We start from the raw sequence: 72,089 nt of genomic DNA, 5'->3' as shown, positions 1-72,089 counted from the left end.
GTAAAAAATGGTATGTAAAAATGTGTAAATTTTCGTGTTTCCACACCCCCAATCTTAATTCATTGCTCGTCCCGAGTAATGCACAAATTAAAAAGAATTACTCAAAAAACACCTTTGAAAAATTCCTTCAGAATAACATTCTTCCTAGAATTATGATTTTAATATGCTTATGCTCAAAAACAAGAAATTTTATAGTTATGCTACTTAAGTATACATATCGTTCAAATTAATCTCAACAACTATTATGATAGCACAATTAGACTAAATGCTTCCTTAACAAGACATGTTAACCCTTACCAATTTGATTTTATTTCCTTATTCAAGATTAAGTTGCAATCATTAAGTTTAACTTATGCTTTCTTATATTGAACGTAGCAATTTCTCTCCACTAATGTAGGTAGCATAGAAAACTTGAATCAATAGGTCTTTAGAAAGGTTGTAACGTAGCTAGGCTAGAGGTAGGTAAAAGATATATAAATTTAGGATTTTAAACCCTAGACTAAGCTTGAATCGAACCTTTGGAATAATTTCCTTCAATACACCAACTTACTTTGCTTTCACATGCTCCTTTGTACATCTATTTTCTTTCAAGTACATGTGCTCTTTTTTTTAGCATTTTACTGTATATAATACAATTTTTAGAGCATTTGATACTTCTTTCAACTCCCCCAAACTTATTTTCAGAGAATATTCTAAATAGTACTGAGTCTATTGTTTGGGACAATTTAAAGATAATTAAGAGAGAAGTGATGGCTAAATATTGCAAGGGTTCAAATAAAATTAAGCCATACAGTCTCAAAGTTGGGTTTCAAAGGATAAAATTTCATCAAGGTTAGCTTGAAAGGCTCAAACAATCCAAACAAGAGTTGCCTAAATCATTTTCAACATTCCATGCTTCCTAGGATTTTGCCTCAAGAAACTACTAAGTCAATTCTAGAGACTTAAACTTTCATGCATGCCTACCTTTCTTAAGGAACTAAAAATTTTATGGTACGATTTGCATGCTTTATTAAAAAAACATTTATATCATTATTTAGCTAACATAAAAATTTATTGAAATAATAGAACTTTATTTATACTGAAGTTTAGCATACTTAACAAAATTTCAAATTATTGAACAAAATATATCCTAATCATAATTAAAAGAACTATTTATTCTGAGTGGAAATAATTTCAATTTTTCGGTCCCCCTACTTAAAATGAACAATTTTCTCATTATTTAAAGTGAATAGATACTATACGCCAGGTAGGATTCTAGAAAAGAGGAGGTGAGTCAATTTGATTGCTTAAGTACCAAGGTCTTTCTAAATCCAATCTTAGTCATGTACATATCTATTGCCACACTTTATACTTTGCGACTTGTTCAATTTTATTAATGATTTCCATCTTTTGTTTTATTATGCAAAAATTAATAATTAACTTTATCCTAAAATACCTAAGAACATAAATAAAATAAAGTCGAGATCCCCCCTTTATTATTTACAGATTTATCCAAATTCAACTCATCTTTTGCTCCATCATTATTGTCTTTGCATGAATCGCTTCGCTTCTTTTTTGATAATGGGCTCCATGGTTCAAATATGTAGTCTAGAAACTCAGGCACAAAAATAAATGGGTCATTGTAAATTTTCGTAAGACTACTTCTCATCGAGTCATCCCTTATTTTTGAGTAATTCCAGTAAGTTTGTTGCTGCCACTGCATATGTTGCATCATGTCCATCAACTTTGACAGCTCATCTCGAAGATCTGGGTGAGGCGGTTGAGCTCTGAGCATTAAAGTCTCGATATCAGGTTCAGCTTCTGGTTCCATCTTATCAGGGATTTCAGCTGATTGCACTGGCTCGATCTCTATGGGATTTTCTTCTTCTTTTTCGGGATCCTCACTTTCTTCAACTTGTTGTTTTAGAACAAAATCTCCAGCTATTCGATAGAGGACCCAATCTGTGATTGTGCCTTGACATAGCCTGTCTTCTTTACGTTTGCAAGAATTTTAGCTTTCAAGCACAGAATTGTTATCGTAAAGGGAAAGTAAGCTGGGCTAGAACGTGAACGTCTAACGGCACAATTCCACATTTCCCTCGAGATTATTTTTCCCACATCAATGGCCTTTCCAATTAAAATCGAGTATAATAAGACCATTCGCTCTAATGAGATTGTAGTCCCATGTGAGCTAGGCATAACGCTGAATCGAATGAAGTAGAACCATACCTTTGTGAGTGATGTCAAATGTTCTCTTCAACAAGTGTGGATTCCTTGCTTTGACACAGTCCACTTAGAACTTGGAACTGTAAGTTCCTCGAGAATTTCTTGCAAAGTGAATAGAGTAGGAGCTAGAGTAGAATTCTTAAAAATTCTAAGTTCTAATTCTACTCAAAGTAAATAACAATTAATAATTAATATAATGCAGATTAAATTATTATTTGCTATTAATTTATTAAGAGAAAAACTTATCGAATAAAATATGATTAAATTAAAATTAATCCTAACTCTAAATAAAGTTGATAATAATTAATATATTATAATGGATATAATTATATATTAATAATTATCTTCTTCTTTTTATTGAACTAAAAACATTTATTCTAGATGTTTTTTAAAAAATTCACAAAAAGAGGCATCTAATTTTTAATATTTACAAAAAGAGCAACCAAATTTTTAAAAATAATTCAATTAAGTTCCTAGACTTAATGAAAATTCAAAATTGAGTTGTAACATAAAACTTGGATCAAAATTGACCCTTTTATTTGAAAAGCTAAAAATTTATTTTGTCATTTAGGGAATAATTTCTTGGGAAATTATGTTAAAATAACTTCCCAGGAAAGATTAGAGAGGTCACAAGCAGTCTAACTTAAGTTCCAATCTCCTAGATAGAATTTATTTAAACATACTAATCCCGAAAATATACCCTAAATCATTTATTCAAACAGAAGAGCAAGAAAAATTAAATATCTGATAAAATGAACGAGATTTGATTCTATTCAATTTGATTTCCCTAGTAATGTTTCAAGCGTTGAGCATTAACTCGGAAATTACCTCCCTTACCTTGAAGTTCAACAACTCCGTATGGATAGACTCGATGAATCATAAATGGACCGGACCAACGTGATCTTAACTTTACTAGAAAGAACCTTAATCTGGAATTAAATAACAAAACTTGCTGACCTGCTTCAAAATCTCAAACTCGAATGTGCTTGTCATGGCATTTCTTGAGTCTCTCCTTAAGTAATTTGGCATTCTTGTATGAAGACATTAGAAATTCTTCTAACTCGTTAAGTTGAAGCATCCATTTCTCTTTGGCACTTTTAAGATCCAAGTTGAGTCGTTGGAGAGCCCAGTAAGCTTTGTGTTCTAACTCCAAGGGTAGATGGTAGGCTTTCTCAAAGCCTAACCTATAGGGTGACATCCTTAAAGGTGCCTTGTATGCTGTCCTGTAAGCCCATAAAGCATCATCAAGTCTTTTGGACCAATCTCGTTAGTTTGGGCAAACTACCTTCTCAAGTATGCCTTTGATCTCCTTGTTTGCCAGTTCAGCTTGCCCATTCGTCTGCGGATGGTAAGCTATAGCAACCTTGTGTTTCACTCCATGTTTATCTAATAACCATTTCAACCACTTGTTCACAAAATGGGACCCTTCACCACTGATGATGGCTCTTTGGGTTCCAAACCTTGTAAAAACATGTTTTTGCAAAAACTTCATTACAACCTTAGCATCATTTGTTAGATATGCCTCTGCCTCAACCTACTTAGATACATAGTCTACTGCTACTAATATGTACTTGTGACCAAAAGATGAAGGGAAAGGACCAAGAGAGTTAATACGCTAAACATCGAATAATTCTACCTCAATAATGTTTGTTCGAGGCATCTCATTTCTGTTGGTGACATTTCTGACCCATTGACATCGATCTCAACTCTTTACGTAAGCATATGCATCTTTGAATAGTGTTGGCCAAAAGAATCCAACTTGCAATACCTTGGTTGTAGTACATGTACCTCCAAAGTGTCCTCCACTCGGAGCTGAGTGACAATGGTATAAAATCTTATGTACTTCATCTTCGACCATGCATCTCCTGATCATTTGATCTGCATACTTTTTAAACAAATACGATTCTTCCCAAAAATAATACTTCACATCGTGAAGAAACTTTTTCTTTTGATGATACGTCTTATTAATCGGCATCAAACCACAAGCTAAAATGTTAGCAATATCAGCAAACCAAGGGGTATTATGGACATGATTTACCTTCAGTATGTGTTCATCTGGAAATGTCTCTTGAATTGGTATAAGAGGATCATTCCCTTCTTACAGCTCCAATCTGGACAAGTGGTCTGCTACTTAGTTTTCCACTCCCTTTCGTTCTTGAATTTCTAGATCGAACTCTTGAATTACAAGTACCCATCAGATCAGTCTCGGTTTGGTGTCTTTTTTGGCAAGTAAATACTTAGTTGCCAAGTGGTCTGTATAAACTGTCACTTTGGTACCTACAAGATAAGATCAAAACTTGTCAAAAGCAAAAACAATAGCAAGTAACTATTTTTCTGTTACTGTGTAATTCCATTGAGCTCCTGTCAGAGTCCGTCTCGCATAGTGGATGGGATGAAAAACTTTGTTCCTTCGTTGACCCATGATAGCTTCGATCGCGAAGTCACTTGCGTCACATATCAATTCAAATGGCAAGTCCCAGTCTGGTATGACTATTTTGGGTGCCGAGACTAACCGACTCTTCAAATCGTTGAAAGCTCTTAAGCACTCCTCATCAAATTTAAATGACGTGTCCTTCTCCAATAATTTGCATAAGGGTTTAGCAACTTTGAAGAAGTCCTTGATGAATCTTCAATAGAAACTGGTGTGGCCCAAAAAGCTCCTAACACCCTTTACAGATATTGGAGGTGAGAGTTTCTCAATAACATCTACCTTTGCTTTATCTACCTCGATTCCATGTCTTGTTATCTGATGCCCTAGAACAATACCTTCTCGTACCATGAAATGGCACTTTTCCTAATTAAGTACAAGGTTTGTTTCTTCGCATCGCCTTAGTACCTTGGCTAGATTGGCTAGGCAATCATCATATGTATCTCCGAATACTCAAAAATCAACCATAAAAACTTCCAAATATTCCTCAACCATATCAGTAAAAATAGACAGCATGCATCTTCAAAATGTAGCAGGTGCATTACATAAACCAAATGGCATGTGCCTAAATGCAAATGTACTGTATGGGCTGGTGAATGTTGTCTTGTGTTGATCTTTCGGTGCTACTGTAATCTGATTATACCCCGAGTATCCATCGAGAAAATTGTAATAGTCTCGCCCTACGAGTCTGTCCAGTATTTGGTCCAAAAACGGCAAAAGAAAGTGATCTTTCCTAGTTTCCTTGTTCAGCTTCCGGTAATCGATGCAAATTCTCCATCTTGTAACCATTCTAGTCAGTGTCAACTTGTTATTCTCATTTTCAATGACCGTGATACCTCCTTTCTTTGGCACGCACTGGACCGGACTTACCCATGAACTATCTAAGATGGGGTAAATTATACCCGTATCTAACCACTTGATGATTTCTTTCTTGACTACGTCCTTCTTGATGGGGTTCAATCTTCGTTGTCCTTCAATCGTTCCTTTTTCGCTATCTTCAAAGATAATCTTGAGCATGCATATAGATGGACTAATTCCGCGAATATCGGCTATGGTCCATCCGATAGCCTTCTTGAATTGTTTCAGCACCAGGATGAGTTTCTCTTCTTGCTCAGTAGTTAATTCTGCTGAAACAATCACAGAGTAGAAGAGTTACCTAAATAAACATATTTCAAATGTGAGGGAAGTACCTTCAGTTCTAATTTAGGAGGCTCCTCAATTGATGCTTTTGGTTGGGCATAATCCCTTTTCTCTAATTGCAAATATTCAAAGCAGGATTGCAGATTAAATCCCCTTTGATTAGCTTCTAACAAAGCTAAGTATTCATCCTCCTCTTCATCATTTGGAGGATCTAATGTCAAAATTTGTTCTAATGGGTCCTCAACATAATTGAGTTCCTTCTCCACGATTAAATCCTCTAAATCGAACACTGCAGAACAATAATCAATTGTTTCAGGAAATCACATGGACTTAAAAACGTTAAATGTTACCTGATCAATAAGGGTCCTTCCGATTGCTAAGAATGGTCTTCCTAGGATGATTGGCACCTCTTTGTTTGCTTCAAAGTCTTGAATCATAAAGTCAGCAGGAAAGATAAATTTGTCTACACGTACTAATACGTCCTCGATTTTTCCTTCTAGATGTGCTAAGGATCAATCTGCTAATTGAAGTGTAGCCATAGTAGGTCTAATTTCACCTATCCCCAACTTCCTAAATATTGACATGGGCATCAAGTTGATACTCGCACCCAAGTCACATAGTGCCTTACCACAATATGTTGCTCCAATATTGCAAGGTATGGTAAGACATCCAGGATCCTTCAATTTTGGGGGTAGTTTGTCTTGAAGTTATGCACTGCATTCCTTTGTTAGGGCTACAGTCTCAAATTCTCTAAGCCTTCATTTTTTAGACAGGATATCCTTCATGAATTTGATGTAGTTCGGCATTTGTTTAAGTGCTTCAACCAATGGGATGTTGATATAAAGTTGCTTGAGTACGTCTAGGAACTTCTTGAATTGAATTTCCTACTTCTGCTTCTAAAGTCTTTGAGAGTAGGGTTGTGGAGGTTTCTTTACTTGAATTGTTGATTCATTTTCTATGGCAATTCTGTATCTAACAGAGTTATTAGTTGATCAAAATTAGCTGATTCAGAAGTTATCTTGTCAGATTTTTCTTATTCAATTTCCGGTGAAACTGGAATTTCAACACTCGGTTGAACTTCCTCTGAGTCTTGAGCGTCAGCTGGCTCCTTCTCAACTTTGACGGAATTCGGCTCTAAAGTGTTTCTACTCCTCAATGTTAACGCTTTACAATGCTCATTCCCTGGATTCCTCGGATTCTCCGTATCACTAGGTAAAGCACCTTGTGGTTGGTTTCTGAGTTTAGTTGCAAGCTGGCCCACTTGATTCGCCAAATTCCTTAGAGAGGTATCATTTTTCGCCATGTATGCCTTCAATAGATTCTCTAGGCTATTGGATGGTTCAGCTTGGATTGGTTTCTGAGCTTGTTGGGAAAAAATAGGTGGCTGGGTCGATTTAGGTTGGACATAATTGTTACTGGTTCCTGCCCTTTGGTTACTCCAGAAAAAATTAAGGTGGTTTCACCATGATGGGTTATAGAAATTGGATTACAGCCCTTGCCTTCCTTGATTTTTGTTCTGGTTACCCATGTAATACACAGATTCTGGGTTCAATGGACATTCTTAAAACAAATGTCCTTCCCACAATAAACACAGGCTACATTTTCAAATTGATTCAGTGGCTGTGTTGCAAAACTATTACACCCATTAGTAGTAAGATTTTTGAACATTGAGGATATTGATGATACTTGGGATGCGAGTGAAGTAAGAGCGTCTACTTCATGTATTCCAGTGACTCGTCTTCCTGACACTACTCGATTGGTTGGCCGTTGATAATTATTACTGGAAATCCTATCAATGATTTCATAAGCCTCATTATAAGACTTAGAAAGAAGAGCACCATTAGCAGAAGCGTCCATACCGTCCTCATGTGTGCATTGAGATCATTATAAAATGTCACAAGTTGTATGCAATGTGGGATTCCATGATGAGGGCACTTCCATAATAATTCTTTGTACCTGTCCCATGCCTCAGACAATGACTCATCATCCATTTGTTGGAAAGCAGTGGTCTCGTTCCTCAACTTAGCATATTCTTGCTAGGCGAGAAATACTTCTTAAGGAATTTTTTTGCTAAATCTTGCCATGTTGAAATTGAGTTTGGTGGTAATGAGTTCAACCAAGCTCGAGCTCTGTCCCTTAGTGAATATGGTAACAGCTTCAATCGTAATGCATCTTCGGGTACTCCGACTAACTTGAAAGAATCACTCACCTCCATAAATAGTCTTAAGTGTAGGTGAGGATCTTCGGTAGACATTCCACTGAATTGGTCCACTGTCTGAAGCATCTGGAAGATGATTGGCTTCAACTTGAACTGTTGTGTCTCAATTTTTGGTCTCCTAATACCCGAATTAAGATCATGAAATATTGGCACAGCATACTGTCTTAAAGCTCTATCCCTATCATCAATAATAAGAATAGGATTTTGAGCAAGGTTTGCTCCATTTCCTTGATTTGGATTTTCAAAGTTCATCTTTTCAGTCCTTCTCTGACTTGCTTGTCTTCTTCACTGTCGAAAAGTTCGTTCAATCTCAGGGTCTACAGAGAGTAAATTGATGATTTGTTCAATACTCATAAACACTTGAAATAATCACAAGAAAAATTAACTAAGTTAAAATTTGAACAGAAAAATAAACCAAAATGCAAAACTAACAACTTCACAAATAATGACTTTTTTAAAACACAGTCCCCGGTAACGGCACCAAAAACTTGGAACGACGGAAATGTGCAGGTGTACACAATCGCAACAAGTAATAAAGTGACAATTAAATGTCAAGTTATCGTGCCTACAGGGACTGTTAAAAGAATTATTTATGAATGCTATTTAAAACAGTTTGCTGCAGAAAAATATTTTGTTGAAGAGGGTGATTAAAAATTAAGATTTTAAACTAGATAAATAAATCTCAAATGCACAATTTCAAAATACAATTTTAATCAAGATGACATAATTGTGTTAGATTAATTACATTTCTTAACTTAGAATTATTAAACTCATATTTATATTGTTACGAATAAGTCCACGACAACTCGGTAATTTGCTAACTTATGAACATACTCACCTACCAAAAGCCATTTATCTCTTGACTATATCCATATGTCAATTCAACCGATTAAACAAATCTTAATAGGCAAATATGTTATTGCACATACATACCTATTACTTATTAAATCAAAATAATCTCTTTTACATATCCCTAAGTCAATTCAAACAATTAACTCGATTTAATAAGAACATAAAAGGCTATGTGAGGTAACAAAGTATCCTTACCTTAAAATAGTTTAATCACAATTATCTTGCAAGTTATGCAAGGCAAATGTATCGTCAAATATCGTTGCTAATCTAACCTTCAGCTACCTTAGATGATTAAACATGCATTGATTAAGTACTGTATCCATTAATTACAATTTCAATCCGTTTAAATAATTAATTCGTTAGTTACATAACAATTGTAATGCAAGAATAACTTAGTCATGATTTTACTTAATCAAGCATCTTACCGAGGCCTATAACAACATAAACACAAATTTAATAATTTTAACAAACGAATTGCAATTAACCTAACACAAATTAAATCCAACCTAAATTGATTAAATTAACCATTCCAACAACATAAATATTCATACATATGTTCAGCATAACAACAACAAAAATTAAAGAGATAGGGAACAAGAATCAAACCTGGTGTTTTCCCGTGGCTTGACTAGTTGCTCCGTTCTTCCTTTTCCGTTGTCCTCTTCGACCAACGATGCTATGAACACTTAATTGCTACTCCAAATAGTTGATGAATGCCCCTTTCCCAAGAGGAGAAATCAGCAAAAGAGCAAGGGAATTTTGGAATGGAAAGAAGAGAGAAAGTGGAGAAAAGAGAGGAAAGATGTGAATGCTTGAGCTTTGTTTCTAAAATGACCAGCCTAAGGGGGTTTTTATAGCTGAGGAGGGCTGCTAAAAATAGGTAAAATTATCAGCCAAAGAGCCCTCCCTTGGCCGGCCACACATGTGGTAAGGTTGATAGTTTCAACTTTGCTAATTTAGGCTTGGGGAAAATCTATAAAGCCACCAATTGTGGGGGGGTTTGAATGCAACTTGAACAAGTCTTCAAGGGACTCTTTGCAAGCTTAAATAATCAGCTAATAAGCTGATTTGGGTAAGCTCTTGGGACGGTTTTTGGGCTGTCCATTTCTTGGTTGGTTCGGTTCATTCGGTTCAGTTCAACTGGAGCACTTTTTCATAATTAATTACTAATAATTTATTAACCCAAATTAAATTGGATATAAATTAAAATTAATTATGTTATGAATTAATACACATAATTTTGGACTGTCTTAGGTTGAAATTTAGTTCACCTCGATACTTCAAATTGTTTCTCGATTTTGTGCTTTTAGCAGTGTCTGCGGAGCCTTTTTTTCGCCCATTGTGCAAATCTGTCGAAAATAACCAAAATTCATCAAAATTAATTATAAAATTAACTAAAATTTCACATGCTCATATTTTAAGTGTACTTTAATTATTTTGTAAAAATTAATTATTTTTCGACAAGAAGTTTATCAAAACTATATGATTTTAAGTTAAAAATGGTATGTAAAAATGTGTAAATTTTTGTGTCTCTAGCAACCCACTAACGAAGTCCATAGAAACATAAATCCGCCACAACTTAGAATCATTAGGCATACAAACCCGTCCTCAGAAACATAAAACCCCATCACTGTTCATTCCAAAATCAAAATTACTACCTTCCTGAACTTGATGAAACCACAGAATTAGAGAACCATCCACTAACTGTTTAATCTGAAACTAATCAATCCAAGTAGGCTTAACTTGAAACTCGGCTAACAACCTAATGTTATAAAAAAGAATTAGGTGAGCAAACATCACTCTTAAATCAATCATCACTCTACGAATAAGAGCATCAACCACAACATTGTCATTACCAAGATGATACTCAATAGTGCAATCGTAGTCCTTAAGAAACTCAATCCATCTACATTTCCCAAGGTTCAACTCCTTCTGAGTAAGGAGATACTTAAGGCTCTTGTGACCGGTGTAAATGATACACCTCTCACCATACAGATAGTGCTTCCAGATTTTCAAAGCAAAGACAACTGCAGCCAACTCAAGATCATGTGTGGGATTATTACTTTCGTGTAACTTAAGCTATCGGGATGCATAAGCCACTACCATACCATCTTGCATCAGAACACAGCCCAATCCGGCGTGAGAAGCATCAATATAAACCATCAACTCTTTACCAAATTCAAGTTGTATTAGAACGAGTGCTTGAGTTAAGAAAAATATAAGCTTCTCAAAGCTCGTTTGCTACTCATCAGTCCACACAAACGTTGTGTTTTTATGCAACAACTGAGTTAGAGGAGCTATGATAAGTGAGAAACCCTCAACAAATATCTGATAATATCCCGCTAAATTTAGGAAGCTGCAGATCTCAGACACTTTCCTTGGTTGTTTCCACTCAAGCACAACCTTAATATTTTTAAGGTCGACTTGGATTCCCTTCACAGAAACCACATGTCTGAGAAAAGTGACCTCCCTTAACCAGAACTCACATTTTCTCAACTTAGTGTAGAGCGTTTTTCTCATGACGATGAAAACCACGGCAAACTGATCAAAATATGGTTAGAAAATCTGATTCATAAGATCCATGAATGCAGCCAGAGGATTCGTCAAATCGAAGGTCATGATTAGGAACTAGTAGTGCCCATAACAAGTCCTAAAGGAAGCCTTATGTACATATAGAGGCCCTACGAAACTGATCGAATAAGTCATCAATCCTTAAAAGTTGGTACTTATTCTTTACTGTCAATTTATTCAGCTGACGGTAGTCTACACACATCCTCATGGTACCATATTTCTTTTTCACAAATAGAACCGGTGCTCCCCACATAGACACACTAGCTTTGATGAACCCTCAATCGAGAAGTTCTTGAAGCTAAGCTTTCAATTCCATAAGCTCTTTTGGTGGCATGTGGTAGGGAGCAATAGACAATGGAGTTGTACTCGAAAAAATATCAATACCAAACTTAACCTCCTTATCTAAAGGCAACCCCTACAATTCCTCTAGAAAGACATCCAAAAATTCCTTAACTATCGAAATATCCCCAACAGACACAAAACACAAATCATGCACAAAGGCCAGAAATGCCTCACACGCTTTTTAAACTAGCTTTTGGCTACTAGACTGGAGATCACATTGGAAAGGTAATCCCGGTGCTCACCAATCATGATAATCTCAATATCATCCTCATATCTCAAAGTTATCCTCTTAGTAGCACAGTTTAAGCTGACTCGATGCTCTACAAGCCAATCCATTCCAAGTATCAGATCAAACTCTTCGAATAGTAATGCCATCAGAGTAGCCAAAAACACAACACCTTGTATCTCCAACGGACACCTCCTATAAATCTTCTTAACCCATACCGACTGACCCATTGAACTAATTACAAAAACCTCACCAGAAGTACTCTCAACAAGAATTCCCAGATTTGTAGAAACAATACTAACTATGTACGAATGAGTAAAGCCAATATCTATCAGTGCAAAATATGAAACATAATTAATAAATAACATACCGACTATAATGTCAACAACACCATTGTCTCCGTGACACTTTGCTGCATAAAACATTGTAAGCTATTTAGCCTCAGTTTGATTTGCACCTCTACCTACCCAAACCATTAGCACTTCTAGCCTGTCCATGGCCTTTAGGTGGCTATTGAACTGCCCTTTAAGCCTGAACTAGACACGGAGTTGGAGCTTGTACCTGATTAGAACGGAGCGGACAATCCCTAATGTAGTGCTCCAAAGACCCACATCGTAGACAAGCTCCCAACCTCCTCCAACACTTGTCTGGATGTCCCTTACCATAGTCCCCATATAATTAAATCTCAGTAGCTGCAACTAATGCCTCAACCCGTGGATGCCCACAAAATCAAGCCCATTTCTTAGGCCAATGAACAGAACTTAAAGAACCCAAATCCCTTTTATTCTTACTCTGGCCCCTCTCTTTCTCTCTCCTTTTGCATTCTGCGCACTTTATATTCTCAGTGATGTTAGCCTTCCCCACTAGATTTTTGAAGAATCATTTCCTCTGAGGAGCCACCAACACCTTAATGTCATAACGCAAGCACTCCTAAAATTGAATACTCTTATCGTAGTCAGTAACCACCAACCCACAAGCATATTTGCTCAACCTTTAAAAATTTGGCCTGATATTCGGCCATAGTCCTATCTTCCTAATTTACCCCCATAAACTATCACCTATAGGCCTCAATATAACTTCCCCCACGTACTTTTTCTAGAAGGTGTTCTAAAAATAATCTCAAGTAATCTACTCAGGCTGAGTACCCTCCTCGATGGTTAGCCACCACTGGTAAGCTTCATCGTGAAGCAAGCACAATACACCCTTTAATTTCTACTCAGAAGTGCAACCTATGTCATTCATAATCTTTTCTGTGGCCACCAACTAATACTCGGCCACAATTGGGGCGACCTTAGCGACGACCCTAAATACCTCTGCTCCATTAGATTAGAGTTGTTCAATTACCAACCCATGGCTCTCAAATCTAGAAAGGGTCTCAGCGACCCTCTCAAGAACTCTTAACATGGCTCGGGACATTGCATAATCTCCAGCCGTCTAAGTCTGAGACACTGTCTCAACAGTAGGCATACCTAAGTCTCACTTGTATCCAGATTAGGCAAACTGCCCATCGAGGATGGCTCAACTCAAGCCCCTCTTCGACATCTATCGCACCCATGGGTACTTCATTTATGAGTTCCACGCGTACTCATTGTATGTGATCTATCAAAATTTGCTATAGCACATTGAACTAGTTTGCACACTTAAGGAGCCTGAGTACAAGCATTTTCATTACATTTTCGTTAAGTTTCTTTAGTTTTACTTACATTCAACAAAATGTGAAAACTGGGTCTTTTATTGACCCTAAGGGATAAATGACACCTAAGGGAGAGCTAATGTACTTTATGAGTGTGCACGAGACCATCATAAGGCATTTTAGGACGATACTAGATGCTATGTCACAACATGGGACGACTGGTTTCGTAACATAGGGAACAAAATGAAGAAAACTCAAGTCTGCCTTTGATGTCGTGACACAGGCTAAGGATGTCGTGACATACCCCTGAAGATGCCTTTAGAGGATCATACTGGTTGCTATGTCGCAAAACAGGTCCTGGTGTGCCGCAACACCGACTCTGGGATGGAAAGTAGATACAAAGTAGGGGTATTTTGGTCCGAACAATCAAATTTAAAGCTCGAAAATGTCAGCAAACCTAGGGTTAAAGATGAGGACCACTTGAAGGCTATAAATAGGCTCATTTGGCACATGTTAAATACACCTTTGAATTCACCAAGTTTTTTCCTTTATATTAGTTTTGTTTTCTTTATAATATTTTGATAGTTTTAGTTCATTTGTTCGTTGTTTTGTTTCAACAGATCTGAATTGTGGAATCATTCAACTCTATGGATTAACGCTTAATATCAATACAATTAGGCTCTTTCATTTACTTTACCTTCTCGATTTAATTAGCATGCTTTCTTTTTACATCGATTATATATTGTTTATGAATGTCGTAAGGAACTAATCCTTCTATGGGGGATTAGCGAGTGGAGGTATGATCTGTTAACTATTTTGTAGGGTTACTCAATGTATCAGTTGTTTTGGAAAGGGAAAACATGAAGCAAACCCTAGGCTTAACACCCCAGGAATTCATCAATGTGGGAATTAACCCAAAATTGGTATTGGCCATCCGTGAACACCTTAACCCCAAACCAGTCTAAACTGTGAGATCAGAAGATAAGTAGTTCTTACTGACTCATTATGTTAGGGCGAGATTGGAATATCTTGCTAGGGTAACGACTAGTTGATTGATAGGAACCCGAAGTGATAGATGATGGAGATTACCGAAGTGAGCTAATCACCCATAATCATATTTTATTTATTCTTCCTTTTTAATCTCTTGAATTTGATCTTTTTAATGTTGTTTTATTTTTATCATTATTAAAACCCCAAAAATCCTTTATTTTATATTCTTCATACTATAACTAAATATAAAGTGCTAATTAGATCTTGTAATGCTTAAGTTAGAATTGATCTAGCACTCGCCTCCCTTGGGTACGATCCTTGGAGTACTCACCCACTCTGTTGTAAAACTATATTACAACTAGACTCCTATACTTGCGAATATCGCCTCATAATTCTATCTTTTATTGTAGTATTCATACTTTGGAGGTTAGTACGTCCGAAGGTGGTCAAGTTGTTGGCGTTGTTGCCGGGGAGGCAACATTACTAGGTTAATGTTAATTTTCGCACTTAATTAGAAAAATTAGAAAATTTTTAAGTTATAGATACAATTTCACTTTATTTCATTTGTTGTTACTAATCCTTTCTTTCTGGGTTAATGTCTGACTCTCAATAGAGGCACAACTATTGTAGTAGCCACAAACCCATAGAAAATATTCTGATGAAATCGTTGACAACAACAATAGGAAAAGTTGTAGATGCAAGAGCCCTCACCACCAGCTGTGGGTAACATATCACGTGAAAATCCAATGTTTAACGACATTGACAATAACACCCTAGCAAACCCACCAGCACCACAACTTCCTACAAACATTCAGATGGCTCAGAATAAAAGAAATTTTAGGGGTTATGCCTTATCAAGTCTGGATATGGTCCAAGAAAGTATAGTGAGACCGAAAATTATAGCTAATAATTTCGAGATAAAACCAGCTATGATTCAAATGATCCAGAACAGTCTACGATTTAGGGGAAATATGACAGAGGGTCTTAATCAACATTTAAAATGGTTACTTCAACTTTGTGATACTTTTAAGTATAACAGGGTCACTGATGACGCTATTTGTCTTTGGCTGTTACCCTTCTCCTTAATTGATAATGCTTTTTCTTGGTTAGACTCGCAGGCACCAGGGTCTATCATGAAATGGAATGAACTCACTAGAAACTTCTTACAAAAGTGTTTCTCAGTCAGCAAAGTAGTACAACTAAGAAGAGAGCTTGTTGTTTTTAGATAGATAAAGGGAGAAAGCTTCTATGAGGCACAGGAACAGTTCAAAATGTTGATTCAAAAATGTCTGCACCACGAATTTCCTGATTGGGTGCAACTGTAGGTGTTTTACAACAGGTTGGGTGCAAATGCACGATCTGGATTGGACAAAGTAGCAAAAGGAGCCCTTATGAATAGAATGTACAAGGATGCGTACGAAATCATCGAGAATATGGTGCTAAACTCCTGCTAGTGGCCAATTGATCGATTCACATATGGTCAGAAAAATGCTATAGCAAAGCTACCCAAAAGGATGATAAGTATCAACAGCTAGTGGATAGACTCAACTGTATCAAACCAGCTTTTACATTATCTATGCATGGGAGAGAGAAACCGCTCTTCCACTATATCAACAACCCGGCTGGCGATGTGAATTACGTTGAAAATAAGGGTGGAAACCCTTATTCAAATACATATAATCCCGGCTGGAGAGATTACCCAAATCTGAGATGGGAAGGAAACTAAGAATATGTAATAATTTAAATCAAGTTAAATAAACTAATTACCAACCTCCTTATTTGCAAAAACCTGAAGATAAGGTCAACCCAAATGACCAGACTACATGTGGTCAACGGTTGGACAGAATTGAGAGAGAAATGCAGTCAATGAGAAATGATTTCAAACAGGTGAGTCTGAGTGCACCAATTCAAAAAGAACATTGACTAAACTCAGGGATGAAATGAGCCAATTGATAATCATGATGGGTGACATTCAAAGACAAATTGGCATAGGTATTCCCACCAACACGGAAGAGAATCCACAGAGAGAAGGTAAGGAGATTGTGAAAGTAATTGCACTCTGATCGGGCAAAGTACTATATAGCCCAGAAACCAGTACTCTAGAGACAATTGTGGACAATAATGACAATCCTCAAGTGGTATCCCTAGAAGCAGAAAATGAGCCAGGATTCAAAGGAGGTAATCATATCGGCAGTAGAGACAGAAAGAAGTAACTAAAGATTCTACGAGGATAAAAATCCCATTCCCTCCAAGACTAGAAGAAAAAAAAAGTGGGATGATGATGAATCTATAAGTTTCCTAAACCTATTTAAAACATTGAATGTTAACCTACCTTTAATTGAGTTAACTGAAAAAGTTCCAAAGTACGCCAAATTTTTAAAGGAGATGATGGCTAGGCGTAAGAAAATTAAGGTAGAAGAACATGTTACACTAAATCCTCCTATAGCGTGATTATTTCAAGACAGGTACCACGAAAATTGAAAGACCTGGGGAATTTTACTATTCTAATAGAGATAGGAAGTACTCATTTTAGTAGAGCTCTATGCGATCTAGGAGCTACTTTTAATTTAATCCCTCTATCGATTTTTAAAAAACTCGGGTTAGGGTATCTAAAAACTACTCAAATAATATTGCAGTTGGCTAACAAGTCTTCGATATGACCAAAAGGAGTATTGGAAGATGTGTTAGTCAAATTGCAAAGTTTTATTATCCCTGCAGATTTTGTGGTACTTGATTTTGAAGAAGATCGTGAGATACAGATCTTATTGGAAAGACCCTTTTCAGCCACTTCGAGATCCACCATTGATTTAGAAAAGAATGAATTAACTATGAAAATTAATGGTGAGACTAAAACTTTTAAATGTGGCCACCAATCAAGCGATGAAGATAAGAAGAAGTTAGAGGAACAATGTAAAAAATTATTTATTTCTAACATCCTCGAGTCAAAGGACATGCTTCATTCATGCATGCAAAAAGAAAAAAAAATAAGTTTAAGGAAAGGGGCAAATGGGCATAGGTAGAATGGTACGATGGAAGATGGAATAATACCAACAGAACAGGGAAATCCAGCATTGGTGAATTAATGACACTGTCGAATGAATCTGGCAGTAAAACTTAAAAATTAGTTGAATTATTGTTTAACTTTTTTAAATTATTTTATATGAAATTAATCACCTATTTTAGATTTTAAATTTCATTTGGTGTAGGTTCATCTCTAAATCGAAACATCCTTACAGCCTGAATTTTTTAGCCAAACTAGAGTCAGTGTCGTGACATTGCCCTAGAGAATCGCGACATAGAAGACAATTTCCTTTAGACCTCCAAACTGTAGGGTGTATCGCGACAACGAACCCCGGTGTTGTGACATAGGTAGTCAGCTAGGGATGTCGCGACACGGAACCCCTTTGTCGCGACATCACTACAATTTTCTACAGGGTTGACTCGACCCAGTCGCGCAACTTGGCGGAATAATCTTTGTTTAACCCTATTTTTAACCTTTTAAAACCCTATTTTCTAACCTAAAACCATACTTACGTCTAATTAAAATAGCTCGTAACCCTTAATTCCCCAAACTCTCTCAAATCCCATAAAATCTCTTAAACCTTTAAACCATAATTTCTCATGCACTCTATTTATTTTTCGTAAACTATTCAACCATATTCGGGGCAACAAGGAGTGGGAACATAGCGGGAAAGCAAGTAATTCAAAAAAACTTCGATTAAAGGTTAAGAGTTCCTAAATTCAACTTTTTTATATTCCATTAAATTGTTTGCTTAGTATTGTACTAGAATATCATACCTCTTAGAAAACTTAGAAGAACCAATGAATCCGAACCATCGACGGATCCAAATCCCCCTAATTTTGCAAACCTAGATATTGGGTAATATTTTATGGAACTTCAAGGAAAAACCTTTATCCAAGAGAGGGGATTCAATCCGTTAATGGTTATGAGTAAGGACATATGGCTTTTAGTTAGATATCATAGGTGGGAACATTTTTAGACGGTCCCAAAAGATAATGTTGCGGTTCCCATTGTTCAAGAGTTTTATGCGTCTTTATGGAACCATGAATCTAAAAATACTGAAGGCCATATGTGGGCTATGGTACTTGTGTGGGGGAAGGAAGTGGAAGTAACCTCTCGAATCATTTACAATTTTTATAATGCTCCATATTATGAGAATGATTTTATTGATGAAATTGGTCTAGAATATAGACAATATTATAAATTTCTTGACTGAAGATAGGGGTGAATGGAAATATCACTCAGGCACCAATATCCCAGTATCCTTTCATCAAGTGATCATGTTTCGTGAGGCTAAAATGTGGATCCAATTTGTATGCATAAGAATCATACTTGCTTTAAATGTTTCTAACATTAATACTTTTAGAGCAGTGCTACTCTATGCTATTTTGCAGAAAATGCAGGTATGTATCGGTAAATGGATTCATCAAAACATGAGGAGATGCATTGGTAGCCAGAAGCTGAGAGTCTTTTTGCCCACCTAGTGACGACATTATGCATAGAGGCGAGTGTACCTATGACATCCATTGACTAGTCACTAAAATTGTCCAAAAGTGTTATTGATGACACCTTGTTCCAACAGTATACAGAATTGTGAGCTAAACAAATGAAGGATTGGAACAAGTGACAATAAGAAGCAACAGCTACACTGGCTTAATTGCAAAGGTAAACACGAGCTCAACAAGACGTCGATGAAAGTAGTCATCCAAAGCTTGATTCGATGATACAATAGATGTAGGATTCAGGATAAATACTCCAAGAATTTGCAAGGAAAAATAACAATTCCTTTCCGCAATTACACACCTGACATGTTCGGGCCGATGAATGCAGAACAAAAAGAAAAAGTGCTTGAAAGCCAGGAGGAAGGAGAAGATGAGAAGAATGATGAGAGTGAGGAGATGGATGGGAAGGATGATTGAACTATTTTAATTTTATAAAGACCTGTTTAATTATTCGATTATTTTAATTTAGACTTTGTAGGAGTAGGATTAATCAGTAGACTTTTCATTTTGTTGCACATTGTTAAATTTTCTATGTAGGAACCCAACACAAAGGAGAGACAAGCAATTCAAGCTAACTCGATCAAAGGAGGAAGCACCCATCATTAGCAATTAGAGTGACCACAATCAATCGAGTAACTTCCTTCCCTATCTATTTTTTGACTACACAATGAGGACAATGTGTCAACTAAAGTGTGGGGGTAACATAGAAAAGTTGCTTCAAATTTTTACATTTTCTTTGATTTTTCGTCTTTTATGTGCATGAGCTTGTAGAATTACAAGTGATAGGTTAGGAGCATGTACATAGGTTGCTTGTGTTTATGAATAAATTTGGCATGATGGTAGGTGATTTTAAAGTTGTGATTATTAGGCTACTGAGTTTTATATGTTACACTATAAATAGGTATTAAGTAATAAACTGTACCAAGTGATATAGAAAATACTAGGAAACGACATGCTAGTACGAATGATAAACAATTGAATTTGTACTTGTTTGTTTGATTAAATTTATGCATGTTGAGATATTAGGGATGACCTAATGCATTGTTTGGAACACATCTAGACCAAAAAACTGTCCTCATTATATTTTACCTTGAGTACCAATTTTTGAACCTGTTGACACTTCTTGATGAACCACATGACAAACCCCAAGCCTGAAAATGTCAATTTGTATTTTCCCTTTTTCTTGGTCCTACACTGCACGATTATAGACGCCTAGCCATACATATTGAAAGTTAAGTAGATAAATCATGTTGGAGTTTGTAAAAATAGAGTGAGAAAGGAAAGTCTAGTGTGATATGGGAATTATAGGTTAGCTTGAAACTGCTAAAAGAAAAAGAAAAATCCAAAAAGAAAATCCATACGAGTAGAAAAAGTACCTAAAAAGCCAAAAAGACATTCTTGAGTGAGAAAAAAATTGAAAAAGAACAGTGACAAAGTCACAACAATAGAAAAAACTCGTTTATTAGTGCATCAAAACTTGTAGGATAGCCTTAGTTACTATGTCATGCTATGATTTCCTATATGGAGAGACAAAGAAGGTGAGAGAAGGAGAAATAAGGTGGTGAGCGGGTAAGGGTCACTAAGAGGGAAGAATAGGGATCAATACAATGTGCCAAACTATTTTTGTGTTTGTAACCCTTTTGATGCTTACTGTTTTTTAATTCCATATATGTCGTAAGCTTCAGAATGTTACAAGCTGAAAAGTCCTACGTGCCCTAAATATCCTTATACATGAATGGACATCATACTAGACATGTGCATAAATTACTATTTGTATTATGCTCAGATAATCAAAGTAGTTGTATGATTTGTACATGGATTCCTATAGGTGAGACCCTTAATACTTATATATTTTGTAACTACTGAACTTAGATGATTGAAGTCAAAGGTGGTAAGTCAACTACTCATCCTGTTGAAATTGTTAATAAGCATGAAATGCCTAATTCATATGCTCCGAAGTCAATACTTGTATCATAATTGCTCAAGGGTCATCAAGTTTGGTTTATGTTCCTTGAGGACAAGCAATAACTTAAGTGTGGGGGAGTTTGATCTGCCGAAATTGAGTGTAGTAGGTTAAACTAGTTTTCACACTTAAGGAGCTTGAGTACAAGCATTTTTATTAACTTTCCTTAGTTTTACTTACATTTAATAAAATGTCCAAATTGGGTCTTTTATTGACCCTAAGGGCCGAATGACGCCTAAGGGAGAGCTAACAGAGTTTGTGAGTGTGCAGGAGACCATCAGAAGGCATTTTAGGATGATATTGGACGCTATGTTAGAACACAGGAGGACTAATGTCACAACATAGGGAACAGAATGAAGAAAACTCAAGTCTACCTTCGATGTCGTTACATAGGCTGAGGGTATTGTGACATACCCTTGAAGATGGCTACAGAGGAGCATACTGGTTGCTATGTCGCAAAATAGGTCCTGGTCTATCGCAACATCGACTCTAGGACAAAAATTAGATCGAAGTAGGGGCGTTTTGGTCTGCACAATCAAACTTAAAGCTTGGAATCGTCAACTAACCTAAGGTTAAAGACGAAGGCCACCTGAAAGCTATAAATAGGCTCTTTTGGCACATGTTAAATACACTTTTGAATTCACCAAGTTTTTTTCCTTTATATTAGTTTCATTTTCTTGATTTGGTTTTGATAGTTTTAGTTTATTGGTTCGTTGTTTTCTTTCAAGAGATCTGAATTGTCGAATCATTCAACTCTATGGATTTACGCTTAATATCAATACAATCAGGCTCTTTAATTTACTTTATCTTCTTAATTTAATTAGCATGCTTTCTTTTTACATCGATTATATATTGTTTATGAACACCATGAGGAACTAAACCTTCTATGACAGATTAGCGAGTGGTGGTATAATCTGTTACCAATTTTGTAGGGTTACTCAATGGATCAACTGTTTGAGAAAGGGAGAATGTGAAACAAAACCCTAGGCCTGACAACCCTGGGAAGTCATCAAAGTGGGAATTAACCTAGAATTGATATTGCCCATCCGTGAACACCTTCACCCCAAACCAATTTGGACTGTAAGGTCAGAAGATAAGTAGTTCTTCCTGACTCGCTATCTTAGTGGAAGATCGGAAGATGCTACTAGGTTAGCGACTAGTTGATTGACGAGGAACCTGAAGTGATAGTTGATGGAGATTACCGAAGCAAGCTAATCACTCATAATCAGATTTGATTTATTCTTCCTTTTTAATCTCTTGAATTTGATCTTTTTAATGTTCTTTTATTTTTATCATTATAAAAACCATAAAAATCCTTTATTTTATATTCTTCGTAGTATAATTAAATCTAAAGTACTAATTAGAGTTTGTAATGCTTAAGTTAGAATTGATCTAGTACTCACCTCCCTTGGGTACGATCCTCGGAGTACTCACTCACTCCGTTTTAAAACTATATTACAACTAGACCCGTATACTTGCGGATATCGCCTTCTTAATTCTATATTTTATTGTGGTATTCACACTCTGGACATTAGTACGTCCAAAGGTGGTTAATATGTTATCTACATTACCAAAACTTTATGTATCAGTTTTGAAGTTTATTATCGAATATTTTTTGCCTAGAACATTATCAGAAGAGTTTATAGAGTTGTTACAGTCTCTAACTACAACAAGGTAATTCAATATCATAGTATTTTTCTAAACTAAAATTTTAGCTAAGGTATAAGTACTTACAAGACCGATGTCGGAGACTCGGTATTCTAAAAACTCATATTTTAAATTTAAATAGAAATTAATTTTGTTTGAAAAGCACTTTTCACAAAAATTTTGACCAAATGTAACACCCTAAACCCATCCTAGATGTTATAGCCAGATATGGAGTAGTTACTACAATTTATTTGAAAACCTAGAATTCATTTTACTTGTAAAAATAATGCCAGCTCATGCTAAGTAAAAATTCAATTTGTTTGGTAAAGTATCTTTCTTATCTAATTTGATGAGATTGTTACTTATACTTTCAAAACATTCAAGTTTGTAGTGAAATTCTTGATCTAATTTGATTTTTGAAAAATGCAATTTGTTGTTGGAAAACCATGGTTTTGCAAATAAAGTGAATGTAATAAGGAATGCGTTAAAACAATTAAGATTGGAAAATAACAAAATAAAATCCAAACTTTTTAAATAGTCCAAAACAGTTAAAAAACAATCGGGTTAAATACGAACAGTTTAAAGTTATGCAACAGTAATACGCAACTAAGCTCTCATTACACCAACCAGCATAAGTCTAAGGATTACCTGAGAATCAAATAAAATGAGAATGAGCTTAAAAGCTCAATGTGTAACTCATAATAAAAGCAACAAATATGATTTCAGACAAGCTTGCAAATTTCAACAAACATATTTCATAAGCAGAACCAGAATCAGAACATGTCATATGCAGATACACAATCCTACCCCATCAACTACACACCATCTATGACCATACTAAACACCATATAGGGTATTAAATACTCATCCAACCCTATACACCACTTAGTGATTGTATGTCATTTTTCAGGATGTTTGCAATTTAGCTGCCACATGATTAGGAGATAATTCGCCCGAACAAATATATATATGTGGCTGAGCCACCAGATACGGTAGATAGATTAAACCACCCACACTTTCTCCATAACCATATATCCCATCCTAGATGCAGATGCAGAACTAACAGATGTCAGAAATGTATATGATATACATGTTTTATAATATACTCAAATCATGAATAGTAAATAAAATATCATATCATATTTACATAATATAGATCATACCTAACACAGTACAAACAAAACCTAACATATAACTCATTAATCATTCCTAAATAACTCTAATCATGGTTTATAACCTGATCTACCGTAACATCGAATCTAGACGGGAACTAACACGAGCGAGGGGGCATTTCGGTCCGTAAAATCAAACTTCAAGCTCGAGAACGTTCACTAAACTAGGGTTAAGGACGACGATCACCTGAAATCTATAAATAGGATCATTTGTCAGACATTATGGATATAAATTACTTAGCTTAGAATTTCTCTTTTAATTCTAATTTAGTTTTTTTGTTTTTCTTACGTTTTAGATTTATTTCCAGATTGTTCTTTGTTTTATTTTAAGAGATCTGATTTGAGGATACAATCAACTCTTGTGGATTCAATTTTATTGATAATACAAATCAGGTTTTTTCCTAAACTCTATACTTTCGATTCATTATCATGTTTACTTTTTATATTGATTCTATATTATTTATGAAAATCATGAGAAACTAATCCCTTTATAGGGGATTAGTGAGTGGTGGTATGATTTATTAACTGTTTTGTAGGATTCCTCAATGAATCATCTGTTTGGGAAAGAAAGAACCTAAACCCTAAGCTTGACGACCCTAGGAAGTCGTTAAGATAGGAATTAACCCAAAATTGTTATTACCTATATGTGAACACCTTTACCCCAGACCAGTCTAAACTGTGAGGTCGAAAGATAAGTAGTCCTTGCTGACTCATTATTTTAGTGGACATATCGAAAGATCCTGCTAGGATATCAACTAGTTGATTAACGAGAAACTGGAAGTGACAGTTGATGAAGATTACCGAAGCAAGCTAATCACCCATAACCAGATTTGATTAGTTCCACTTTTCAATCTCTTCATATTTATTTCTTTATTATATTTTATTATTATAAAAATCCTAAATATCCCTTTTATTTATATTTTATACTATATCTTATTTAAAGTACTAATTAGATATTTTGTTGTTTAGGCTAAAATTGATCTAGCACTAGCCTCCTTTGGGTATGATCCTCGTAGCACTCACCTACTCGATTGTAATTGTATTACAACTGGACCCGTATACTTGTGGATACATCCTCATTTATATATCTTTTACTGCAGTATTCACTCTTTGGACTTTAGTACGTCCAAAGGCGGTCACTAAGAAACCAACACCATTACAATGATATTCATAGGAACCCAAAATCACCAATATGTGCAAGAACACCAAACTTGAATAGCCTAAAGTAACGATACAGACAATAAGATACTTACAACAGTCTCTTGAACACGAAACTTAGAGAAACAATCCCAAAATGATTCGATGGCACTAGTAAAAATATTTGATTTTGAACGAAAACTAACAAAGCAAATCAAAAGAGATATAAAAGAAGAAAGAAAATAAAATGAAAGGAAGGAATGGGGAAAAACATGTGAACATGACAGAAGAGGAAAATTTTTGGGAAAAGAATTATAAATAAAATAGGTAAATTTTACAAAAATAATCCCAATATCCTGATATTTTATCAAACTAATTCATGTCACAGTTTGATCCAACCACAAACACGACAGGAGCTATGATATTATATTGCAGACATAAACTTTTATGAGTTCCCACGGTCAAGGCCTACTACTTCTAGGCCCAAGTTCTGGGGCATTACAAAACACTAGCTCACAATACCTACTGGCTTACTTCAACTTACCAAGCCTGGTGGTGTACACCAGTTCACCAAACCTACTGGTGAACATCTACTCGCCATTCTTTTTGGCGATCTCAGTTCGTCATACTTACTGGCAAACTCTGCTTCGCCAAACCCACTGGCGAACTCCTGCTCTCCAGGCTCAAACTTCTAAGCCCTATTTCAGGATGTTACACTCGGGTCCTTCCGTCTCTTCCACCCCATATCCAACACTAGGAGTGTAGGTGCTCTCATCCTTCTCCCCACTAATTGGTCAGATAGGTTCCTTAACCATAGCCCCGGATCTAATAGTAATCTCCTTGCATGTTCTTTTTCTTCCCTTTGTGATTTTGGCTCGGTATTACTAGGTATGCTAGAGGCTAAATTTTTTTTGTAGCGATTGCAAAACTTGATCTAGTTTATCACAAATTTGACGCACATCGACTTGCACCACATGCAAACCTTCCTCTACTTTGCTTACCCTAATTGACAATGAAGGGTCACTACTATAGACTGGTTTTCTTTATTGCTCTTGTGGTGCCTTAAAGGGTAATAGAGGTTGAAAATGTGCATTCGGTTAAAGAGGATTAAGGTTTTGGGCTCATTGGTTGGAGGGATCTCCTTGTTCCCTCCTCAGGTAAGGTTTAGATGGTCACGACACCTTGGGTTATAGGTGTATGAGTATGGATTATATCCTCTGTTCCCTACATAGTTGGCCTCCATTTGATTACTCTCATTAGCATTTCCCCACAAGGTGCCTTCACTATCATTTCTTGCATTAGAATGGGTTAGAAGGGGCTGATTTAAGACTTGCGCCTTGGCTGAACTCATCTCTAATTGATTAAGCCTTTCGAGGACTTGTTGATAATTGTCCTTGTTCTGGCCACATTCACGGTCGATTGTTTGGCTCTATATTTGAACCACTCAACTGGCCACATATAAGAATTCATTGCCATGTCTTTGATGACTTGGCAAGCCTCGGCATATGTCTTTGACATGAACGCCCTCGCAGATGCTCCATCAAGACTTGAGCATAAGTTTCCATCCATCCCATTATAAAAAACTTGAAGTTGCATCAAATCTTGTAATCCATGATATGGGAACTTACATAGCATGAGTTAAAACACTCTTAAACCTCGTATAGCGACTCTCCTTCCAATTGCCGAAAATTCATAATATCCACATGGAGTTTCATTGTTTTACGCAGAGGGGAATATTTTGCCAAGAACTTGCTTGCTAGCTTATCCTAAGTGTTGATGGAATCTATCAGTTGTGAATTTAACCACATTCAATAAGAGATAAAGGGAATAACCAAAGACGGATAGCATCATCGGATACCCCATTATATTTAAAGGTATCACAAATGGTTAGAAATCTCTTAATATGTTGATTTGGATCATCATTCATTGAACCTCGAAATTGAAGGTTCACTTGTATCACTTGGATCATCGTCGGTTTGATTTCAAAGTTGTTAGCATTAATCATTAGGCGATTAACGTTACCTCGAACAGCATCAAGAATGGGCATCGCATAGTCGCGCAAGGTACGTTGCTCTATGGGTGGGTATGGTGATGGTTGAATCTCTACTTGCGAATTTATGATGGGCTATTCTCTTTGTAGAGGTTGAGTGTCCTTCGGATGTTACACCCTCCTCGTGTGTGTAATGATACGTTTCGATTCCGGCTCAAATGGTAAGACACCATTATCGGTCTGAGTAATGCAATGCCTCCTACAATTACAAAAGAGTAAAAACAAATTAATCGAAAAATTAAAACTGAAATAAAAACAAATAAAAAAAATTTGTATCTATAACTTTGACTCTAAGTACACGTGATGGAAATAAAATTGTTCAATCAAACGCTGATTCTCTGGAAGTAGTGCCAACAGCTTGAGTCTCTCTTCTCTCTCTCTCCGTTATCATAAATGAATAGAGAGAGATATGAAGATCAACACTGAGGAATTAAAATAAAATATAATTATCGCGGCTTTACTGCAAGTGTGACAGGTCAGTTGTAAGATTTTTAATGTTACAATGGAAGACTAGAGTATTTCATGGATCGAACCCAAGAGAATCATGGATTAAACAATTTCTAAATAACGTACGTGTAAAATAAAGAGTCTACAAACTAATCGTAAAAAATTATATTACGGTAAATCATAAACTCTAGATAAATTAATCCAAATTACTATCTAACTATCAAGGACTAAATTGTAAAACATGAAAAGTTACGAAATTAAAATTAATTAACAAATAGGGGTTCGTTGACATTGATGTGATTTGCTAATCCTTGAATTAAGGATCCAAATCAGTTAAACTCCCAAAATGGCTCTGTTTTACCGCTCAGTCTCCACTTTACCAAGTTAGACAAATTAGCTCAAAAAATCTCTCGATCTCTCCAGTTAACCTGGGACTGATGAATTGGTACCCAACAATATCTCATCTCAGTCTCACTTGCCTTTATGCTCCCTCAGGGTTGTCAATCCTAAGTTTTATTACAAAAATCAGCTCACCACATCTCCATCAACCAACCCCCTTAAAAGTCTAGCTACTCATGCAGGAAATAAAACTAACATGAAAATGAAAAGTAAAAAAGTCATTAAAGAAAAACTTAAGAAAGATATAAAAGTTGAGATTTTTTATGCAAGAAAACTTAAAAAGCTTGTAAAAGCGAAGCATTCAAAAAGAAAATATAAAGCAATAAACATAAAAGGAACAAACTTTAACAAGTGCAAAGAAAAAGAAATTGAAATACATTAAACTAAATCTGAAAATATCTTACAACCAAGGTACAGGGACTAAAAGTACAAATAAACCTATGTTGTAGTAATAACTAAAAACAACTAAAATAAGAACAAAAGTTGCTGGGAAATGTAAAATCTATAGTTAAGGAAATGAAAATAAGAAACCTTAGAAAAAAAAGGAAGAAAAACTAAGAGAAAACCTAAGGAAAAGTAAGCCTAAACTAAGGTAATGTAGACCCTTTTCTCTCTTAGCCAAGTTTTGGCTGATATAGCAGCTATTCTTACCCAATTTGTGTATCCAGAATACCCTTAAATGGGACTTCAATGATTGGTGCTTTGGGTGGACAAAAACTACCCTTTTTGTCCAAATTTGTCCCCTCACAATAATAGTATCGTGATACAAGGAAGAGGATATCATGATACCTCAGACAATTTTGAACTTGGGGGTCTTCTTGGAGGGTGGATATCGCGATACCCAAAGTGGGTATCGGAATATCACTGAAGGGTGGTCTCTAATATTGATTTTGTTGGAGGTATCACAATTCCAAGGTTTGGTTATCATAATACCCTCTCCTTTGGTGTCGTTCTTGCTCATTTTCAACCTCCAACACATCCCTACATCACTCAACCATACGTTAGGGATCACAATGGAACTATTGGTCAATTTGGGTCTCATAATGAGTAAAAGTAAGGCATTTACACTTATTAACTTAAAATTTAAAAATTACGAAAAACTACGGAAAAGACTCTACTTTGCTTGAGAATAAGCTCTTTAAGTGTACCGAGAAAGCCTAATTTTTCATATCTAATTACGACAGATCACCTATCATACCAATTCAACCAAATTTTGATACCATGACAATCCATATTCAACTTATCATATGAAAACACAAACCTTTAAAATGAAACTACATATATATATATATATGCATAGATATATACCAAAAATTGACTCAACTTGGTTCATGCCACACTAATTAAAAGCAGAAATCTACCAACTTTGTTGAGTCGAAGATTGACTGCTAGATGATAAGATAACTACTTAATCTATTGGGAATCTACTTTACCTACACAAGAAAGAAAACAAAACCATATGCTAAACAAAATGCCTAATGGTAAATTTATGATTCAAGATAATATAAACAAACTTATGTAGTGCACACATCCAATTCAAGTTTAATTTACAATCCAGTACACATACAAATTATACCAAGATCATAGATTATCTCATTTCTTAAACATATCATACCAGTCCACAGTAACATTTACAAGTTACATAATCATCTCACCTTACCATTATACCTACATACTTACTCAATTTCATGTCACAATTATAACATATATTTAACCATTTAAGTACATCAATTATATATGTAGTTACTCAATCTCATTTCATTTCCTTCAAACATTTTCGAGCTTAATAACTCATTGATTCAATTAGCCCTCAGGGCTCGTTTTCAGCTCATATCTCAAGTAGTCATATTCTACAATTCAATTCAATTGCATTTCATTTCATTCATTTACCACTTAGCCACATTATATTCTTTAACCCTATTAACTTAAGATGAATTCAGAACAAATACACAGATCCATACTTTGATTGCCCAGCAACAATGACGCTGAATATGAACATATTACCACACTGGATTGTTCGACAACACTGGTTTTCTCAATTTAATTAAACTATCACCTCAAATTGTCTAGCAACAATGACTCAATGCATAATATCTACCACCTCGGATTGCCCAACAATGATGGCTTTAATTAACAATCTGACCCTATGGCATGCCAACTATATTTGGCTCAGTCCCAATAGCTAATAAGGTAACCAAATGTTCAATTTAATTTATATAGATCAGGTTATGTTTTATCATGTCCAATTAACTGTCAAATCATCAATTCACCATATAATACAACATATATTCAAAAAAATTTCAAAGCAATTCTCAATATCAATCATATCATAAGTTTTCCATTCTATTCAATTTAGTCTTTATCTCGAGAATCAATCTCAAACACATCAAACCTACTCAAGTAATCATCAGTAACTCACCTCGAATCCCATATAATCCAAAATGACATACACATGTAGAAAATTAAGTATTCCTGAATCATAGAGATACAAACCGGAAATTCTAAGCTACTCATCGATGGCTTTGGACTTTCCTTTCCTTTTCGACGAATCCGAGCCAAAGTTAGCTACGGATTGACATAAAACATATAACACTATTAATATTCAGCCAATTCAAAATCAATTATCAATTTGTACAAACTTTATAATTTATTCAATTTAGTCCCTAAAATTGGGACTAACCTAACTTTCAATTTGAAGCTCCAAATTGGATTCTGATTTCACTATTACTCATTTGAGACCCCGTATTTCCTATTCCTACTACCAATTTTCCATTTTATTTAGTTTGGTCCCTAATGTAAGAAACTATCAATAAGCTTTACAATTTAGTCATTTTTCACATCTAAGCTTAAAATCTATCAATTTAACACCTAAAACTTCAAGAACTCAACAATGGAAACTTTCTAAAACTTTAATATTTTTTACAATTTGGTACATGATTTGCACATATCAATTATGTTCGAAACCTTTAAGCTTTTCCTTAAGGTTTTTCTCTCTTTTGTTTTCAGTTATGAAGAAAAAGATGATGGTGTTGTTTTTCTTCCACTATCTAATATATAAACAATTAAACACAATTTAATTAAACAAATTTTAAATTAATTAATTTAATGCTCCTTTTTTATCAACCGTCCACTAACATTTATTTTAACATGGTCTAATTGTTATTTTAGACATTTGGTTAATTGTAATTTAAGTCATCAATTCATTTTTGAATTGGCAATTGAACTTTACAATTTAACCTCTTAGCCCTAATTAAATAAAATTTTGGCTAAATTAACTATCCAAAATTTAATTCACTTATATAATAAATCCGTAAATATTTTACAGGCTCGATTTACGAAAACAGGGTCCCAAAACTACTTTTTTGACACCATTGGAAACCGAGTCGTTACACATATCAAATTGGTTACCAGATTCCTTTCGTCACATTTTATTTTAAGTTTTCAATTTCAATTAAAATATATATATCGCCTGATGGAACCCTAGTAAAATGGACTCGGATAAACAGGTGAACTAAGTTGCTCATCCGAGCTGAAATTGCATTAGGTGAACTGTTCAGGCTAAACCTATATCATATATTACCCGACAATCCGCGAAAAATGTTGGATCTTGTTATATTACCTGAGGATCTGCAACAAATGTCAGATCTCGTTATATTACTTGAGGATCTACAACAAATTCTAGATCTTGTTATAATCTATTATAATCTTTGTATAAGCGCAAATATAACCCTATTGACATGCCAATCATATCCTAACATTTTACTAAGTTCACATGGGCATTCATTACACGTATTTCATCTTCATCCTTGTAGTTATTCTCATTTACATATCTCACCAGGTAAATGATCACATTTTACATTTCCATATCATGAAATCATTTATAACATAACATTTCAATCCAATTCTTTACTGGCCATATATGCCAAATTCACTTGTATTTTAAAGTATAATCAAACATACATATATCAAATTAAGAATAGCACACATATCATTCAAAAGAGGTAGCAAGTTCCAAGTGAACCTACTTGTAAGTTCCAATATGAAATGAGTAGATACTTCAAGGACTAATCCAAAATTTTAGTTTTTTCCCTATTGGCTCCTCTTTGATTCAAATCTTGATCTATACAATTTCTTTATAGAACAAACCAATACCAAAAATTTTTATACAAGGTCATGATATGCATAATCCTATATAAATTCATATTTCAATTTTCCTCATATTTTACATTTTATTCAATTTAGTCCCTGAACTTAGGATATGCATATCTTTCAATTTCTAGCTTCGGATTAAAGTCTAATTTCATATATTCTCATTAGGAACATTATATTTTCTATTTCTAACATAATTTCATGAAAATTTTTACATTTATTCAATTTGACCCATAATATAACAAAGTTAACAACAAACTAAATTAACTTTACAATCTAGTCCTTTTTATAATTTAAGCTTAAAATCTATAAATTTCAAGCCTAATTCATCCAGTTATCATCAATGGAAACTTCCTAAAATTTTAACAGTTTATCAAATTGGTACATGGGCTAACTATATCAAGCTCCCATTACCGTAAATCTATAAAAATTACAAGAAAATGACTTAATTTCCCTTACCTATTAATGGCCGAAAGCTTCAAAATTTTGGAAGGGTTTCCTTTTTACTTCAGTAATGGTGGGTGATTTAAGGTGGAGAAGAAGATGACAAATTTTCTCTTTCTTTCCACCAAAATTTGATATTTATAGGTTAATTAAAGTTTAATTAATTTGACTAATCATATTTAATTAACTTAACTAATTACTAATCATGTTTAATGAATATGTCATCATCATCCACAACCACTTGATTAAAAATGGTTTAATTACCATTTTGAACCTTTTGGTTAATTGCTAATCAAGTTTTCAAGTCTTTTTCCAATTGAAAATCTATAGCGACTAGACTTTTACAACATAGTCCATGAGCCCTAATCAACTATTTAATTGATAAAATTGCTTGACTAATCTTCAATATATTTTTATATTATCCCCATAAATATTCTTATTTAATATTTGCAAACTTGATTTATGGAAATATGTTCTGAGACCACATTTTTCAGTACCAATGAAAATTGGGTCGTTACAGTAATGGTATATAAAATGGAAAGCTCAGTCACAATACTTTAGCGAAATAAATTTGTGACTAAATAATGTTATAATTAATAAGCGGAAAGTCAACACTTAATTATAAATTCTTTGAGCCCTAATTATATATGTTCAATCAGTCTCATCCACTAGCTCGAGATAACTGGAAACAATTTGCATGCAAAACAAATGAATAGAAATGATGAAGAAAAAGAAATGGATCTCATGGATCACTATTTTCAATGAATGCGTTTTCACACTAAGTAGAAAAAATGAATTAGGAATTAATTTATGTTTCTTTGAATCATTGTTTAATTAATTGTAATTAGATAATTGAAGTTCAAAGATGGAATTAAATTAACTAAGTTATTATGAATTTATTGAATAAGGAAATTAAATATATTTCCTCAAAGATTCTATTACAATAAAGTTGTTATGACTTTAACGAAATTAAAATTGGGTTGAGAAAATTATTTAATTAAGAAATTAATTTAGTAAATATAATTAATTAAATTAGTTGATTAAAAAATATTTATTTTGAATAAAAGAAAATAAATATTATGTTGGATAAAATTCTAAGTGTTGAATCAAAAATCCAAGAAACACGTATACTTGGACCCAATACATGAAAGCTGAAACTAGCCCTCATATAACATAAGGGGCGTCAAACCCTAATGAAAAATGTCATGTTGTCACCCCCTCTATTTTAGTTAGTGTAGGATTGTATTTTCTATTAAAATAATATTATTTAATCGGTTAATCTATTTACACATCTTTCATATGTCGTTATTCTATTAGAAAGTAATGGTAATTTATTTACAAAGAGTAAATTTTATTTTCTAGGAATCCCGAATAATCACCGGCTTATAGAGAGAATTTACTTTCCTACTGAAAATAAGTAAATCATTTTAATTTTGTGACTTGGTTTATTTTGCTCGAGCCCACACTCGAGACAATTTGTGGTTCGAGGGTAGTGAAGAAGGTTGTTCGAGGGTAGCGAAAAAGGTTGTTCAATTGAAACCCAGGATCGATTTTTGTTCGCCTCACACAAAGCACAAGAATAAATCCGATCAGGCTTATTACTATAAATCTCACGAAAGGGCTCAGTTTTAGAAAAAATTAAACTTCCTCTATAGCTAAATTAACCATTTTCTAGATTGGTTTTTCTAACAACCGTGAGAAGTTGGGATGCATTTTTGGCCCTACCTACACCTTAGGTATCGAACCTTAGGTGCAAGGGACCAAATGTTTTGGCTTTAAACACCTAAAACTCTATCCAAAGCACCTTCAAACAAAACCACCATGAATGATGCTTCAAGAATAACCATGTACAATTAAGATTCTCAATAAAACTTGTTCAATATAAACCAATAACCAACAAAACCATCATAAGGCAAAGCTAGCATAATAAAACATTTATAAAACCATTCAAATATAAGATAACATCCCCAATTAATAGCTTACCATATTAGTTACCTACATGCATGCATGCCAAGTGAAACTTCTTTACAATTATGGACTTAACAAATTATATAAGCCTTCAATTTCAACATCACCACCAATATTTCAAGTACTAATTAACATATCAAATAAGCATATTTGTACAAGTTAATGCCTTAAGTATATGTCACAATATATAAATACACAAATTTCATACTCTTATAGTCTTGATGGTAGTATGATGCTGCCAAAAGAGAGTGATGGCTTCAATGATCCTAGAGTGCAATCTACGTGCAGTTCAAATGAAAAATACTATACTTACCTTGCTTTGGAAAGGCACAAGAACCACATGCTCAACAAGATAAATAGTTTGCTTAAGCAAGGAAACATAAGAAAATGAAAACATGAATTCAATAAATAGTTGAAGCATATGAGCATGAAACTTACAATTCATTAAACTTGCAACATTCATTAAATTCATAGTAATTTTCAAATCACTAACAAGGAATCAAGAATAAATTCTTATAATTATACTTTAGGCTTCAATATGATTCAACGATCTCCACTTTTCATTTGACCCAGAGATTATCACTAGGTTTCGGTTTTATGCCCACTATAATCTCAGTAAAATAAAACTAGGACATTATGGGACTCCACATACACCCATAATTACATAACGTAATGCTCGAAGGCAACAGAACTCTAGTTTATCATTTATGCCCAATGGTCGGCAACAAATGCTTGGCCAAAGGTATCATAACAACACTCCAAACAATAAATCTCACAACTCCAAACCCCACATAACACTAGAACAAAACTCCAAAGAATATGATACACATATGACCCTAATTAGCATATCAATCGTATCCTAACCCTTCTATCAAGCTTACATGGGCTTAAAGAAGTTTTAAATACACACAAAACACATATTATAACACATTCAAGCAAGAAATATAGCAAGTGTTGGAAAACAATTGGGTTTAAAAGTAGTTTTTTATCATCGAGTTGGTTTGTGATATTTATAGCAATAAAATTTTCTTGAAACCTACATGTGCGTTGTGTGGGACAGATCCTAGATGTTCTCAGATTTCAATCGAATGGTCTTTTCCGCTATTCTCACCCCACGAATCGCTTCGAGTGTGGGCTCGAACAATCTCAAATAAAAAATAGAACTAGAAACAATTTTTTTTACTTCCAGTAGGAAAGTAATCTCTCTCTCAATAGAAACCGACAGAATTGTTATTCTTAGAAAATAAATTTCTCACTCTTTTCAAGCAAAACAACAATATCTCAAAATTGTGTATAACTTATGTTTTTGGCCTTACCAATGTCATTTATTTATAGGGAGAGATAGAAGAATAATGGTTGAATTAGTAGAATACAAATAATACTTGTTTGATAAATAAGCTAATCTCTTAGTTCTACTATGAGAGAGGGGTGACAAACCCTAGTTAAATATACTAGAGTTGTTGCCCCTCATATGTATTATAAGGGGTTTTGTGCCTCTCCTTATTTGGTCCAATTATATGTGCTTCCTAGACTTTTAACCCAACACTTTATAATCTAATCTAACTAATACATGTTTTTCTATTTCTCAAAATAAAATATTATTTATTAAATTAGTTTCAATAAATTAATTTTCTAATTAAATAATTTTCTCAACCCAATTCTAATTTCGTTAAAATCATGGCAACTTTAGTGTAAAAGAATTTATGAGAAAATATATTTAACTCACATATTCAATGAATTCATGATAACCAATTAATTTAATTCCATTTTTCGAACTTTAATTATTTGATTAAATAATAATTTGAAAAACTTAAATTAATTCTAAGGTCATTTCCTCCCTCTGCTAGCTCGTTGAAACTAGAAATGAATTGCATGTTGAATCAAATGAACATAAATGAATAGGAATGATAAAGTTAGAGAAATGGGTAACATTTAGAAATGAATGTGGTTTCTCACTAAGTATGGAAATGACCTGAAAATTAATTTATGGTTTTTTGAATAATTATTTAATTAATTAAATAATTGAAGTTTTAAAACAGAATTAAATTAATTAGTCATTGTGAATCCATTGAATGTAGAAAAAATTAAATATCTTTTCTCATAAATTATTTTACGATAATGTTGTCATGATTTTAACGAAATCAGAATCGAGTTGAGAAAATTATTTAATTGAAAATTTAATTTATAATTTTTATTTTAGGAAATAAAAAACATGTATTGGGTTGGGTTGAATTATAAAGTGTTGTGTTAAAAGTCCAATAAGTACTTATAACTAGACCTAATACAAGAGGGGTCCGAATCCCCATCATAATACATATGTGGGAAAGCATAACTTATTAGCCTTTCTCTCTCCTGGTTCAAATAGGAGATTATTTTTCTATTAAATAGGCCTTAAATGTTTCTACTAATTCAACTAAGGTTTTAGTTCCTCCCCTATAAATAGATGACACCGGTAGGGCTAAAAATGCAACAAGTTATGTACAACTTTGAGATATTATTATTCTGCCCGAAAATAGTGAGAATTTATTTCTAAGTATAAATTCTATTTTCTAGGAATATTAATTCTATCAGTTTATATAACAAAGAGATTTACTTTCCTACTAAAAGTAAGAAAATTATTTATGGTTCTGTGTTTGATTTGAAATTATTTGAGCCCCTCGAAGCAGATTTTGGTATGAGAATAGTGGAGAAGGTTGTTCGATTGAAAGTCAAGAATGACAAGGATCTGTTTGGCCCAAAACACAAGTGTGATTTCGAGAAAAGTTTGTTGCTATAAATATCACAAATCAACTCGATTTTCAAAATTTTATTTTTCCGCTATGCAAGAAAATCATTTTCGAATTAGATTTTATCCAACACTAAATACGTCTCACACAAAGAAGAGGTATTATTCATTTAGGGTTTATTACTATAAATATTACAAAAGGGCTCGGTTTTGAAAAAAAAAATTAAACCTCCACTATATTATTCTTAACCTATTTTTTAAATAGTAAGGTGAGTAAAGTTCTTGTAAATTGGAGGGAAGTTAGAGAATATTTTCGTGTGTTCAAATGATTAAAGTGCTTGGAACCATATTTGTGCATTATTGTTTCTTTGTTATCAAACCGACTTAGGGCTCTACAAATTCGTGACATTGTCTTTCACAACATCACGGCATTCACTTACAAAGTCGCAACATTGTCTCTTGCAATGTTGTGACATTGTACAAATAGAGAGTAACATGCGACATCAAAAGTACAACCTCGTGACATTGCACAACTTCCCAACATTGTCCCTCCCTATACTGTTTTATCCTTTTTGAGTCTCGAACACCTCTGCTCTTTCCCGAGTCACTCATAAATGGTTTTTAAATTGATTATAAAGCGGTTAAATTTCCCTAAACTTGATTTATTCATTTTATAAAAATATTTTAAGTTTAAACTAAAAAATATATTCTAAGATTTCTTGTTTGTACATGTTCAATAGCATCTTTCATACGTGTTAGGAGAGCTGAAGGGTGTTATAAACTCTTTTTTCCTTTTCAAGATAAGGCCAGGTAATATACTTTTTCTAGTACTCCATCAAGAAAAATTTATAGTTTACCCTATCCATTGGAATACACTTGTCATTGTGATCCACCATAGATAAGTCTCCTCTTTCAAGAAAGAGTTGCAGACGTTGGTTTCTCTTCAGGGCTGCATTGAAGTTCTTTAAACACCTTTTGAATATTTAGTAACCAATACTCCAACACTGATGGATCATCACAGCCACATTCCAAGCTATGAACTGCATCTGCTTTAAGTCCTTTTGTTGTTTCCATTGCTTAGGCCAACAAAATATGGGGTTCACTAGGGCTCTTACTAGGCATTGCAACCTTGCCCTTGAGTTTACCATTGAGCCTCCTACTAGTTTTACCTCATCTAGTAGTGTGTAATGGTTGGTTTCTAAATAATGATGCGGGTTGACTAACCTGATTAATTCCCTCATTTTTAACACTAGAATCCTTCTTAGGATCAACTAGAGCCTTAAATCTGAATCCTAAAATTAAATTCCCTTGATATACAAGTTCATTCGCAAGCCATTTCTTTAGACCATTTTGTATTATATGTTGGACAACCATGTATGGACCATAATTGTTGCATACTATCAGTTGATCCGTTGTCTTCTCCAACACCGATGTTTGATGCATCTTTGATCGTTAATCGTTAGTCTCATCCCTTTGCCTCATAGGGTGAGCGTCCTTCATATGACCATAGTGACCCCCCAAGTGAATAAAATATTGGATGGAAATCCATACTAAACCCTTTATAGAACTCCTTCGACCTAAATTTTAGAAACTAATGACCTTCTCAAATTAATTGATATTGCCATTCTCGCAAACCACCCCTTCACACCACTACTAGTATTACTATTAATTTTCACTACTTTACCTACCAACTTTGCAATGGCATGTAGCAAGCTTCGCTTATACCAAGCACCAGAGGGATCTGGTAATCTAATCCAAACCACCACTTGATTTGGATGATGTTGCAAGGTCAAGAAATCCTCCATCCAAGGTTGAACGATTAGGCAATGGCTAAAGATTATTCAGGGCCCTTCTGACAATACCTGAGTATAATCATCCTTGGATTTGAATTTCTTAAGATAATAGTCATTAGCAAGATCCATAAGTTGCACGGTTTGCGTCGGCTTCCATAAAGCCTAGATTTTATTTAAGAGCATACTAAAGGCAATCTTTCTACCAAGCAATTTTATGATGATCAACTGATTCATGCTCTATTTGACTAGATAATGAACCCTTTCAAAAAAGGAGGTCGAAGGTACTCTATCTACCTTTTCAATTATAACGTAACCTTCCAATTTCACAATCATCCTCCTCTATAGTTGAAGCATTCGTTTTCCCTGTGTGCAACACATGTAATTTATCTTTGAAAGAGACCATCCCCCCATCTGTATGTTCTACCATCATTCCACCGCCATCTGGTCAATCCTCTTCGCCCAAGCGCACCTTCTTCGTGACCCTACCATCTACTCCTTTGGGGACAACTTCGATCCAGAACTATTGCCAATTATGTTGTTATAATATTTTTCTATCTTATCTTTTGATATCTAATTTATTTACGTTTGTTGTATAATAAAAATGGCCATTAAAAGTCCTTTATTTCTTCGACCCAACCACTCTTTTGATTTTGAGAAAAAAGAAACTATTTATCAATATAACTCATTTATATATTCATGTCAAAATAATTAAAAAATAGGACTTATAAAAAAATTATTTACTTCTAGGAAAAAACTTTTACCGCACTAGGCTAACTCCAAAACTCAATTTGATTAAATTTGAATATAAACTCGATTCAACTTAATTATAAAAATTCAACAACTCAAATCTTTCTAACTTGAAACCGAAAATTATCTAAGCACGAAATTATTCAAGCTCGAAATAACTAAAACAAGCAAGTCAAAATAATATGAACTAAAATAATCTAACTCGAAAATTTAACTATTAAATCTAAATGACCCAAATTTAAAATAACCTAAACCTAAAATGGCCGAAAAATTTTAAAAACTCAACCCAATTCAATCCAAAACCAAACCGATGCATCCTATCAAAATCTAACTTAGAATACAAGTTTTTTATTAGATATTTATTAGTTAAATTTATTTATATCGAACAAATATTTTACCTTTAGAAAAAACAAATATAAATGGAATATCAAATAGGATGATCTCGAGTATATATATGTAAAACCCGTTAATCCTTGGCCTACTCATTTGATACAAATGCAAACAAAATCTGAAAGATTTGCATTCTGGTTTATAATCTGATCCAAAGTCACTGTTTCCTTAACCTACGCACCGTACTTCAGAGAAATTGTACATAAACTTTTGCACACGTGGGGGCAAATGCCCTCTATAATGCAGAGATATTTCATCAGACATTTACCAAACAACAAATTCTCAGTAAATATATATTGAAAGAAGAAAGAGAGAAAGAAAGTGATAATGAAGAAGTATCATAAATCAAGTTTCCATGCACTAAATCAACTATATATATTGAAATGCAGTGATTTTTCCTTTTCCGCTCTTCCCTGCAAGATATATTAAATCAAACCCATTAATCCATATTTGAATTAGCTAAGAACAACATGAAACACAGTTTGCTGTACATAAATTTTCTAGAGTCTAAGATCAGTCAAACTGCTTGCTCACACATTCTAAACAGCCTCTCAAAAGAGAACTTACCCATGTGGGGTGGATTACAATAATTGTGAAACCTGTCATCTTTTGTTTGAACTTACTGGTTTTTTTTCATCAGTTGCTGAGTTTCAGACCATAGTTTTCCCACAAGTTATTATCTCCATCAGCCATGAAGAAGCGAAAGCAACTATCGCTTACAGCATGAGAAGAGCCGTCATTTGGTTGGAGTCTCAATGTCTCAGGTCCTTGAGTGAAAATGGTCTCATTGGGTTGATAATAATCAAAGCCTCTTGAGTTCTCCTTTCGCTTTTTGTTACTCTCCTTGGTTTTCATTAGGGTATATGCACCACCGATGGTATCCCATTTGTCTTTGCACATTAAACCACTCCTTTCAAATCCTAAACACCCCATCTTAGCAGCGATTTCCTCCCACAAAACAACCTCTTCTGAATACCCTACTTGTTGGAACTTTGTTTCCATGGCGGTTCTCAGCTGTAAGAGCCTAGAAACCTCAGCTTCTTGCCACCCATCAGCCTTAACAGTGTGGTTAATTGTTCCATTCCCATTTTCATTATGGTTTTCACCGTCAGATGATGCCGCCTTCAACTGTTTGCCAGCCAGGTTCTGTAATGCCTCCATTAAAGCAGCATCACGAGCTTCAATCCATGCTCTCTCTTTGGCCCAAAACTTATGCTCTCTATCTATTCTTATTGCTGCTTCTTTCCTCCATTGTTCTTCCCTTAAAACCCTCTCTTGCTCCTTTTCCTCGAGCGTCTTGGTCAGTTTCACAAGCCATGCCTCTTGCCTCTCCATTAGCTTCCCGATTTGCGAGTCGATGAACTCTTTTATCTTGGCTTTCCAGCTTCTGCAACCCCTTTTCTTTTTCAGCTTTGCAGTGCTTAAATCATTGTTATCTGAGGAACAAGTGTCGAATTTTGAGGAACTTGAGAGACTAAGACTATCACTGCAAAGCTTTTGCGAGTGATAGATCTCTTGATTTGCTTGAGTATTGATGCTATTTTGGGCACCATGAAACTGAAAACTGTTGCCGATTAGGGGAGTTTCTTGGCCTAAAACTCCATTGTTGTTGCTGGTATCCCCATATAAAGCTTCAAGTTGACGAAAGAATCGATAGTGTTTACCATCCTGTCTCCCAGCCTTGCCTTCCTTAGTCTTTTTATAATATTTATACAAGTTTTCGAATTTTTCCCTGCATTTTTTCCCACTCCTTTGGTACCCATGTTCCTCAAACATGACTCTACAGCACCAAGAGAAAAGGGAAGGAAATGGCAATAAATTAAACTTTAAACCTATTAGAAAACAGATGAACCCTAATTCAAATTTGTATGACCATGGAAATATCATGTGATGAATGTTGATAAAGCTCTTATTTGACCATTCAAAATTGAAAAATAAAGATGGGTCTTTCGGCAAGGGACTGATGAAAACGTCTTTTCATGGAAAAAACTTGCAGATGGGTACTTAAAACATCCAAAAGGTTAGTCATTTTTATAGTAAAAACCAGTAAAAACTTGCACAATAATGGAGGCAACACATTTTCAAAGGAAAAAAAGAGAGCAAGTCAGTTGAAGACTATAGAAATGATCAGCTATCGTTTATTTTCTTTAAAAATAAATAAAAGAAGAAAACTCGTGTAATACTGTTCCTGGTTTGAACCCCATTTCATATCTTTAAAAGGAGAAACAATCCGTGGAGTGAAGTTGCTAGCTTTGGGAATGGAAGAAAATAGAGAATTAGGGTATGGAGAGCATGGAAGAATAAATATATTATTTGTATATACCTGGAAACTTCATCCCACAAAGGACCCTTTTGATTAGCTTCTTTGAACTTGGGGTCGAGATGAGATCTGATCTCAAGAAGTGTTAAAGTCTCTTGTCTCGGCCACCTTCCATTTCCTCCGTCACCTCCAAAAGCAGTGGCTTCACCGTCGAACCCACAGCTGGGACTAAGTGTGGAAGCACTAGTGACAGTGGCAACAGCAGCCATGGGAGTGCCATTAGTATTACCAGTAGAATCAGAAGGGAACTCATGTCTACCCACCATTTGCATCACATCGAAGGGGTGGTGGGGTTGCTGCGATGGCGGCAGATTCCGGTGGTGGCCGGGGGAGAATAACTCAGTATCCTGTGGAATTGCTTGGAAATTGATGGGTTTTCCGTTGAGTAGTTGCCTAAGATCGGGTATGGCATATTGATGGTGACGATGATCCTCCATTTCCATATCGATTTATGAATCCAAAAAGAAAAAAACAATGGATAAGGAAAAGGAAAGAGTAGAGTAAAGCTAGAAAAATAAAAATAAAGAGTGAAAGAGAAAGTTTTTAATAGAGAGAAAGAGTGTATGAGAGAGAGAGATAGAGAAAGCGGCAGACTCGGATCGTGTCGTCCACGAAAAATCTCCAAATTAAGCTTAGGACAACGGTCCCACACTCTACAAATATACGTATTTTGCTACAATCTTTTCCAAAATTACCTACATTTGTACATAATTGGAGTGTCTATTAATCCTAACTAGAGGTGTTCATGGGCCGGGCGGCCCGGGCCGGCTCGACGGCCCGCCCGAAATATGGGAGAGTTTTGGTAAAAATATAGGCCCGAAATATGGGCTTCGGCAAAAATATTTTTATTTTTATTTTTTAATTTTAAAATATTTTTAAAATACTTTTTTTTAATTTTTTAATTTTAAAATTTTTTTAAAATACTTTTTTTAATTTTAAAATATTTTTAAAATACTTTTTTTTTAATTTTAAAATTTTTTTAAAATTTTTTTAAAATACTTTTTTTAATTTTAAAATATTTTTAAAATACTTTTTTTAATTTTTATTTTAATTTTTAAAATAAATTTTTGGTATATATTTAAAAAACGGGCCGGGCCCGGGCTTATGAATTTTTTCCCAGGCCAGGCCTGGGCAAAATTCTAGGCCCATATTTTGGGCCGGGCCGGGCCCGGGCCTAGGACCCGGGCCGAAATTTTTTCTGGGCCCAGCCCGGCCCATGAACACCTCTAATCCTAACCCAGGTTAATTTGGGTGTACCTTAACTTGGATTTTGATATTTATTTTGTATCCGCTTATTTTAAGTAAAAGAATTTTTGAATTTTTTATAAAAACATTTATTCATTCTTTTTAATTTAATTTATGTTAATTTTAAGAGTGAAAGTGAATAATTAAGGACAATTAATCATGGTATTAATGTCTTCAGTCAATTGTAAATGATTTTAGCTCTCGATGTTTATATGTTTTGTCAATTTGGTCTAGATTCTAAAAAATTTAACAAATTTAGCCTCAATATTTAACATTTACAAAAATATTACAGGATAAATTTGTTAAGTTATTACCAAATTAACAAAATGTGTAAATTTTAATGGCTAAATTTGTTATTATACTAATCAAAATTATGTACAAATGATAGAAAACATTAACGTCATGGTTAATTGTTCTTAATTTCTCACATTCAAAATTGATAGGAATTAAATTTCCCAGATTTTTTAGAGGGACTAATTTGTCCAATTTCAAAATTAAAAAGAACTAAAAATATATTTTTACCCATTTTTTAAATTTAGAAAAGAGATCCATATCATTTTGAATTATTTATTCAAATCATTTTTAATCCAAACCACTCTAGGTTCCAATCATTTTGTGTCGATCATTTTGAATAAAATGATTTTAAATTAAAAAACTTGAATTATTAATTTTTTATAATAAAATTAAATTGAATCGAGTCCGGGGCCAAAATCAAGGGTAGTGTCAAAACATTCCAATCACAACCCATTCCTCGACCGCGAGAAAAACCTTTGGGCCCTTTGGGGCTTGGAAGCCTTAAACAGTTCATCATTTTGATAGATTCTTGAGCTGAATTTGTCAATTGTCGTTCATTTCTGCACCTTCCTTTATTAATCCTTATTACCAACATATTTAATTCAGGTTTTTTATATTTGAAATGAATTTCGTTACCTTTGATATTATTTAGTGACTTTCGGTATGTTTTCGATAACCTTTGGTAGCATGTTCATTACCACTAATATAATTTTAGTAACCTATAATATTCGATATAATTGTATTAACCTTAATTTGGCATACTTTCAATTTGGTAGCTTCTGATATAATTTTTAATAACTTTTAATATGATTTTTATAACCCTTTGATATAAAGTGTATCACTTTCATCTATATATATATAGATAATTCTTTTTCCATATAAATTTTCTAACTTAATTTATACTTAAATTTAAAATCTATCATACACTTTAATTTGTATGATGTAACATCGTTAGAATGTAATAACGTAATACTAATATCTAATAATATGACATGTGGTGATCTAATATTATGACATATGACAAACATTAGTAAAAAATTAAAAAAATTCTAAAATTATATAAATTTATGAAAAAATAACTAGACGGATATCCAAATTTAAATGATCTTGGATGTCATTTTATCCAAATTCATTCTGGTTGTAGTTTTTTAATATTTTCTATATTTTTTTAAATTTCAAAACCATAATATAAAAAGTTTGATAATGTTAGAAAAATTCCTAGGTTTTTTTTTCTTATTTTTTTAAAATTTTTTATACTTTTTTGGATAATTTTTTTTTATCTTCTAAAATATTCTTTCATCTTCAATAAGGCCATCCGCTTGGCTTTGTTTTTGCTCGGATATCTTCTCCTTACCTATCACTTTTTTGTACACTAAATAGATCATTCATTTTTTCTTCATCATCGTTATCATATTATTAATATTATTGTTGTTGTTAATGATTTTGGTTGAAAATTTTTTTCTTAATTTTAATAAATTATCATGAGTTTTAAGGGAAATATTAAAAAAATACTTTTTTTTAATAAATTTTCATGATTTTTTTAAATTCTTTAAAGTTTTGTGAAGTATTGATTTTGTAGCATTTGATTTTATATACTTCGATATTCACACGATCAATTTTTTTATTAAAAATTAAACATATATAAAATTATTAAAAAAAGCATGTCATAAATTTGAATAACATAATGTCCAGTTTCATTTGATTTTGGACTTCTATTTGTCCATATTTATTCTAGATGTGAAATAAATTTTTATAATTTTATAAATTTATAAATTTATAATTTTTTTATTTTTATTTATGCTTGCACATGTGCCATAATATAAAGTTGCCACATGTCATATTATTGGTTATCGATGTCAAGTCATCATATTCTAACAATGTTATAGTATAGGTACCAATATGTGTGACGGATTCCAAACTTAGATACTAGTTAGGTCCAAAAAAAAAATTAAATACCAAGTACAAGAAACCAAATTATAGGAACCATATATATATATATATATATATATATATATTAACCCATTTGTAAACAATTTGCTATCCTATCAAGAACTTATGATGACCATTGGTTCAATATATATCTATACTAGTTTCTTTTCATGCCATGCACAAGTTAATTATGTGTATTAATTAAAATGGGCATGACATCAAATTTAGCCTTCAACGATTTATATGTCACATTCTAAAAATAGAGCTAAAAGAAATATGGATAAAAATTTAGGAATTTTTTTTAAAATAAAAACATAGGGCAAGAGAATTAGAAGGCCTTAAAAATTATTTCTGCTAAGAATTAATAAGAATGAGTTTGTTAGTTTAGTGGTAAGACCTTAACTTACTCTTAAACCTCAAGTTTGAAACCCCTTGTGTGCATTTAGCTAAAATATTTTATTTTCTTATTTTTACCCCATAAAGTGCCAAATTTTCAAACTAGCCCAACCCAAAAACTATTTTTTTTATTTCAATCCTTTAATTTAAAATCAACCCCAATTTTAAAATAATTCCTAATCCTATTGCGATTAAGGAAAAAGAGTTTATAAATAACCAAGTTTTTCAAACCCTAGAATTCTTAACCTAGAGAATTTTTCAAAGAAAAACTCCCAAAAGATATTTCTTTTTCTCCACCATTTCCAAATCAAATTTCAAGCAAAATGATTCAAAGTTTTCAAAATCAATCCTTTCCTCTCAAGTGGATTGTCAATCTCCTCTCCTAAATTAAGGTTTCTGTCTTCAAATCAGGTGTGGGATCTAACTTAGACCATTATGTATGATTAATTAAAATCGGGTAGTATGTATGAGAACACCCCTTGCTATGCGAACTCCCTTGCATGAGCAACCCTCCCCTGTATTGCGAACTCCCTTACATGTGCGAACTCTCCTGTATCACGAACACCCCTTCAGTTGCAAACCCCAGTGTTGTGAACCCCTATAGACAAGCCCATATGCGAACCCATATGTAAAACCATATAGGACTAAATACGCGAGCTCTAAGAATATACATGCGAACCTTACATGTTATTTATGCGAACCCTATCTGTTTATGACATGCTAACCCCCTATGATTTACATGTGAACCCTAGGTTATGATATATGAACCCTAAGTTATTATTACATGCGTGGTCATATTAATACATGCGAACTACCTGAATGATTATTACATGCGAACCCCTTACATGTTACATGCAAACCACTTCTATGTGAGCCTGTCTAAAAACACAAGTGAACCCTACATGTTATCTATGTGAACTCTATATGTGCAAACCCTAGGTGCCAACTCTATATGTGTGAACCCCTAGATGCAAACCCTACTTGTGCGAGCACTAGGTGCGAACTTTGGATGTGCAAACCCCTAGGTGCGAACTCTGTATGCGTGAACCCTATGTGCGAACTCTGTATGTGCAAACCCTTAGGTGTGAGCCCTACTTACGTGAACCCCTAAGTGTGCGAGCCTATATTTGCACCCCTATATGTGTGACCCCTTTGCAAACCCTACTTATGTATGTGTTAGCCCATGTTAAAATGCTTGAAGTTGTTGTATATGTAATACTATTTTTAATTAGCATAAATTAATTACTTATGTGAAATTGGTGCGAATGGATGCATGAACACATGTCGTTATATGATAAAGTTTAAGATTTCAAATGTTGCACAGATTGATGACAAACAACTTATCATGCTAAGTATATGTGCATAATTACATGAAATTGGGAGCGGAGAATGGATGAGTTCCATAGGAGATAGTGACAATTTAATCAAAACTGGACTAAACTGAGATGATAGTTAAAAAGCCATCAAAATCGGGAAACTAGGATGGTAAGTTATTATATTAAAAGTCAGCATCACAAATGACAAGTGAGCAACTATCTTCATCGGGAAATCTGGGATGGTTAGTTATTGATATGTGTTTTAGAGTGTCGAGTAATGCTCGAGGGCGGATAGGATGGATGAGTGGGAAATTAAAATTATAATTGCATCGCATCATAAGTATATATATTGTACATGCATGGATTTATAATTCTTATGTCATGCTTAAATTGCTCCCATGAATTGAATGATTTACTGTTGTAGAAATATATAAAATAGTTTAGAAATTAGACTCACATTGAGTTGTCATAAGCTTACTCCCCTTTTTTTTCTTACCTCTCAGGTAGCATAGAGAACTAAGACTTAGAATGGCATCAGAGGACCTCAGATTAGTAGATTATTTTACTTTTAATTAAAAGTTTTCATTAAAAGTTTTTATGATTATTTAATTCTTTTTGGGTTGTAATTGTTAAATATTTCCTGGTTTTACATCTTAGGTTTGAGATTAATTAATTTATTAGGATACTTAATTAAAACTCTGATGAATGCATGCTATATGATTTAGAAAACTAATATTCATAAATGTTTTTCGCTGCTTTACAACATACTTAAACTTTTGATAGATCTTTTCTTAAAAACCTAAAAGTAGTTTTCTCAAAACTTCACATTAATCAACACAATAAATAAATTAATAAGTCAAGTCGGCTTAATGAATGAATATTTTCCTAAAATAGAATAGATCAATTTCCTTACAAATCAACGCAAGTAAAAGAATGGCTTTATAGGATCACTCCGATGATCGAATGTAACGCCTTCGACTTAGTTGAAACTCCTAGGTCAGGTCGAGGGTATAAAATTATATATTTTGTCAATTTGACACTTATTCTTTTTTGAGCTAAATTTGACCATTAGTATTTCAAAAAGAGTCATTAAAAAGGAATAAGGGCCATTAAAATATATTAAATCATTTTTTAAAATTTTTGTATAAATCTTTTTGTAAAATATGGAAAAGAAATTTATATATAACAATTAGAAAATAAAATATTTTAAAATTAATTGGAATAATTATAATTATTATATATTTTTATTAGAAATATAATACTATTATTTATAACTTATTAACATTAAAAATATTTTAGTAATATTAAATATTTTAACATAATTTAAAAGATTCCATAAAATTTCAATTAAAGATTTAGTTACAACTCTAAAAAAATTGGTTAGAAAGCATATTAAATGAAAATAATTTAAGGGCATTTACATTTGTAATCAAATTTTCAGTAATTCAATTTTAAAAATGAAAATAGTTTATAAAGGTAAAGTGAGTAAAGCAATATAACAAAACCCAAAATTACATTTCCAGAGATAAAAAAAGTTAAAAGTCCTTTTATTAAAATTGTATGTAATTAAAATTTATATCAAACACTTATTTACAGATTTAAATAGTGTAATTTTATCTTCACTTTTATTATTGTATCAAAAATAAAATTTGTAATGTTGATATCAACGAATATATTTTAATTACTAAACATGTTTTAATTAAATAAAATTATTAACTTATTTAATTTAGAGAAACCACGTATGTAATACAATATATTAAAATGCTATTATTTCTCAATACCAAGCAAAATGTTAAAAGAATCAAAATTGAAATTATATCAAAATAATTGAAAATTTTAATTACATGTGTGCATACTGACTATCACACCTGAACAATTAGTACTAAAATTAAACTTACGATAAATCAATTTATTAACAACTAGGATCCATAATATTCCAATAATTAAAATGTTAAATTATAACTCATGTCGACCACTTTTTTTTTTCAGAATGTTTCAATACACTACTAAATATATAAAAGATAGGCCAACACCAATGAAACTTCCTAAGAACATATTCATTTTCTTAATAAAAGGTAAGTAGAGATCGAATTTAAAAAAAAATGTCAACTAAAATTTTAAATATAATTTTTTTATTACTTCACATCTTGAAAATATTTATCAAACATAATATTTACAATAATAATGAAAACGTTAAAAAAATCCCAAGAACATATTGAATAGTTTTTTAAGATCAATAATTGAAGAATTGATGCAGATAGGCATAGGCCCCTCTTATTTCGATGTGTTTTTTGCTAGGATTTCAATGTACAAAATGAAGGCAGCCCATGTGATTCCAAAGACCTGATGGTGATTTGTTTAAAGCCGTACCAGATTTTTTTTATTTATTATTTATTTATGACTAGATTTTAAGTTTTATTTTAACATATTTATATTACTATCTACTTTATAAAAATATCACGTTTAAAATGAAATTAGTTGAGAAATAGATGGATTCTGAATCCCAAATATGTAACTCAGTTTTGGTTTAAAATAAAAAAATGAGTATGAAATGATAGATTGTCTAGCCCAAACATATAAAATTTTAAAGAAACTAATAATGATTCTTTTACCCAACTTGATAAAATTACAGTATTCCAGTTAATTTCTTGGTAGACTACTATTACATTCCAGTTAAAATCTCAGGTAACAAATATTTATATTATATTTTGTACGTCTTAAAATTAGATTTGAGTCTGAAATGAAGTTCCACCTAAATAATGATATTTGTCTGATTCTGAGGAAATGAAAAAATAATTTTCAGTCTTTGTAATTGAGTTTTAATTTAATTGATATTCATGTTTGTATTATTGTCAATGCAAAAATATATAGATTTAAATATATTAAAACGTATTTATCCTTTTATTTAAATGTAAAAAATGTATAAAAAGGGACTACATATAATTTTAGATATTCTATAAAAAAATATTTTTTTTACGACATCAGACATTATTTGTTAGACTTTTCCTTCAAACACCACTAAGGGATCCACTAGATCCCACTAGAAAGGCTAGAAAGTTGTAAAACAAAAATTCCAAGCACTAGAAAAAATGTAGTCTAAACTTGGTAGATTTTTTAACATTTGCTGTCGCTAAATTATTTGCTTCAATGTTTATTTCTATGAGGATTTTAGTCAGGTCCCAACGCTTTTCAACACTAAAGCAGTCATCGATATATATATATATATATATATATATATTTTCAATTGAATTTAAGATGTTAAGTGATAATTTTTTTTTCATTAAAAATTGTAAAAAGAAAGAAAAAAAAGAGAGATGGAATTATTAGAGTGGGTGGTTGGAAGAGAAATGAGGCAATACACAGAAAGTTATTCAAAAATAAGGGAAGGTGGTGGGTAGGAATAGAAAGTGTGAGTATGCTGGTAAATTTTTTAATGACTTGTAAAAAATAGTTAAGTGGCTTTATATTTTAGGTTGGGATTAACCTGTCCAATAATTTCTCATTTAGTTAGTTTGTAATAGGTGAAATCCAATTTATTTGGACTCAAAAGTCAATACCACAAACGATTTTTATTTTTTTGAAGAAAAATACTTATCATTAAAAGAAAAATAATGAATACATAGACATGATACATGGTACGTATGATGCATAAAACAATATAAGCTGAATGTGCACAAATGTCACTGCTCCCAGAAAAAGCTTAAATAAAAGAGATAAACAAATTCACAGTAATTGCAACATTGAATGATTCAAAAGCAATCTAAAGATATATCACCTTGATCAAATCACCGATGGATGCCTCCTCACCCACCATCATCAGACAAACATGATGACAAACATAAGCCAATCAAGAAATCACTGTCAAAATCCCCAAGAGGCCCACTACATTAGATGTACAAAAAGCCGAGTCTCAAATGACGTATCCTCCTTAGCATCTCGGAGTCCATTTTTGTGAACTCTCTCCTAAGAAGGTACTTCAAGAATGGTTCCCACTAAATTTAGCGATGTCCTTCCCTTCGAAGATTTAACAACCCAAAATTTTATGTTTTTCATAGAGTTTGAGAAGTGCTAGAATTTCTAAACTGAGCCATTTTGGGAAATTAAATTGGTGAATTTTCGGGAATGAGTAAAAAATCGGATTTGCAGTGCATTACTTCATTGTTGATGTTTTCAAGTTTCTTTAATTAGTTGGTATTTAAAACCTGAGATTTTTGGCACATAATATTGTAAGAATAGTAAAAATATAGGGATCAATGTCTTAAGATTAGAAATTTGGATTGGAGACTCGATAGGCCTTTATGAGGTAAATATACCAAGGGTGAGATAGCAAATTTCCCATTTGGAATTGGCTATGGAGGGAATGTTTTTAAGAAACCATTTTTCATAAAGTTTTCATCCATCCACACCATTTTTTCTCATTTTCCTTTTAAATTTTTATTTTATTTCACCAAGTTTAATTTGGTAAGTTTAATTTATACTAGATTTTTTCATAAAAACAAGATTTGAAAATCAATTTCAAACATTTTCTCTTTATTTATTTAATGTTGAAGTTTTGGAGAGTAAGATGAAGAATTGGGTTTTCAAGTTTTCTTTGATTAATTCTTTTCATTTTCAACAAGGTAATGTGTTTTCTAATCATAAATTTCTATTTTATTATCATAAAAAGTTGATTTAGACGTTTTCTTTCTAACTTTTTATTCACATTTTTACGAGAACTAGAGAAAGTTCAAATTTGTTGATTTCTTTGTTGTTTTGATGTTAAATTTTGAATGCAAATGAGTTTATGATCACTTTGGAAGAAATAATATCATATTTTAGATAGATTTGAGTGAGTTCTTGAGATATTCCATAGTTGAGCTATTGTGAGAGAAGTTCCATAATCTTGAGATTTTTATTGAATTTAGTGTGTTTTTTGACTAACAGTACATCAGACTAAATCCAAAGAGAATATATCTTGAATTCATTTATGGATTTATTCACTTGTGATGTTCATAGTGTGACATACCTTAATCATGGGTGGATAATAGACTATGTATGCATGACTCGTATACTTTCATGTAAGTAAAAACCCGTGTCACACTCCAAGTTTTTCTAATCCACGGTTTGGTTGACTGACTAAGTGAGGTTGGTGATGACTCACGTATGAACTAGTAAAATTTGCGATAATTGACTTGTTTTATTTGGCGAAGTTTCTCTTGCGGAATGTTCCATTAGGTTTTGCCATCTTACGAATTTCTATTCCACATTTGGTGAGCTTTTTCATTAGAAACCCGCCATTGGCGTGTTCAACTGTGGCGCATAAGTTGTTTTAGGATCTGCAATTGGTAGGACATGTATACGAAACATGTCAAGTCCTATGTAGGAAATGTGTCATTTTGCATGATACCTGTAAAGCCTCATTAATGGTGTTTGATTAGTGGAACCGTGTGTGATTAGTGGAATCATGTATGCATGTAACATTATTAGGTAACCTGTTATTGTGGAATTACCGGCTAATTCCTATATAAATAGAATGAAAGCTTAATGGAGAAGGACTTTATTTTTCATTTATCTGTTCATCCTTGTTCTTTCAGAAGAAACCTAGTGTGTTATTCGTTGTGTGAAGAAGGTACCAGCTTTTAGCTTGATTAGTAACTAACGTTTACAAGCCAATTGATGCTAAAGAAACGGGAGAAGGCCCTAGTGCAAAAGGGAAAGAACCCGTAGAATAGGCGAGCTTTTTCCTAGTAATCTCTAACGAGTTCCTTTCACTTGTGTTCTTGTTAAATCCTGGCTAATTTCATGATAATGTTGTCTTCTAGGTAAGTAAGTTTATTTAAAAATTAGCACTGTACATCTGTGTTAACAAACTAAAATAATAAAAATAGCATACGCCTAGATAATTGTAAATGGATACTCTTCCTTAGTGCACAAGCTCCGTATCTAAAATGGTGGAATGAGGGAAATTGTGGAAACTGTTGAGATGTGATGGGAGAAATGCATGAAGATTATGATATAAGATGAGATTTGCTTCCAGTAGGGCATGTAAATGCAAATTGCATTGGTGAATGCCCCCACCTTGTAGGGGAACATGTAAGTGTTCGAATTAATAAGGAGGATTTACGAAGGTTTAGTTGGATATATGAAATACTGGCTCAATGGAGCAATGTTGTGAATGCGAAAATGTGGCTTTTCAAAGCGATATATGGATCAGAAGCTAACACAAGGAAGGGATCCATGAACAATCCATGCAAAATATGCAAGAGTTGCATGAAGTTAATGCACATGAATAGTTCTTAAATGAATGGGTATTTGCGTGATTTGTGTTTAACAGTGAAAAGTATCCACATGTAAACTAACTTTGGTTGAAGTGTGAAATTGTCTATATTTGTGATTAGACATAACTAATATTCACATGAAAGTTTAAGTTACTGGTGACTACATCTAGTGGCAGATAGTATCTGCCAACGAACCCTAATTGTTTAGTGCATGAATCCACTAACAGATCGTACATAGCTTGATTAGTGTATCCATGTGTAAATTGTAGGTATTACTAATTCTTGTAAAAGCCTGACTTAATTTCACTTCTTGGAAACATTGTTCGAAAGCTTATTATTATTTATTCTTAGAACTCAATAAGTTCATATGAACTTACCTAGTTCCCTTACCATTTCAAGATTTCTTGAAAATGGACTTTTAAAGTAACTCGTCCAGACAAGTGGACTCTTTTGTGAGCCATTCATCATTTTGTTGTAACATGTATATCAAATTAGGCTGGCTTGTGGTCTAAGCCTCTTATAAATGAATTATGAAAATGCGAATTTGAATTTCTTTTAATTAATCATTTGTACATAATGAATGATGGCACTTCACCAATTTATTAACCTTTATGTTATGTGAATTAGGGCTTACTCTTATTTTCCCCTAATTTATGTCCTATTTCTTTTAATCTGCCTAGTGACATTTTGGACATATACCATTATTTTCTTTTGGTTTTGATTTAAAAATACTACTTCGCCAAATGTCATTTAACATTATTTTATTAAAGTCGTATTGATTGACTTAACTACTAAAACCAATGTTTTGACATTACGAAATGATTTTTTTTGGTAACATCACCGTTCGCTGGTCAGACGGCCGAATTGGGGTGTTACCTCCTGAGTTCAAATAGATAAGGAATCGAAGCCTGGTGTATTGGGTATATGAATTCTATAGTATGTAGCGTCATTCACAACAGTGGAATTCATAGCTCGAGACATGAGTAAATTATATCATCTCATTGGCATTACATGGTAGATGAAAAGTAAGTATGGTAACTGGTTGTTCGTCTTTATGATGAATGTCTTGATTACTATTTGATAGTAATTGACTTTTCATGAAAAAATATGTAATAGTTACCAAGAGATAAAATAAAGATCATATTGGAAGAATAGACTTATCCCAAAGAGATTAAGGATATCTTATGAGGGTAACACACTTATGACAAGATCATTGGACGACCACTAATCGAGTTGCTTTCGTAATGGTATGTCATTAGGGAGAGCTTATTCACGATACTATAGTGGAATGACTTCATGACTAAATGAGTTTGTAATTAATAAGAGAAACGTTGAAACTTAATTATAAATCATTTGAGCCCTAATTACATGTCCGAATGGTCATTTTGCTAGCTCGTTGAAACCATGAATGAATTGCATGTTGAATCAAATAAACAGAAATGTATAGAAATGGTTAAGTTAGAGAAATGAGAAACATACGGAAATGAATGTGGTTTTCTCTAAATGGAAATAAACTGAAAAATTAATTTATGATTTTTTTGAATTATTATTTAAATAAATAAATAAAGTTAAAAAATGGAATTAAATTCACTGGTCATAGTGAATATGTTGAATGTAGCTCTATTAAATAGATTTCTCATAGATTGTTTTACGGTAAAGTTGTCATAATTTTAATGTAATTATAATCAGGTTGAGAAAATTATTTAATTGAGAAATTATTTTATGATGTTTATTTTGGATACTATTATTCTACCTGAAAATAGTGAGAATTTATTTTCTAAGTATAAATTTTATTTTCTAGAATAATAATTCCACTATTTCTATTAAAGAGAGAATTTTGATTTCTCACTAAAAGTAAAATAAATAATTTATGGTTTTGTGTTTAATTCAAATTAGAACCCACACTCGAAGTAGCTCATGGTACGAGAATAGCTGATAATGTCGCTATTTTGAAAGCCAAGAACAACAAAGATCCATCTAGCTAGAAACACGTGTGATTTCGAGTAAAGTTTATTTATACAAATATCACAAACTGACTATATTTTCAAAATTTTAATTTTTTGCTATGCAAGAAAATCATTTTCAAACTGGATTAAGAGATACCATGAGATGGGTTAAGATATGGTACTTTAGGCGTGTACGTTAAATTGTTTGAATGTTGTTTTTAACTACCAATGATGTACACTGGAACTTTCGTAAAGGTATTAACTCTATTTACTTTATTTTTAAAGTGTTATTGTCTTGACATATAAATAATTTGATTGTTTTGTAATTGTCGTATTGAGGAGTACGCCAATATAAGAAGTTTTAAATAAATTTCAAATACCTTTTTTAAATTCATATAAATTTAAATTGTGACACGCTATACTCGAATCCAATCATTGAGTATGGTAAGGTGTGTTACAAGTTTTGATATTAGAGCCAAGGTTGAGCCGATTCTAAAATAATCGAAGGTTTTGTCATGCCCACCATGCATGATACATCTCTAGCTTAGTCTTTGTAATTTGAACAAATCTAAATTTTATTGTAGTGTTAACAAAAATGTCTGAAGGATCGAGAGAAGCAACTGGGAGGAGATAGAAAGCCATGTGCCTTTTGTTCAAGAGCAAACTCTTGCAGCTGGTTTGGGAGCAGTTGATAATGCTTTTCAAAATGTCTTATTCACTATGATAAGCTAGATGTTAGACCAGTTTATGGGGACATCACAAGCACCCTAACCTCACCAACCACAACCGGAGGGGTACGACCAGTACCTCTTGCACCTCCTACACTAGCTACAACTCAATATAAATGTGGCCCTGTAAAGGAGATAAGAAAGAGAGATGCTAAAGAATTTCTAGGAGATAAGGGTGATGACCCTACTGTAGTGGAGTAGTGGCTATCTTAAGTTTACCAAGTAACTAAAAAGTTGAAATGAATGCCAGAAGATTGTCTTTTACGTGTAGTTTTTTTGCTGGAAGGAGAATCATATCAATGGTGGGAGACATTGATTAGTGTAACCCCAAGGAGTTGATAAATTAGGATTACTTTTTGGAAAGTGAATCAAATGTATATGGAGTAGATAAAGAAGAAATTTTCGTACCCTAAGTAGGGAAGAAGTCCATGATGGAGTACGAACGTGAGTTTGTTAGACTCAACCGTTATGCAAAGAGTATGTTTCAAACTGAGAAAGATATGTGTGAGAAATTTGAATGGGGTTTAAGAGATGACATTCGCGCACTGGTGGCGGCCTTAGAGTGTCAAATCTTTGCAACCATGACAGCTAAGACTCATAAAATGAAAACGACTGTTCAAGATAGGAGTAGAAATTTTGAAAGAGAAAGAATAAAGTGTGGAATGTCTAGTCCTCCATCTCCATCAAATTTCAAGAAGTCGTTAGATAGGAATTTTTCTTCATCAATGAGGGATTCACAACCTATGAGTTTCAAGCATGATGGAAATAGTAGATAGACTACTTCGATAACAAGTTTAGGTGGATCTAGAATTATTAGAGATTCTAATTGTGATCACTGTGGAAGAAATCATAGAGGAGATTGTTGGAGGCGTTCTTGAGCTTACTTTGGATGTCGATCTTTGGATCATCAGGTTAAAGATTGTCCCTCCAGAGTTGAGGTTAGTACAAAAGAATCTATTCGTGGACCCCAAATATTTCAATAGGAAACAATGTTTGACGTAGCAGCAAAGTTTGGATCGGTTCAGGGGACTCTAAGGAAAAGCTACATTAAGCCAGCTTTGGAGTATCCGTCATAGCATATGTAATGAAGACTAAAGAAGATGCTGATTTGCCAGAAGTCATACAGAGTAATCTTTCTTTGTTTAGAAATAGTATTTATGCATTAATAGATCCGAGGTCAACATATTCTTATATCTGAACTAAAGTTGTAGAGGGTTTGAGTCATGAGGTGGTCTATTTTTGTGAAAAATGTGTTAGTGACTAATCCTCTTGGTCAAAGTACAATGGTTAATAAGGTGATTAAGAATTATCCTTTGGGTTTTGGTGAGTACACTTTCTTGGAGGACTTCTTGTTATTGAATTTCCATGAGTTTGATGTTATTCTAGGGTTAGACTGGTTAACTAGACACAATGTTGTAGTGGATTGTCATGCTAGGGGTGTACGTTTGATAACTGTAGAGGGTAAGGAAGTATTGATGCTTGGCGTATAGACCAATTTGGCAGGTAGAATAATTTTTGCAGTATCCACCAGAAAATTATCGGTTAAGGGCACGAATGCTTACTTAGCATAAATTATGGATTCATCTGAATTGAGAAAGGATATCAATCAAGTTCCAATTGTAAGAGATTTTTCAAATGTGTTTCCAGGGATGCCACCAGATAGAGAGGTAGAGTTTTCAATTGAATTAGAGTCTGGTAAAGTGCCCATTTCCTGTACTCTTTATAGGATGGCATTGCTGGAATTGAAATAGCTTAAGACACAGTAGCAAGATTAGAATGACGAAAATGTGCAAGTGTGCACAATCGTAACAAGTAATAAAATGACATGTCGAGTTATCGTACCCACATGGACTGTGAAATAGAATATTTATAAAATGCAAATTTAAACAATTTGGTGATGGAAAATATGTTGATTTGAAGTGGTGAAATAAAAACAAAAAAAATTTAACTAAGTGCTAACTAAGAAAATTTTAAAAAATGAAATTCTAATGCACTATTTCTAAAAATGAGTTTAATCAATATGACATAAATGTGTTAGATTAATTTTATTCTTTAACTTAGAATTATTAAAATCATGTTCATGTTGTTACGAATAATTTAACGGCAACTCGGTAACTTGCTAACTAATGCACATACTTACCTACTAAAACTTAATAACCTCTTGATCATATCTCTATGTCAATTAAAATAATTAATTAAATTTTAATAAGCAAGTAAAAGATCAAATGAGGTAACAATATATCTCTGTAATGAAACGATTTAATCACAATAATCTTGCAAGTTATGCAAGGCTAATGTATTGTTCAATACCATCGCCAATTTAACCCTCAACTACCTTAGAAGATTAAACATGCACCAATTAAATATTATGTCCATTAATTACAATTTCAATCCATTTAAATAATTAATTCAATTGTTACCTTACAATTAAAATGCAAGCATAACATAAGCATAATTTTATTTAATTGAACAATTTATTGAGACCTAATAACAACACAAACACATTTTTAATAATCTTAAACGGACAGAATGCAATTAATCTAACATGAAAGGAATTTTAGTCATTTTAATTAATTGAAGAACAAAAACACAAATATTCATGTTCATGATCAAAACAAAACTAAAACAAAGATTATGAGAAGGGAACTAGAAAAACAAATCTTGGTGGTTTTCTGAAGCCAGACTAGGGCGCTCCTCTCTTCTCTACTTGTTTTTTTGATCCAAGGTCTTCACGAACACTTGATTGTTGCTACTCCAAGAGGTGTGCAAGCTCTTTTTCTAGAGGGGAAATCGAAAAAAGAAGGAAGAATTTTGGGAAGCAACTAGAAGCGAAAAAGAGAGAAAATGTGTGAGAGAAGATGTGTGCAGTGAGGGATGAGAAATGAGGGAGTGAAAAGGGCCCTTTATAGGTGGAGATGGATTCTAAAAATAGCAGCCAATCTCCCTTCCCTTTGCTGGCCATGCATGATAGGAGGGATGGATTGACTTCAATTTGCTATTTTTAGCTTGTGGCTAAAAATAGCAAGCTTGAAAAGAGGAGGGGTTTGAGCGGAATTAAAGAGAAGTTCAAGGGATGATTTGAAATTATAAAAATAAGCTAAAAGAAGCTGATTGGGTCAGCTACATGGGACGATTTGGGCTGCTAATTTCTTGGCGGATCAATCCTCTTCACTTAGCACAATTAGACCCCTTTCTCTTCATCAGGCTTGTAATTAGTTTTATCCCAATTTGCGTTGGATAAAAATTAATTATAAAATGTGTTCAATAATTATTATTGGACCTTCCATGGCTGGAAAAATAATCGACCATACTCTTGGGTCACTTGATATAAAAATTGCCTTAATGGTTTAAGCTTCCCAAGGCAACTACCGAGACGATTTTCACCCTTTGTGCAAAACTATCAAAAATAAATCAAATTAGTGTAAATTTATTATAAAAATAATTAAACTTTAAGATGTTCATAATTTGAGTGAAATTTAATTATTTTATAATTAAAGTATGAATTTCGACAAAAAATTACTACGAAACTGCATGAATTAGAGCTAAAACAGAATTGAAAAAGTCTATATATTTTGTGTTTTCACACCCCAAACTTAATTCATTGCTAGTCCCGAGTAATGCACAAATTTCAAAAGAAGTTGCTTGAAATCACCTTTGAAAAATTTCTTCAGAAATCATTTCTTCTCACAATTATGAGTTTAGTGTAATTATTCTCAAGAACAAGAATTTTTGAAATTATGCAACTCAAGTATACCCATTATTCAAATTATTCTCAATTATTCTCATGATAGCAATAACAGACTAAATGCTTTCTCAATAAAGATATGCTACATTTTTACCAATTAATTTTCATTCCCTCATATAAGACTAAATTGCAATCACTAAGTTTAATTTATGCCTTAATATGTTGAACTTAGCAATTTCTCTCCACTGATATAGTTAGCACAGAAATCTAAATCAATAGCTTGTAACGTGGCTAGGTTAGGGGGAGGTAAAAGATAGATAATTTTAAGCTAAAAGCCCTAGACTTAGCTTGCATCAGACCTTCAGCATAAATACCTCCAAATTCACCAACAAATTTTGTATTTGAGTACACATGCTCCTTTTACTTTTTTTTGAATACATATGCTCTTTTTTCTTTTCTTTTTTTTGATCATATTATTGTATGTCCTACAATTTTGAGCATTTGGTACTTCTTCTCAACTTCCCCAAACTTATTTTCAGAAAATATTCCAGATATACTAAGTCTAGTGTTTGGGAAAATTTAGAGATAATTATAAGAGAAGGGATGACTTATTATTGCAAGGTTCAAACAAAATCAGGCCATATAGTCTCAAAGTTGGGTTTCAAGGGATAAATATTCCTTAAGGTTGGCTTGAAAGGCTCAAATGGTCCAAACAAATGTTTGCCTAAATTATTTTCAAAATTCCATGCTTCCTAGTATTTCGCCTTAAGAAATTACTAAGTTAATTCAAAAGACTTAAACTTTCATGCATGCTTAGCTTTCCTAAGGAATTAAAAATTCCATGGTTTGATTTACATATTTTATTAAGAGTAACATTTATGTCATAATTCAACTAACATAGTAATTATTGAGATAATAGAACTTTATTTATACTAAAGTTTAGCATAATTAACAAAATTTCAAATTTTTGAACAAAATATAACTTAATCATAATTATAAGAAAAGTGTATTCTAAAAAAAACAACTTTAATTTTTTGTCCCCCTAGTTAAGATGAAAAATGTCCCCATTGTTAAAAATATTAGAGAGAATGAAAATATGAAAGTGAATAGATACTGTACACCAGGTAGGATCCCAAGAAAAGAAAGTGATTCAAGTTTGACTGCTTAAATACTAAGCTTTTCCTAGGCAGATCTAATCCTAGACATGTACATATCTATTGCCACACTTCTTATTTTGCAAATTGTTCAATTTTATTGATTATTTCCACATCTTGTTTTATTATACGAGAAATAGAAATATCTTAAAAGAACCTAAGCCTAAAAACTTAAAATATCCTAAGAAATAAAATAAAAAAAAGTAAAGACAAGATCCCCCTTTTTATTTATTTGTAGACCCCTCAAAATTCGAACCCTCTTTTGCTTTATCGTCCTTGTTTTTGCTTGAATTACCTCATTCCTTCCTTGACATTGGAGTCCATGGATCAAATATAAAGTTGAGAAATTTAGGCACAAAACAAATGGGTCATGAAATATTTTCGTAAAAGTGCCTTCATTGCATCATCCCGTAGCTTTTAGTATCTCCAATAAGCTTGTTGCTGCCACTGCATATGTTGCATTATGTCCATCAACTTTGATAGCTTATCATGAAAATCTGGGCGAGGCGAACGAGTTTTAGATGTTGGGGTAGCCATGTCAGGTTCAGAGATTGGTTCATTTAGCTCTGCCAAATTAGGAATTTCAACTGGCTGCATTGGTTTTGTCTCTGTAGAAACTTCTTCTTCTTTAGGTTCATCACTCGATTCACCTTGCTATTGCAAAATAGAATTTACTGCTACTAGAAAAAAGGTCCCAATCTGTGATTGTGCCTTAGATATACTCCGTCTTCTTTACATTTGCATGAACTTTAGTTTTCAAGCACAAAACTATTAACTATTATCGTAAAGGGAAAGTGGGCTGGACCAAAATCTCTAGCAGTACAGTTTCAAATTTCCCTTAGAATGATCTTTCCTACATCAATGGTCTTTGCTGTCATGATTGAGTATAGTGAGACCATTTGTTCTACTAAAATTGTAGTTTCATGTGAGATAGGCATAAGACTAAACCAAAGAAAAAAAAATCATGCATTCGCTAATGGTGTCAAATATTCTTGGCAACAAGTGTGAGTCTCACGCTTTGACATAGTCTATTTAGAACCCAGAACTGTAAATGCTTCTAAAATTTCTTGCAATTTTTCAGCCTCAATATTTTCCATAGAATATTCGTTGTCTTCGAAATTAGGTAAATCAAAGAATTCATTTATAGTATTTGAGTTTATCGGTACCTGGATTCCTCGGACGAAGACTTCTGTTAATTCGCTTAAGGTCAATTTTGCATAAAATTCCCTAACTAACTCTTCATCTGTATTAGGTCTTTTCTCACAAAACACTTCCCAATTTAAAGCTTCAACAACTTGTCGAATAATTGCCATGAAATTAATATAGTTGCTTTCTTTCAACGTGAAACCTTTCTCTAGAAGCATTTGTTGTGTTTTGAAGATGCTGTCGTATCTTGCTTTAGCTTTTTCACAATGGAAATTATTTTGTGATTCTTCAACTTGGACAGAGGAACGAGTTCTTTTGCGAGGCATAATTTAACCTGAATATTACATAAGATGGAAACAAATAATAATTTCCTAATATTTAATTAGAAATAAAAGATCAACAATTCAATAAATTGAAAAAATTAATTAACTAAAATAAGTAAAATTTTGGGAAAAAAATTCATACCGCCTTTGTAATTTACTCGATAAAAACTCAAGAGAATAAGGAGAGGGTGAATCAATTTGTGTTAGGTTAGGGTTGGTTGAATGAAATTTTGATGCTACCTTAGGTGTTGGTGGAAGGTGTTTGATAAGGTGCTTAAAGGTTGTGGTGGTGGTGTGTTACAAAGGGGGTAGGTGTGTGAGAGCAGGGCAAGTGCAAGGGGAAATGAGCAAGGTGCAGTAGCTTCCAAAGGATCAGGGTGGAAGGCTAGTTCTGCTGGCAAGGTGCAGGAGCTAGTTGCACTACACACGCAAGGCTGCTGGCAGTTGGGGCGCACGGCTGCTGCTAGTTGCTAGGGTGCACAGCTGCTGATGGCTTTATGGGATTGCGAGGTATGGTGTATGGTGGTGGAAAAAGAGAAGAAAGGTGGAGCTGAAAGTGATGTGAATAGGGAAGGAAGGTGGTGGTATTGAAACTGGAAGAAAGAAAGAGTTTAACTCAAATTCTAAAGAAAAATAATAATAAAATATTACTATTCCTAATGTTGTATAAAAACAATAACAATTAATATATAATAAAAAATATATTAATATATTATTTTTTGTTATCTTATTTATTTAAAAATAAAAACTCTTAGGTAAAATAATGAACAACTCTAATCCTATACAAGGTTAATAACAATTAATATATATTACATAAAATATAATTATATATTAGTTATTATTATCCTATTTATTAAAAAATAAAAAATAAAAACCTTTATTTTAGTTGTTTTAAAATATTTACAAAAAAGACATCTAATTTCAATATTTACAAAAATGACAGCTAATAATTGCAAATAATTCAATTAAGTACCTAGACTTAAAGATAATCTAAAAATTGAGTACAAAACTAAAACATGGATTAAAATTGACCCTTTTATTCAAAAGATTAAAAATTTATTTTCTCACTTATGAATCATTTTCCCAGAAGACTATGTTAAAATCAATTCTCAAGAAAGATTGGAAGGGTTACAGGCGGTCCCACTTAAGTTCTCATCTCCTAGATAGAATTTAGTTTAACATACTAATCCAAAAAAATATAGCCTAAGTGTAACACCCCAACAGTTTGAGTATTTGAATTGTTAGAAATTGTCAATGCGAGTAATCTGGTTCTGTGGTTATGTGTTTGAGGAGTGTGTGAGAGGTTCTAGATGCGAATCCTTTTTTTGAAATTTTATTAATTTTTTACTCAATCTTCATCTTTGGACATCTTCCTTAAATTTAATTTTCGCTCAACTTGTGACAAGAATGAGCCTATTCGATTTAGTGGTAAGACTTTAGCTTACCTTTTGGTCTTGTGTTCGAGTTTTCACGCGAGCAAGTGGAAATATTTTTATTTCTGTGCTCTATGTCATCCGTGTGGAAAAGTTTTTCTTATATTCAAACTCTTGAAATCTAAGTAGTTTCAGAATTTGGTGGATTGTTATCATGATTCTTTTATTATTTTTTTAAAACAAAATAATTAGAAAAAAAGATTTTAATTTGTTAATTCTATTTTTTCCCCAAATCCCCCACGTTCCCCATTCAGTTTCACGTTTCATTTTTTTGAATTATTATTATTATTTTTATTTTTGTTGTTTTTTTCCTTCCTGTTTTCACAATTTTTCTCTTATTTTTTTCGTATTACGTTTCCTTCCTCTTTTGATTGTGAGTTCTTTTTGGTTATTGGCATTGTCATTGCCATTATTTTGTGCAATCGTTGGTGAGGTGTTTGGGTAGAATTGACTCTGCATGAGTCTTAGTCTAAGTATTTTTTTCGTTCTCTTTGGGATTTAAGTTTTCTTTCCTTGTGTTCAATTGATGTTCCTATACACCAAGAACTTTGTTTGTTATTGTAATGGTTTTTGTTAGGTGAAAATCTTGAGATGAACGTTCCTCTGACATCCTAGTGGTTGTAAAAGTTGTTGTTCGGAGTAGGTAAGTGGTTGAATGTTTGATTAGTGGTTGTTGATGATGTTAAGGTTTACTGATTGATTTTTGCTGTCATTTAGGTGAATTAGTTGAGAGTTTCATTTTTGATTGGAAGCATTTTGAATATTGATTTTAGGTTCAAGATACCTTGTGATTGGATTGGCATAAGAAAATTCCCAAGTGTGTAACGAAAACCTAAAAAATCACGAATGAAAGAAAGCTGAAAAATTGACTGTCAACTCCACATAGCTGTATGCTAGGCTGTGTGCTAGATAGTGTGAGCCAATTACGTTGGTCAATTGGGTTGTGTGGGCCACATAGGCGTATGGACACAAATTTTGAAAAATTTCCCTAGGGTCGTATTCTTCGTGCAAATCGAATGTAGCCTTTCCGTAAGGTTTGTATGGTATAAATTTGTCTATAAATCATGATTTTTTATGCTCTGTTAATTTTAAATATGACTTATGAACTCATGAGTAGTATGTTATATGTGGTAGCATGATCTGTTATATGCTAATATTATCTAAATATGATGTGTAAAGCATGTTTATCATACACGTATTTGGTATTTGTTTAGTTCTACATATGCATTAGTGTGGGATTATAATTATGGAGGAAGTGTGGGTAGTTTCATTTATCTGTCGTATTTGGTGGCTCAACCACATATATTTGTTTCTAGTGGGTTACCATATTTTGATCTGGAAGCTAGTCTGCATATATTCTGTAAAGTGACATATGATCACCTACCAGTATGTGGAGCTAGATGGGTATTTAATACACTAATTGGTGTGTAGGGATGGTCAGAGATGGTGAGTAGAGGATAGGTGTAGGATATGTATCTGTATCAATTATACATTTGAATCTGTAATTGATATGCATCTGAATCTATATTTGCTATGCATCGATGTTTGTATCAGTTCCGTAATCTGCTAAAGCATGTGTATCTGATTTATTATATGTAATGAGTCACACACTAACCTCATAAACTCACTTTCTGTTTGTTTGGTTCTTAGGTAATTCTTAGACATAGGACGGATCGGTGTAATGGGAGCTTGATATTACATATTTGCTTTACATTTCCTTAAAATCTATCCAGTTTAAACGATTTTCATTCTGTTGGACTGTTTTGGATTTTTAGGACTGTTTTTAATTTCAGTTTGATTTTTATTTTTTCATTTAGAACTGTTTAAATGTTTTTAGATAATACCAAACCAATTTGTAAATTTCAGATTTCAAAATCAAATCATTTTTTTTCCAAAACTGTATTTAACTAAGAAATACCGCTGTAAAACTAAGTGATTTTATAAGTGATCATCGACAAAACTAATAAATTATTTAAAAGGAAGCTTTCCTTAAATAAACTGGAGTTTTATTCACTGTACGTTAGCTTTCATTATTTTACTAATTCAAAATGGTTTCTTGATTTTGTAATGATTTGGTAACATCTCCAGATCTGGTCATAACGTCTAGGTCAGGCTTGGGGTATTACATTTGGTGGTATCAAAGCCTAGCTTCAAAACTTGAGCTGTGATTTTTGGGTTCAAATTTTTATGAAAAGTGTTCTTGAACAAAATGTATTTTCTGATTAAATCTAAAAAAATGAGCTTATGAAGTACTGAGTCTCCGACACCGATCCTGTAAGTACTTCTTTAGCAATACTTTTTAGTTAGAAAAACACTATAGTGATTAGAATTACTTTGCTTTAGTTAAAGACTATAGCAACATTGTAAAAGTTCTGATAAGATTTTTAACATAAGATTTCTGATAACAAACTTTAAACTGATTCATAAAATTCTGAACTTGTAGATAATTTATAATGAGTATGCAAGGAACATGTGGTCGAGGTACTCATGGGCATGGCGGGCGCCGAAGAGGGGTTCGAGTTGAGCCAACTTCAATGGGTAATATGTCCAATTTAGATACGAGTGAGACCGTAAGGACATCTACCACTAAGACTGGGTCCCAAACTTAAAATATTGGGGATGACACACTATCTCAAGCTATGTTAAGAGTGTTAGAAAGGGTCGTTAGGGCCCATACCAGATTTGGTAGCCATGGGTCAATAATTGAACGAATCCGGTCAAATGGGCTGAATTATTTAGGGGCGTCACTGGGGTTGCCTCAACTGTGGCCGAATACTAGTTAGAGGCAACTGAGAGGATTATGAATGATCTGGACTGCACCCCAAGCTAAAATTAAAAAGTTTGGTTTCTTTGCTTCACGATGAAGTATATCAATGGTGGCAAACTGTTGAGCAATGCACCTAACTAGAAGAGGGTGACTTGGACCTTCTTTCGTAACACCTTCCAGAATAAGTATATGGGGGCGAGGTATATTGAGGCTCGTAAACTCAAGTTTAGTGGGCTGACTTATGGGGATAGACCCGTGGCTAAGTATGATGCCAAATTCTTGAGGTTGAGCAAGTATGCTCATAGTATGATTGAGAATGACTATGAGAAGAGTGTTTGTTTTGAGAACGAATTGAGATATGACATCAAGGTTCTGGTAGCTCTGCAGCGGGAGTTAGTCTTTGAAAATCTAGTGGAGAAGGCAAAAATTATAGAGAAGATTAAGCGCATGGAGCTCGAAAGTAAGGATAAGGATAGGAGCTGAAATAAGTCTAAAAGGGATTCAAGACCTTCTAGCTCTGCTTAATGGCCGGGTTTGATGGGCCTCTGTAGGTTGAGGAACCAATTACTTTTGTTAGGAATCAGTTGTGTGGGATTGTGGTAGGCACCATCTGGGCGAGTGTGGGAGGAGGTTAGGAGCTTGATTGCAATGCGGTTCTATGGAACACCGTATTAAGTATTGTTTGTTTCGTTCTGATCAAATGCAATCTCCAGCTTCGGGTTTGGTTCAGCCTTAGAGGGCAGATCAATAGCCACCTAAAGGCTGTGAATAGGCCAAGGGTGGTAATGGTATGGGTCGAGGGCAAAGAGCACCGGGTAAAGGTTTTAATCACAGTGAGGCTAGGCAACCTACTTTGGTATATGAGGCAAGGCATTGCGAGGATAGAGACGCCGCTGATGTGATAGCTGGTACGTTCTTTATTCTACTTGTTCCATATTTCGCATTAATAGACATTAGTTCAACTGACTCAGACATAGCTAGTATTGTTTCTGTTCATTTGGGAATTTCTGTTGAGAGTACTTTTGGTGAGATTTCTGTAATTACTCCACTAGGTCAGTCAGTGTAAGTTAATAAAATTTATAGGAGATGTCTGCTAGAGATACAAGACGTGTTTCTGACTAATCTGATGGAATTACTATTCGGGGAGTTTGATTTAATTATGGGAATGGACTGGCTTGTGAAGCATCGAGGTAGTCTGGATTGTGCCTCTAAGAGCGTAACTCTAAAATCTGAGGATGATGTGGAGATTGTTGTGGTCGGTGAGCACCGATATTACCTTTCCAATGTAATCTCTGCTCTAGTAGCTAAAAAGTTACTTCGAAAAGTATGTGAAGCATTTTTGGCTTATGTACATGACTCAAGTTCTAAGGAATCTTATGTTGGGGATATTTGAATAGTTAGAGAATTTGTAGACGTCTTTCTCAAGGATTTTTTTGGGGTTACCACTGGATTGAGAGGTTGAGTTCGGAATTGAATTACTACTTGAAATAACTCTGGTGGCCATTGCTCCTTCCCGTATGGCGCCGAAGGAGCTTATGAATTTGAAAGTGTAACTTGAGGAACTTCTCGACTGAGGGTTCATCAGGCCTAGTGTGTCTTCGTGGAAAGCACATGTTCTTTTTGTGCAGAAGAAATATGTTACTTTAATGATGTGTGTAGATTAGTACCAGTTAATAAATTGATGGTAAATAATAAGTACCCACTTCCGAGGATCGACGACTTGTTCGATCAGTTTTGTGGGGCATTTGTGTTCTCGAAAATTGATCTTCATTCAAGGTATGATTAGTTAAAAGAGAAAGCGGTTGATGTGCATAAGACTACTTTTAGGACTCATTATGGGCACTACGAGTTCCTTGCCATGCCTTTTAGATTGATGAATGCTCTGGCTACATTCACAAGTTTTATGAATAGAGTTTTTCAGTCGTATTTGGATCAGTTTGTTATGGTTTTCATTGATGATATTCTGGTATAATCTAAGACTAAGGTGGATCATGATGAATATCTTAGAGTAGTTTTGCAAATACCCCATGAGAAAAAGCTCTACGTTAAGTTGAGCAAGTGTTAGTTTTGGTTGAGGGAGGTCACTTTTCTAGGACATGTGGTTTCTACTGAGGGTATCCATTGTAATACCCCTTACCAGTATTCAACTCCAAAATAGAGTATGAGGCATTACTAGAACACTTACACATGTAAACGTATTAAACCGAGTTACAAAATTTCATTCAAATTTAAACTTTTCAAAATTTTAACATGCTTTTATAATTCTTTACAACATATCCTCAAAATACTATATTCATAACAAATAGGGCCTACGAGACCCAATACTTACTCATGTAATTCAATGCTTCATTTCCATTTTATTCAATTCACAATCTTTCATGTTCACAATTCAAATCAATTTCTCAATCCAATATATATATTTCAATACCACAATAATTCTTTTAATTCAAATCATATAACTAGAAACTTCCATTTAATTCATGTACACTTCAATATCGTTAAGTTCAATACTAATACATATTCACCATTTAACTCAACGTTTATCGATTATACCATTCATTAACACATTTATAAAATTCTTAGTATTACAATGAAAACATCACTTAAGCTTAAATAACAACATCAAATCAACTCATCATCCCCTTTTTCGTCCTTTTATTCTTCAAGTATGAACTTAGTATTTCATTTCCTTTCCACACCCATTTCCTACGAATATGACACAAAACAATAACATATCATTCAACCATAGTCACAAGCTAGTACATTTAAACATAATTCTTTTTGGAATTAACCACATGATAAACCATTTCAAGTAAGTTTACATAATTTAAACATTACTACCCTTTCCATGATCACAAGCATATTCCCACCCAGGCACTTATCATTTCAATGCATAACTTATAAATTTAACGTCGCATAATTCAACCACCACTTGGCCAAAGCTTAAGCGTGTACACTACACATGTTAGCCAAATAAACATATAGGGTAAGCATTATAAGTATGCTCAAGTTCAACATTTATTCATGTATCAAACTTACCGACATGAGTTAATCCAAAAACCATTCATGGCCTTACTTCATACCAACTCATATACCAAATATACCACACCCACATACTATGAAACTTTATTTTCCCATATGAGCTTAAATCATGATCAATAATATGCAAATGTAAGCATCATTTCTATTTTAACGTTTATAGATTATAATCAAGTATATAACCAATTATACACAAATCATTCATATATATAATTAATTTTCCTCCTCCTCCTCTCCATTCCACATCCTTTATGTATAAACAAGCTTAAATAGCATTATACATAATTTCACTATTCACTTATATTTAAATTCAAAACTGTCTATTTGACTCAGGGTCATTAAATCATTTTTATCTGAAGCTACAGAGCTCCCAATTAAGATCCGTTAATTTTCCCAGAAACTAGAATCACATGTATTCTTACCATAAAATTTTCAGAATTTTTTACTTGGCCAATTAGTACAGTTTATTCTTTTAAGTCACCCATATTTCACTACTCAACATCTCTCACCTCTCTTCACTAAAAATGAATTATCTCATTGTACAGAATTTGAATTATATTTATGTTTGTTTCTTTTCAAAATATACTCATTAAGTATTCTAACAATATAAATTATAACTTTTAATTATTTTTTTTACAATTTTTAATTATTTTCCAAAGTCAGAACAAGGGATTCCAAAATTAATCCGACCCTGCCTCACTAAAATTCAAATATCTTAAAATGTATAACTCTTTTTCTTGCTTTGTTTATTTTATGTAAAAATAGACTCCTTAATCTTTCATTTCATATCTCATTCACTCTCTAATTCAATTTTCACCATTTATGGTGATTTTTCAAAGTCACACTATTGTTACTGTCCAAAACTGTTTTGTTGCACATTTTACTTTTTCATAATTTCATTACTTCTTTTCATCTTACTCAAGGGTCGATTAAATATCGAACACAATATTCATCACGTAACCTTATTTGATTCACATATATTTTCACTTATCCAATTTCCCCGATGAACACTTCGGAATATTAACCGTTACATGGTGGGATCAGCACTTAGCAACCACCTTATAATTAAGGATACGGGGAATCAGCACATAGCAACCCCTTTCACAATCAAGGATACGGTGGAATCAGCAGTTAGCAACCACCTTATAATTAATGATACGGGGAATCAGCACATAGCAACCCCTTTATGATCAATGATTCGGGGAATCTACATTTAGCAACCCCTTACATTCAAAAAATCCCAGTCAAATCCGATTGTTCAATCGGGAACCTTACTTCACAACGTTTTACCAACTTTTCCAATTTATTCACATTTTTTAATCTACATCAATTATTTATTTTATATTCAATCATATCTCAACAATATATTAAATAAAATTAAAACAATGTATTATTCACATACAAAACTTACCATCATGCTTTCAAGGTTAATTCCTCATCGTTCTTGGTTTATAATAACACATTTAACTTATTTAACACTCACATTATTCAATCTGGTCATAAAATCACATTTTGGCAAAAATTACATTTTTGCCCCTAAAGTTTCACAAAATTATGATTTTACCCCAAAGCTCGTAAATTAAACTTCATCCTTTATTATTATGTATTATGACATGCTGTACATTTTTCCCTTCTATGGCAACATCGAATTCCCACTCTAACACTTATGAACATTAGGTATTTTTACTGATTATGTCGTTTTACTCGTTTTCACTTAAAATCGCTTAGCAAAAGTTGTTTAACATAATTTCAAACTTCATCGCCTACCATAAAACATCAAAATAAAAACATTTCACCTATGGGTATTTTTCCAAATATAAACCCTAGATTAAATTAATGCTAGAATAAGCCAAATCAAGTTACCGGGACTTCAAAAATGTAAAGAACATTAAAAACGGGGCTTGGAATCACTGACTATGGAGCTTGGAAGCTTGAAAACCCAAGCAATGGC

The 72,089-nt window shown here is 33.3% G+C and overlaps 1 protein-coding gene and 2 non-coding genes across 3 annotated transcripts; 1 reads left to right on the top strand and 2 right to left on the bottom strand.

The window, feature by feature from the left end:
• Positions 1-7,690: 7,690 nt before the first annotated feature.
• On the top strand, positions 7,691-7,797 carry LOC121214230 (small nucleolar RNA R71). The gene has a single exon (XR_005909816.1). It is a non-coding gene; the product is annotated as a small nucleolar RNA R71 (small nucleolar RNA).
• Positions 7,798-15,802: 8,005 nt separating this feature from the next.
• On the bottom strand, positions 15,803-15,908 carry LOC121214313 (small nucleolar RNA R71). Its single transcript, XR_005909897.1, has one exon. It is a non-coding gene; the product is annotated as a small nucleolar RNA R71 (small nucleolar RNA).
• A 24,677-nt stretch (positions 15,909-40,585) lies between these two features.
• Positions 40,586-43,103, bottom strand: LOC121213624 (trihelix transcription factor PTL). Its single transcript, XM_041086434.1, has 2 exons — positions 42,484-43,103; positions 40,586-41,940 (listed from the first exon to the last, which is right to left on the bottom strand). The coding sequence occupies exons 1-2, from the start codon at positions 42,921-42,923 to the stop codon at positions 40,797-40,799; spliced, it is 1,584 nt and encodes a 527-aa protein (XP_040942368.1). The 5' UTR covers positions 42,924-43,103; the 3' UTR covers positions 40,586-40,796.
• Between the last annotated feature and the right edge of the window lie 28,986 nt (positions 43,104-72,089).

This window comes from Gossypium hirsutum, chromosome D01, assembly GCF_007990345.1.
Source record: "Gossypium hirsutum isolate 1008001.06 chromosome D01, Gossypium_hirsutum_v2.1, whole genome shotgun sequence".
NCBI classification, from domain to species: Eukaryota; Viridiplantae; Streptophyta; class Magnoliopsida; order Malvales; family Malvaceae; genus Gossypium; species Gossypium hirsutum.
Note: the sequence above shows the minus strand (reverse complement) of the source record. Positions and strands in the feature narration are given on the sequence as shown.

Bases quoted from the DNA above. Each gene is read 5' to 3' on its own strand.
- LOC121213624 (XM_041086434.1), bottom strand. From the start codon at position 42,923: ATGGAAATGGAGGATCATCGTCACCATCAATATGCCATACCCGATCTT. The intron at 41,941-42,483 runs GTATATACAAAT...TTGGTGCTGTAG, and splicing joins TTGTGGGATGAAGTTTCCAG to AGTCATGTTTGAGGAACATG.